Raw genomic sequence first — 55,822 nt, 5'->3', positions numbered from 1 at the left:
CTATTACCATTTCCTTCTTGTCTGTCTTTGCTACCGTAACCTCTCTTCTCTCCTAGGTATTGACTAATAGTCTCACTGTCTCTAATTCAACACAAAACCCCATCATCCAATGTACTCCCAGCAGAACTGAAAAAAACCAAAACAGACTGTGATTTCCAGGACACTGCACCTTTGTTTCTGGCCTCACTATCTCCCCGGGAATTGGCCCTCCCTCAAGGTCCCTCCCAATCTGCTCTTGGTAAACTGCAAACCTTTTATTGCTTCTGGTTTCATAGGGTATTGCTTCTGATACGGCCTATGATTAGATTTGTGTATCACCTGTACTGGAATTACCCCTTTTATTAATCCTATGTCTGCTGGACCCCGGGACCACAAATGCTCTGGAACTTCTTTTAAGTCTGACTCCTGTTGTTCTGTCAACAGGTATTCCTCTCCTCAGCATCTGCTATTCTCATCTAAATGCACATCTGTGGATGGGCTGTGTTGATCGCCACTCACAATATTGACCCAATCAGTGATCCTCTTATCCTTGGATACCCACTGGCCCATGTCTTTCCAGTCCTCTGCTGGCTCCTTTGCTAGGGACACATGTGGGCTCCATATTTCCCTGAACAGTCTCTGACTTTGGGGCCCTAGTTCCACCTCCACTACTGCGTGGGTGTTGTCATAGTGAAACCATTTCAAGGCTATAGTCCTTTCTGTGGTTTTAAATAATGCTTTCTCATAGATTGCATCTGGACCTGTTATACCAGAGAGTACAGTGTAGGTCATCGGGGGACATTTTAGTGGGGCCTGGTACTACATCATCAGCAAGTTCCATCAAGGTTCGGGGAATATCAGTTATTCCCCCCCTAAACAAATCTTGCCTATACCAATAACATGGCTCCCCTTCCCCACAGACCACCATATTGTCTCTGACTATGTGTACTTTCATTCCCCTCTCAGCGGAAATGACAGCCACATTCAATTTAGTCATTACATCACGTCCTAGTAAATTTACCCGACACAGCTTAGATATCAGGATGGGTATGGTTGCCTCTCATCCTGATTGGTCATGTTTTAGGGTTATTGGGGCTGATAACCTTTCAATAAATTGATGACCAGAGGCAGATCGCACTATGATTTTCTCCCCATCAATCCTGACTCCATCTGGCTTGTCTGTTGCACAGGTTGCTGTCCTGCAGGCTCCCGTATCACAAAGGAATTTAATTTTCATACCCATTACTGTCAATGTCAAATAAGGTTTCTGTTCCTGTTGAAGTGCTAAGTCAATAGTAGCCAATTCAAACACCTCACAATTTGGATCAAAGGGTTCCTTAGTCTTCCCCCCACAAGAGTCTACTATTTCTCCCTCAAGGACTAGTCACGCCTTATCTTCCTCTTCCTCACGCTCAAAGCTGGGGGATGGACTTCTCTCTCCCTCTCTTCTCTCTTTTCTCTCTTTTCTCTCCTGTCTGACTTTCTCTGCCCTTGTACTGTACTCCTCTACCTCTGGCTCTTCCTCACCTTCATCTTCCCTTCCTCCTCCAGCCCCTTCTTCCTCATAGGGAGGTGGGGCCGGTGGGGGGCAACATTATTCCCCTGCACTCTCCTTCTCCTCCCTACGTATTCATCATCTGGATTTTCTCTCCATGCCTGGTCTGCCAAGTTTGGATATAACCTTTCTGCCCTCTGCTCTGGGGAGGCACGGAGACCTCAACCTTCACTTCTCTTTCCCTCTCACTCACTTCTCTTTTCTTCCTGCCTTCTTTCTTGGCTCTGTCCTGTCTGTTATTCTGCTCATGATGGATTGCATGTCTCTCTGAGGCTATTACACAATTCAGTTATTTTCCCAACATACTCTCCGTGATCGGCCCATGGCAAATGTGTCCTCTGGGCATCCCCTGAAACCCACTGCCCTCTAACGGCAGCCCAAACCTTACTATTCCTGTTTTGGGGTGGGTCATTCCTTCTACCGCTCTGGCCACGTCATCTGTGTTCATGGCCTGTCTGCTAAATGGCATATTATTATTATTACTGTATACATCTAAGGTTGCTGGGGCCCCTTTCATTCCCCGCCAATAGATTAGGAAAGGCTATCAGTGGGTACTGGCCCCCTCCTACTCTCTCTCTCTCTCACTGCTTATTTCTCCTTTACACCCCTTATGTATCTGTTTAAGCATGGATTCGAGTTTATCTGCATCTAGACGTCTCTCAAAACCATACCTCTCCCTCCACCTGGTTACATAATGGAGATTTCTTCTATCCCTGGATTCCATTTTAATTACATCAAGTATTTCTCGTCCCCAGTAAATTCTGGGACCTCTTGTGAGGATTTGCCCCCCCATGGTTGGTACTGTTAAAAATCCCTTAGCCACCTCTTCTATATAACAAGTCAATTTAACAAGTAATTCAAAATAGCTTCACACAACAACACCTTGAATCACCCCTTCCTGTATATGTAATCTTGACTAGTCCCCCAGAATTATCTCATACTTTTACAGAGGGATTGATCCCCACAATGTAATCTTGATAATTCCTGACAGTCTCATACAACAGGAATGGGTTCTCCCCTCCTCTATACAACCACCTGGAACCACCCCTCCCTGTATATGTAGTCTTGACTAGTCCCCCAGAATTATCTCATACTTTTACAGAGGGATTGATCCCCACAATGTAATCTTGATAATTCCTGACAGTCTCATACAACAGGAATGGGTTCTCCCTCCTCTATACAACCACCTGGAATTATTCATGTGACTTTTGAGCAAACATTAGGTCTCACACGTATACAACCTTACATGATTATTGGTGTTGTATCGGTAACCTGGAGTTTATAAGGCTCCAGAACGGATAGAGTTACAGCAAAATCTACAGTTGTTTGTGACTTTTGACTTTACTAATATTCTATTTCTCACACATGCTACTTTAATTCCTTCTGGTGTACTTTTTTGTATTTGTTTAACCCGGATTATTTGTTGACTGTTCAATAATCTCTTACAGGTTACATCCCATAGGTGTACTTTTAATAGTTCCTTCTATTTCAACACCGGGTAGTTTCTTTTGGTAATGGCCTATTACCGTGAATCATTACGGACCCACCACCAGGTTGACTAGTCCCCCAGAATTATCTCCTACTCTACGGAGGAGTCTATCCTCACAATGTAATCTTGATAATTCCTGACAGTCAACCCCACATTTCACTTAAAATGGCTACGCATTGATCAATTTGCTACTTTTCAATATTTTAGCAAGTCCTCAAATCAATTTCACCAAGTTAATGAATAAAGACTACTGACCTTATCCTTGCAGCCGAGATTCAATGTAGGTTTGGATTCCGTCACCGTCTCTGTCATTAATCAGGTGTCCTCTGGCCTGTTTTAACCCTTAATGTCAAAGGGCAGGACTTTCTATTTACGAATGTATCATTCGCCCGTCGACGGTTTTCAGAGTTACCTGGAATGACAGAAACAGGGTATTGGAATCCGGCTCAGAAGGACCAAGCTGTTATGTGAATTATTTAACAAACTATTTCAGTTTCTCTGTGCGTCTCCCAAAAGGTTGTAAGTCTTTTGGGATTTAAGTAACGGCCAGAGTCCCGGTCTGCATAGTCAGAGATATTTATTCATTGAGAATTCTGCCATCACAATTTCAGAGTCCATCTTTTATACTCATACGTCATACAAAAAGAAATCCCTTCCCTCTGTAGGCGGGCTGTAGTTTTCCACTCTAAAACTGCTCTACTGACCTTCAGTTCACACACACACACATATACACACATGCATACACACATACATACACACTATCCTACTCCCTGCATTACTCAGTTATTGCCGTTCTCACAATATTCTGCACCATGTTTTCATAACAGTTTCTCCCCTCCCTAAATTGGGAGGCCTCTTTATCTTAGTTTCTCAGTTGTCTTTGTTGTCTGGCCTAACTCTTACTCACATTGCTAAATAGTGGCTCAATGCCATAGCCTTTACTGGTCCTACACTCACACATTTCTAACACATTATACACAGTTTCAGGGTGTAATAATTAGTCATTAATAATTAATCTATCATGTGTCCAAACTTTTTACTGGTACACTACCATTCAAAAGTTTGGGGTCACTTAGAAATGTCCTTGTTTTCGAAAGAAAAGCAATTTTTTTGTCCATTAAAATAACATCAAATTGATCAGAAATACAGTGTAGACATAGTTAATGTTGTAAAAGGCTATTGTAGCTGGAAATGGCTGATTTTTTATGGAATATCTACATAGGCGTACAGAGGCCCATTATCAGCAACCATCAGTCCTGTGTTCCAATGGCACGTACCCGCAAAACACCAGTCTCAACGTCAACAGTGAAGAGGCAACTCCGGGATGCTGACCTTCTATGCAGAGTTTGAAAGAAAAAGCCATATCTCAGACTGGCCAATAAAAAGAAAAGACTAAGATGGGCAGTCTGAGATATGGCTTTTTCTTTGCAACTCTGCCTAGAAGGTCAGCATCCCGGAGTCGCCTCTTCACTGTTGACGTTGACACTGGTGTTTTGTGGGTAATATTTAATGAAGCTGCCAGTTGAGAACCTGTGAGGCGCCTGTTTCTCAAACTAGACACTCTAATGTATTTGTCCTCTTGCTCAGTTGTGCAACGGGGCCTCCCACTCCTCTTTCTATTCTGGTTAGAGCCAGTTTGCGCTGTTCTGTGAAGGGAGTAGTACACAGCATTGTACATGATCTTCAGTTTCTTGGCAATTTCTCGCATAGAATAGCCTTCATTTCTCAGAACAAGAATAGACTGACGAGTTTCAGATGAAAGTTATCTATTTCTGGCCATTTTGAGCCTGTAATTGAACCCACAATTGCTGATGCTCCAGATACTCAACTAGTCTCAATAAGGCCGGTTTTATTGCTTCTTTAATCAGCACAACAGTTTTCAGCTGTGCTAACATAATTGCAAAAGGGTTTTCTAATGATCAATTAGCCTTTTAAAATGATAAACTTGGGATTAGCAAACACAACGTGCCATTGGAACACAGGACTGATGGTTGCTGATAATGGGCTTCTGTATGCCTATGTAGATATTCCATAAAAAATCTGCTGTTTCCAGCTACAATAGCCATTTACAACATTAACAATGTCTACACTGTATTTCTGATCAATTTTTGATGTTATTTTCATGGACAAAAAAAATGCTTTTCTTTCGAAAACAAGGACATTTCTAAGTGACCCCAAACTTTTGAACGGTAGTGTATATATTTGGTCGGGGGCCCAATAGCAGCCCTAAGAGACTGCTTATGTCGCTTATGCCTGGAGCCGGCCTGCTTGTTGGGATATCATGCATGTTGTAAATAAAGTTTTATTTTCCCCCTGGGGGAAAAACCTATCCACAAAACTCTGTAAAACGTCAGAGAGGTTAACAGGGATGGATTAGTTGTGTGTGTGTGTGTGTGCATGTGTGTGCCCGTGCATGTGTGTGTGTATGTGTGTTTACCAGGGGGAAGTTGTGCTGTGTTATCTAGCCATTAGTACATTTACATTTACATTTACATTTACGTCATTTAGCAGACGCTCTTATCCAGAGCGACTTACAAATTGGTGCATTCACCTTATAGCCAGTGGGATAACCACTTTACAATATGTATTTTAAAAATAAGGGGGGGTAGAAGGATTACTTTATCCTATCCCAGGTATTCCTTAAAGAGGTGGGGTTTCAAGTGTCTCCGGAAGGTGGTGAGTGACTCCGCTGTCCTGGCGTCGTGAGGGAGCTTGTTCCACCATTGGGGTGCCAGAGCAGCGAACAGTTTTGACTGGGCTGAGCGGGAACTGTGCTTCCGCAGAGGTAGGGGGGCCAGCAGGCCAGAGGTGGATGAACGCAATGCCCTTGTTTGGGTGTAGGGATTGATCAGAGCCTGAAGGTACAGAGGTGCCGTTCCCCTCACAGCTCCGTAGGCAAGCACCTTGGTCTTGTAGCAGATGCGAGATTCAACTGGAAGCCAGTGGAGTGTGCGGAGGAGCGGGGTGACGTGAGAGAACTTGGGAAGGTTGAACACCAGACAGGCTGCGGCATTCTGGATGAGTTGTAGGGGTTTAATGGCACAGGCAGGGAGCCCAGCCAACAGCGAGTTGCAGTAATCCAGACGGGAGATGACAAGTGCCTGGATTAGGACCAGCTACCGCTTCCTGTGTAAGGCAGGGTCGTACTCTCCGAATGTTGTAGAGCATGAACCTACAGGATCGGGTCACCGCCTTGATGTTAGCGAAGAACGACAGGGTGTTGTCCAGGGTCACGCCAAGGCTCTTCGCACTCTGGGAGGAGGACACAACAGAGTTGTCAACCGTGATGGCGAGATCATGGAACGGGCAGTCCTTCCCCGGGAGGAAGAGCAGCTCCGTCTTGCCGAGGTTCAGCTTGAGGTGGTGATCCGTCATCCACACTGATATGTCTGCCAGACATGCAGAGATGCGATTCGCCACCTGGTTATCAGAAGGGGGAAAGGAGAAGATTAGTTGTGTGTCGTCTGCGTAGCAATGATAGGAGAGGCCATGTGAGGATATGACAGAGCCAAGTGACTTGGTGTATAGCGAGAATAGGAGAGGGCCTAGAACTGAGCCCTGGGGACACCAGTGGTGAGAGCACGTGGTGCGGAGACAGATTCTCACCACGCCACTTGGTAGGAGCGACCGGTCAGGTAGGACGCAATCCAAGAGTGAGCCGCGCCGGAGATGCCCAGCTCGGAGAGGGTGGAGAGGAGGATCTGATGGTTTACAGTATCAAAGGCAGCAGACAGGTCTAGAAGGACAAGAGCAGAGGAGAGAGAGTTAGCTTTAGCAGTGCGGAGAGCCTCCGTGACACAGAGAAGAGCAGTCTCAGTTGAATGACCAGTCTTGAAACCTGACTGGTTTGGATCAAGAAGGTCATTCTGAGAGAGATAAAAAGAGAGTTGGCTAAAGACGGCACGCTCAAGAGTTTTGGAGAGAAAAGAAAGAAGGGATACTGGTCTGTAGTTGTTGACATCAGAGGGATCGAGTGTTGGTTTTTTGAGAAGGGGTGCAACTCTCGCTCTCTTGAAGACGGAAGGAACATAGCCAGCGGTCAAGGATGAGTTGATGAGCGAGGTGAGGTAAGGGAGAAGGTCACCGGAGATGGTCTGGAGAAGAGAGGAGGGGATAGGGTCAAGCGGGCAGGTTGTTGGGCGGCCGGCCGTCACAAGTCGCAAGATTTTATCTGGAGAGAGAGGGGAGAAAGAAGTCAAAGCATAGGGTAGGGCAGTGTGAGCAGGACCAGCAGTGACATTTGACTTAACAAACGAGGATCGGATGTCGTCAACCTTCTTTTCAAAATGGTTGACGAAGTCATCCACAGAGAGGGAGGAGGGGGAGGAGGATTCAGCAGGGAGGAAAAGGTGGCAAAGAGCTTCCTAGGGTTAGAGGCAGAGGCTTGGAATTTAGAGTGGTAGAAAGTGGCTTTAGCAGCAGAAACAGATGAAGAAAATGTAGAGAGGAGGGAGTGAAAAGATGCCAGGTCCGCAGGGAGTCTAGTTTTCCTCCATTTCCGCTCGGCTGCCCTGGAGCCCTGTTCTGTGAGCTCGCAATGAGTCATCAAGCCACGGAGCAGGAGGGGAGGACCGAGCCGGCCGGGAGAATAGGGGACATAGAGAGTCAAAGGATGCAGAAAGGGAGGAGAGGAGGGTTGAGGAGGCAGAATCAGGAGATTGGAGGGAGAAGGATTGAGCAGAGGGAAGAGATGATAGGATGGAAGAGGAGAGAGTAGTGGGAGAGAGAGAGCGAAGGTTGCGACGGCGCATTACCATCTGAGTAGGGGCAGAGTGAGTAGTGTTGGAGGAGAGCGAGAGAGAAAAGGATACAAAGTAGTGGTCGGAGACATGGAGGGGAGTTGCAGTGAGATTAGTAGAAGAACAGCATCTAGTAAAGATGAGGTCAAGCGTATTGCCTGCCTTGTGAGTAGGGGGACGGTGAGAGGGGTGAGGTCAAAAGAGGAGAGGAGTGGAAAGAAGGAGGCAGAGAGAAATTAGTCAAAGGTAGACATAGGGAGGTTAAAGTCACCCAGAACTGTGAGGGGTGAGCCATCCTCAGGAAAGGAACTTATCAAGGCGTCAAGCTCATTGATTAACTCTCCAAGGGAACCTGGAGGGCGATAAATGACAAGGATGTTAAGCTTGAATGGGCTAGTGACTGTGACAGCATGGAATTCAAATGAGGAGATAGACAGATGGGTCAGGGGAAAAAGAGAGAATGTCCACTTGGGAGAGATGAGGATTCCTGTGCCACCACCCCGCTGACCAGATGCTCTCGGGGTATGCGAGAACACATGGTCAGACGAGGAGAGAGCAGTAGGAGTAGCAGTGTTTTCAGTGGTAATCCATGTTTCCGTCACCGCCAAGAAGTCGAGGGACTGGAGGGTAGCATAGGCTGAGATGAACTCTGCCTTGTTGGCAGCAGAACGGCAGTTCCAGAGGCTGCCTGTGACCTGGAACTCCACGTGGGTGGTGCGTGCAGGGACCACCAGGTTAGAGAGGCAGCAGTCACGTGGTGTGAGGCGTTTGTATAGCCTGTGCGGAGAGGAGAGAACAGGGATAGACAGAGGCATAGTTGACAGGCTACAGAAAATGGCTACAATAATGCAAAGGAGATCGGAATGAAATGAACTAAACATCTGGGAAAGGAGAGAGTGGGGCCTCCCTCACTTACGTTTCACTGAAACACCCAAATATAACTCTCCCAACTTCCACCTCAGAAACTATAATTGTTGTAAACTACAGCGGTTCAATGTTTTCTAGGAATAGACTAACTTAGTTTATTCAGCTAGCTAACTTGGTACAGTATTCTTCCGTGAAAATCGTCCAGGGCACCTAGTCATATGATGCCACAGCCAACTAGCATGCCGGACTCCAACAACACGGTTTAGCTCCAATACTCAGCCACGACAAACCACCAGTGTGTCAACACGCCAAGCAGATCATTCGTGTCCGTGTCTAACGTTGTGGGTTAGTCCCGACAGCTTGAGCGAGTCCGTCGTCAACTTATTCAGCCAGTTAGTTAGCTAGAATAGTTAGCATACTAGCTAGCCATTGCTTTCAGACAAAGAAGAAACCCCTCCTCCCACGGCATGAACACACAGAGAGAGCCAAGCTAACGTTAACTAGTCACCCATGTCCCGAATTCCCTTGAACGACTCTGGCTACCAGTATGTAAAAAACAAAACACAAATGTAGGTTATAACTTACCCCTAGCAGCTATTGTTAGCTAGCCAAGTGCAAAGCTAGCCACTCAGTTGACTCAGCCAGTTCGCGTCTGTTCGCTAGGTCGTTCCAGCCATTGTTTAGTAGCTATCCAGGTAGCAACAAGCTAGGTTAGAAAAACAGCTGAATGGTAGGCATTATTGTATGTAATTATTGTAGGCAGCTAGCTGGCGTAATTACAGGTACTCTCAGGTGTGAAACAACTATCCACAGTTGCAAATAGTTACCAGTAGCTACCCGCTAGCTAGTCCAGGTAGTGGGTTAGCTAGCTTCGTGCTTCACCGGGCTCAGCCGAATACAATACTAACCTACAATAATTACATACAACAACCCACAATAACTACCTACAATACCTAACTACAATCTAAATACATAGTTTAAGCTTTACTCAACAAAGCCCAAACTATGTATATAAGCCATATAAGCCAAGCTTACCTCCCGCCAGAGAGAGACACAACCTCACCCGACGACGATATTAGTACCTAATATGAAGTGTGGAAAGATGAGGAAGTGGGGCAATATACAATGATGTATCCTAATTATGAAACCACCATCGCATTCATCTTACAAATGAGACCTTCCAAAGGCCCACCGGATACTGAATCCTGGGCTGTGTCCCAAATGGCACACTATTCCCTATATAGGTGCCAGGCAAGGTGAAAAATCTGTTGATGTGCCCTTGAGCAAGGCACTTAACCCAATTTTGCTCCTGGGGCACATACTACTCTGTCTGACCTTGTAAAACAACTATCATGTGTATGTGACAACAAACATCTTCTTCTTTTTTTATGGGGGGGCTCGTCAAATGTAATGTACTACATAGGTAAGGGTGCAAAAAAATATATAAAAATGAAAAAAACATAATGTGACTACAAAAGATACATAACTGTAAAGATGGATGGTATATTCAAATATATGTCTTATTTACATGTATAATGTCAGTCACGTTATACATATACTGGGTATTGTTCATGTTGTCACTACAGATACTGTTCAATATACATGAAGTATTTATTTAATGTTCATACATAATTTGGTTATATATTATGTTATATGTCAGTGTGGGTATAACGATATTGTTGTCTTTGGCCTGGTGAATCTGAGTGACAGATGAAGACAGACATATTAGCAGATGTGTGTCTGTAGAGACAAAGCCATTGATTGACAAGAGCAATAAAGACCCATCAAGACCAATCACAGAGAATAGGATTTATTACTCAATTCAGCTAGCTACAAAATGTTTCACCACTTCACAAACTGACAGGATACAAAGGGAGTTTTAATACTACATGCGTTTTGAGGACATCAATCTCACAATTGAATCTATTGTGTCGTTCAGAGAAGGTCTTTTTTTATTCATTTCATTGTAACTACTTAACATCTCGGCGATTTGGTGTGCATAGCTCTAAAAGTACAGAAGCAAACATTTTTTGTTTCAGAATATTATTATTATCATATTCATATTATTTAGTTAGCATTATTATTTTACCATTAATAAACCACACGGGGAGATTAAACTAACAGCATACAGTCTTCTTATAAAAGTAAGGGCTCTCAGAAATACGAGTCTTTGCTTTACATTGCAAACAATGTTTTTTTCAATTTTTTCCCAGAGCATCCAAAACCTATGATACAGTACCCAACCAGTCCCCCACCTTTCAGCACATATTCAATATCTTCAGTGAACTGCATATTCATTTCGAAAAAACAAGTCCTCATTTTTTCATGATAATCTCTTTACGTTAAGATCGTTTTGCATTATTTTACAATGATGGTCACAGTCTGCAAATATACTGTATTTTGACAGAAATAGTGGCACTTTTGCAAACTTGCAGGAGAGTATGGATCGTTCAACTGTGTCCTAATACTGAGCATGCTTTTGTCAACTTTGCTACTGAGATGTTATTGTTTATACACAGTGTACAAAACATTAGGAACACCTGCTCTTTCCATGACATAGACTGACCAGGTGAATCCCGGTGACAGCCATGATCCCTTATTGATGTCACTTGTTAAATCCACTTCAATCAGTGTAGATGAAGGGGCGGAGACAGGTTAAAGAAGGATTTTTAAGCCTTCAGAAAATTGAGACATGGATTGTGTATGTGTGCCATTTAGAGGGCGAATGGGTAAGACAAAAGATTTGAACGTGGTATGGTAGTAGGTGCCAGGCGCACCGTTTTGAGTGTGTCAAGAACTGCAGTGCTGCTGGGTTTTTCACGCTCAACAGTTTCCCATGTGTATCAAGAATGGTCCGCCACCAAAAGGACATCCAGCCAACTTGACACAACTGTGGAAAGCATTGGAGTCAACATGGGCCAGCATCCTTGTGGAACGCTTTCGACACCTTGTAGAGTCAAAAGGGGTGCAACTCAATATTAGGAAGGTCTTCCTAATGTTTTGTGCACTCAGTGTATATATTTTTAAGACAAAAAAAGGTACCTTTTGTCATACAGAACGCACATTTCACATCACTTGGAACGCAATGTCTATTACAGCAAATCTAGTTGCACATTGTCTGAACAGTAATGAACCAAAGACAGTGATTGTACATGAGTGCTTTTTGAATTTACTATAACTTGTTATCATCTTGTTTTTTCCCTCTTCTTCATTCGTCATGAAAACATCAAAATAAGGAGCATGACAGTAGCTGATGGAATGACACAGTTTTACTAAGACGATACTGAGATACTGAAAAGGAAAACAGCTTGTATAGCGTTCCTATTATATTTGTCATCCAGCAGTGTACCTTTGTATATACAGGTAGCTGCCAAAATAAAGGAAACACCAACATAAAGTATCATAATAGGGCGTTGGGCCACCACAAGCCACCAGAACATTTTGAGTGCGCCTTGGCATTGATTCTACAAGTGTCTGGAACTCTGTTGGAGGGATGCGACACCATTCTTCCACAAGAAATTCCATCATTTGGTGTTTTGTTGATGGTGGTGGAAAACGCTGTCCCAGGCGCCACTCCAGAATCTCCCATAAGTGTTCGATTGGGTTGAGAACTGGTGACTGATACCGCCATGGCATATGGTTTAGATAATTTTCATGCTCATCAAAACGTTCAGTGACCACTCGTGCCCTGTGGATGGGGTCATTGTCATCCTGGAAGAGACCACTCCCATTACGATAGAAATGCTTCACCATAGGTTGACGGTGATCTCTCAGAATGGCTGTGTATTTATTGGCGTTTACCTTGCCCTTGAACGGGTTGAATGGACCTAAATCATGCCAGGAAAATGCACCCACACCATAACAGAGCCGCAAGAACCCTAATTTACTCACGTGTTTCCTTTATTTTGGCAGTTACCTGTTTTTACTATATTTGATAAAGAGAATAAAAACTTCACAAGTGAGCTAGAGCCATCGAGTCAGCACTATATACAACCTTTGGAAAGAATTATACAGAGTATAAGAAATATTTTATTTTACGAGGACAATCATTGAAAAAGACAGACAAACGATACACAGAACAACATTTACAATGTGGGGAGGTGATATATGCACGTGTGCAAACATAGAAAGTAAATACTATGATAAAAGCATGTTTGCGCCCTGTGATAAACTGCACTTGTGGGAAAAGCAACATGCTCCGGGAGTTTAGCCACTGCCCAGCATCTTAGTGGCCCGCTGGTTGGCTTCGTCAATCCTGGTCTTGTTAGAATCAGCCTGCAGAAGGAGAGAGAGAGAGAGAGAGAGAGAGAGAGAGAGAGAGAGAGAGAGAGAGAGAGAGAGAGAGAGAGAGAGAGAGAGAGAGAGAGAGAGAGAGAGAGAGAGATAGAGAGATACATTAGTTATTTGTGGTTCTGTTTGTTTTCTTTTGGAACATTTTGCAGATAATATATGTAGATAATGGCATTTTGAGATGTGAGGCTATTGAGTCTTGGTTGTCATGTGATGTCAACAAATATTTGAACAACAACTCCTAATAATAGCAGATAGAGAATAAAAGACAAATTGAGGACCAATAGAGGACCAATAGAGGACTAACACAGACGTGGACATCGATTAAGGCAGCCCCCCGCACCTCTCTGATTCAGAGGGGTTGGGTTAAATGCGGAAGACACATTTCGGTTGAATTAATTCAGTTGTACAACTGACTAGGTATCTCCTTTCCCTTCCTTTTCCCAATACAGGGCCAATAGAGGACCAATAGAGGACCAACACAGGGCCAATAGAGGACCAATAGAGGACCAATAGAGGACCAACACAGGGCCAATAGAGGACCAATAGAGAACCAATAGAGGACCAATAGAGGACCAATAGAGGACCAATACAGGGCCAATAGAGGACCAGTAGAGAACCAATAGAGGACCAATAGAGGACCAACACAGGGCCAATAGAAGACCAATAGAGAACCAATAGAGGGCCAATATAGGGCCAATGGAGGACCAATAGAGGACCAACAGCAGTACCTTCTCCATGATCCTGTCGATCTGGCGATTCTGGGTGTCGATCTCGTTGCCCATATCCAGAGCCATGTGACGCAGGTTACCGATGATGCCTCCCACCTGCTCCAAGTTCTCATCCATCTCATTTTCCCGGGCATCATCTGTTACCCTGTGGAAGAAACACAAACACACCTGGTTTAGAAACTGAATTTAGGCTTGCACGCATTCAAACAAACACGCAGTCATAAACGCTCGCGCACACACACACACACACACACACTCACATACACACACACACACACACAGTTGTTTTTCTATCCTTGTGGGGACATGAAATTCATTTCCATTCAATATCCTATTTTCCCTAACCCCTAAACCTAACCCTAACGCCTAACCCTAATTATAACGCTAATTGTAACCCTAACCCTAAACCTAACCCTTAAGCTTAAAATAGCTTTTGTCCTTGTGGGGGCTTGGGAAATGTCCTAACAAGGGAGAATTTTTGGGGACTTTTGGGGATTTCAGGTACCCACATTGATAGAAGAACAAGACCACACACTGCATATTGAATAATATAATTCATTAAGGTAGCCATACATATTTCACCTTTGATTTCTCCTCCTTTGGGGACCTTAGCCTCCTGCCAAAACAGCTGGCAAAACAACACCCTGTTTACCCTCTTAAAATCAGCCAACAAACCCTCTCCCCCCCGCCAAATCAGCAGATGGTACAGTGGCTTGCGAAAGTATTCACCCCCCTTGGCATTTTTCCTATTTTATTGCCTTACAACCTGGAATTAAAATAGATTTTTTGGGGGTTTGTATCATTTCATTCACACAACATGCCTACCACTTTGAAGATGCAAAGTCAATACAGCTGCAAGTTTCTTGGGGTATGTCTCTATAAGCTTGGCACATCTAGCCCCTGGGATTTCTGCCCATTCTTCAAGTCAAGGCAAAACTGCTCCAGCTCCTTCAAGTTGTATGGGTTCCGCTGGTGTACAGCAATCTTTAAGTCATACCACAGATTCTCGATTGGATTGAGAATTTAAATGTTTCCCCTTAAAACACTTGAGTGTTGCTTTAGCAGTATGCTTAGGGTCATTGTCCTGCTGGAAGGTGAACCTCTGTCCCAGTCTCAAATCTCTGGAAGACTGAAACAGGTTTCCCTCAAGAATTTCCCTGTATTTAGCGCCATCCATCATTCCTTCAATTCTGACCAGTTTCCCAGTCTCTGCAGATGAAAAACATCCCCACAGCATAATGCTGCCACCACCATGCTTCACTGTGGGGATGGTGTTCTCGGGGTGATGAGAGGTGTTGGGTTTGTGCCAGACGTAGCGTTTTCCTTGATGGCCAAAAAGCTCAATTTTAGTCTCATCTGACCAGAGTACCTTCTTCCATATGTTTGGGGAGTCTCCCACATGCCTTTTGGCAAACACCAAACGTGTTTGCTTATTTTTTCTTTAAGCAATGGCTTTTTTCTGGCCACTCTTCCGTAAAGCCCAGCTCTGTGGAGTGTACGGCTTAAAGTGGTCCTATGGACAGATACTCCAATCTCCGCTGGGGAACTTTACAGCTCCTTCAGGGTTATCTTTGTTCTCTTTGTTGCCTCTCTGATTAATGCCCTTCTTGCCTGGTCCATGGATTTTGGTGGGTGGCACTCTCTTGGCAGGTTTGTTGTGGTGCCATATTCTTTCCATTTTTTAATAATGGATTTAATGGTGCTCCGTGGGATGTTAAAATTTTCGGATATTTTTTTATAACCCAACCCTGATCTGTACTTCTCCACAACTTTGTCCCTGACCTGTTGGAGAGCTCCTTGGTCTTCTTGGTGCCGCTTGTGTCACACCCTGGCTCTGTGACTCTATATGTTGAGCCAGGGTGTGTTCATTCTATGTGTTCTGTTTCTTTGTTTGGGTGTTCTAGGTTGTCTGTTTCTATGTTTGCCTGTGTGACTCCCAATCAGAGGCAACGAGTGTCAGCTGTCGGCTGGTTGTCTCTGATTGGGAGCCATATTTAATCGGTATGTTTTCCCTTGGGTGTTGTGGGTTTTTGTTCCGTGTCGGTATTTGTTTACCGTGGACTTCACGAGTCGTGTTTTGTTTTGGTATACTTTAACTAATTAAAGTCATGTTTGTTTCACACGCTGCGCCTTGGTCTACTCACTCATACGACGATCGTGACAGAAAAACCCACCATACCAGGACCAAGCAGCGTGTCCAGGAACACACGCAGGAGGTGACTCTTGTGGATGTCCTCCTCGGTTGGGGGCAGATTACTGAGGAGGAGGCCGTCCGGTACCGGAAGGCGATAAAGGGGGAGACCCAGGCAGGAGAGGAGCAGCGGCGCCAAACGGGTCAACGTCGGATAGGCGAGAGGCAACCCCAAGAAATTTTTAGGGGGGGGCACACGGCATGGGCGACTGGGCAGCAGGAGGCTGCCACAGGGCGAAATGGGAGACGAGGAGAGAAGGCCACCGGGTTACGGGAGCCATTGGCGAGAGGAGGGAAGGAAGTTGTAGAGGCACGGCGAGAGGTACTGAGGTGTATTGCCAGTCCGGTCCGGCCCGTTCCTGATCCCCGTTTAAGGCCAGTGGTGTGTGTTCCCAGTACGGTCCGGCCTGTTCCTGCTCCACGCACCAAGCCTACGGTGTGCGTCGCCAGCCCTGCCCGGCCTGTCCCTGCTCCACGCACCAAGCCTGCGGTGTGCGTCGCCAGCCCTGTCCGGCCTGTCCCTGCTCCACGCACCAAGTCTACGGTGCGCGTCGCCAGCCCGGTCCGGCCTGTTCCTGCCACTCGCACCAAGTCTACGGTGCGCGTCGCCAGCCCGGCCCGGCCCGTTCCTGCCACTCGCACCAAGCCAGGGGTGCGAGTCGTCAGTCCGGCACAACCCGTGCCTGGGACATCGGTGCCAATTCAGGTACCGCTCTACTGCTCCACTAAGGAGCTGAAGCCTACCGCTCCTGCTACGTCCAGTCCAGCTCCAGCCAGCGGGGCCAGACCGGACCAGGGGCGCTATGGGGGGTTTGTTGGAGGGTGGTGGGCAAGCCCGAGCCGGAGCCGCCGCCGAGGAGGTATGCCCGCCCAGCCCTCCCCTGTTTTGCTTTAGTTGAGGCGCGGTCGCAGTCCGCGCCTTTAGGGGGGGGTACTGTCACACCCTCGCTCTGGGACTCTATATGTTGAGCCAGGGTGTGTTCATTCTATGTGTTCTGTTTCTTTGTTTGGGTGTTCTAGGTTGTCTGTTTCTATGTTTGCCTGTGTGACTCCCAATCAGAGGCAACGAGTGTCAGCTGTCGGCTGGTTGTCTCTGATTGGGAGCCATATTTAATCGGTATGTTTTCCCTTGGGTGTTGTGGGTTTTTGTTCCGTGTCGGTATTTGTTTACCGTGGACTTCACGAGTCGTGTTTTGTTTTGGTATACTTTAACTAATTAAAGTCATGTTTGTTTCACACGCTGCGCCTTGGTCTACTCACTCATACGACGATCGTGACAGCTTGCTTGGTGGTGCCCCTTGCTTAGTGGTATTGCAGACTCTGGGGCCTTTCAGAACAGGTGTATATATACTGAGATCATGTGACAGATCATGTGACACTTAGATTGCACACAGGTGGACTTTATTTAACTAATTATGTGACTTCTGAAGGTAATTGGTTTCACCAGATCTTATTTAGGGGCTTCAGAGCAAAGGGAGTGAATACATATGCAAGCACCACTTTTCCGTTATTTATTTTTTATAATTTTTTGAAACAAGTAATTTTTTTCATTGCACTTCACAAATTTGGACTATTTTCTTTATGTCTATTACATTACATGAAATACAAATCAAAATCCATATAAATTACAGGTTGTAATGCAACAAAATAGGAAAAAACGGCAAGGGTGATGAACACTTTTGCAAGGCACTGTAACTACTGCCCCCCACCCCTGTCCTCCCTACTTGCAAACACACCTTTATATCTGCATTATGGACATTGTTCCTGACCGCCACCATTATCTCTTTACCACCCTCTCCCTATCTCCATACCTGCAGATATTCTGCCTCCCATCAAACTCTTCTTTCCCTACAGCTCCCCCAAACCGAAACAACTGGATATCCCTGCCCCCTACTTTAACCACCAACCCACCCGGTCCCTCCACGGCCCCCTCCCTCACCTGCGAATGAATCCTCCACTGATGGCCATCTGTTCGCGTTCATCCACCACACGGGCAGGCTGACTGGCTACCACCCCATCCTGGTTGTTCCCCCAAGCCTTGCTGCCTCCACTCTTCATCCTGGGGTGGACCAAGGAAGAGGAGGGTGAGGCTTAATCACTACTAGATATATTATCTATCAGGTGTAGTTGTATCATCATGCATTAATCCGCCACATAGAAATATGAGAAACAGGTCGAAGACTAGAGACTAACCAAGCAAAGCAGAGAGAGCAGGCATGGGTTTGATCATTTTGTGCCACCCTCCCCCACACGCCCCCAAGCATTCCTTCATAGTGAAATGCCCCCCCCACAATGGTATCTCCCAGGTTGCATCTGAAATGGCACCCTATTCCCAAAACACATCAACTGCTTTTGGGAATAGGGTGGCATTTAAGATGCAGCCTCAGTGTGACTATATGTGACAGAGAACAGAGAGACAAGGGTTTGGCAGACAGACAACATGGAGTAACAGGACTGTACTGCCACATCGTTTGGGGAAGAACTGCAAAAGACAACAAACCTGAGGGACATAACAGAACGTAACCCCCTACTGAAGAGTACGCTTCTTTTTTAATATCAAGTATCTTTCTCACGTTGTGAATCTATCTAGTAAACATAGGATATCAGGTAGCGTTAAAGGGATACTTCGGGATGTTGGCAATGAAGCTCTTTATCTACTTCCCCAGAGTCAGATGATCTCATGGATACCATTTGTATGTCTCTGCATCCAGTATGAAGGAAGTTAGAGGTAGTTTTGCGAGCCAATGCTAACAAGCATTAGCGCAATGACAGGATGTCTATGGTATCTACTAGGATGCTAGTAGTTATCATATACTTCCCGAGTGGCGCAGTGGTCTAAGGCACTGCATCGCAGTGCTAGCTGTGCCACTAGAGATCCTGGTTTGAATCCAGGCTCTGTCGTAGCCAGCCGCGACCGGAAGACCTATGGGGCGGTGCACAATTGGCCCAGGGTAGGGGAGGGAATGGCCAGGAGGGATGTAGAGCATGGCGTTTGCAACACCTGGGTTGTGGGTTTGATTCCCATGGGGGGCCAGTATGAAAAATAATGTATTCGCTCACTAACTGTAAGTCGCTCTGGATAAGAGTGTCTGCTAAATGATGTACATTTAATGGTACTATCACTAGTTAGCAATTGCGCTAATGCTAGTTAGCAACTTCCTTCAAACTGCACGCAGAGGCATAAAAATGGTATCCACGAGTTGATATGACTCTGGGGAAGTAGATGAAGAGCTTCTTTGCTAAAATCCGGAAGTATCCCTTTAAGGTCGATCAGTGAACAGTGCATTATTAAAGCCATTTTAGTCAGATGACAAAATGTTGTCTTCCTCTATTTCAGGGGGTAAATAATATGTATGCTATACCTGTAGCGCCTTGAGTGCGAGAAATGCCCATTATAAATCAAATGTAATATTATTATTAGTAGCAGTACTTACAAATATTGCAGATTAACCAAGATGATTTTAAAACTAATTATATAGCTGTATCTATATTTGTTATGTACTCTGTCTGACAGAGATCTAAACATGACAGGGATCCTCTATGGTGGCTAAGGAGGCCCTGGGTGAGTCTATGCTTCAGGCTCCTTTTAATTAGTCTATAAGTACACTGCAGTAGTCAAGATATTAACCACCATCACAAACGGTCTGTCTGTGTGAAATGTATGTCATACACACTTTTGTATGCAATTATTAATTTTTGATAACATGGAGCATGAGAGGACCCTGAGTTATCATGTCTGTCTTTACTTCTCTTTCTTTCCTCTCCCTAAAACCATGTCTGGCTTTCCTCTAAGTAACCAAATGGCTTGGTTGGATTAAGCCTTTCAGTAACCTCGGAGCCCGGGGATGGTAGATATTTCTTGTTTTATCAAACGATAGAGAAGATGGCTGATTCTGAGCCCGCCCACTGAGCTCGTATTTATAGAAATGGACTGAGGCGATGATTACAGAGACCACTGTGGTAAACACACACAGTCAGGCACACTGGTTAACTCTGCTCTGCTCCTACATTCACTCGACTCAGTTATGTTATACAATTTGTTTTACAAGCAACAGTTAGGTTATCCAATTCTTTCAACATGACATTTGCAACTTTCTCTATCACTCTCTCGTTTTATAAGGTACAAATGTGTTTTTTTGTGAGAAACTCCCAAGTCCCTGATCAGAATTAACCTGTTTTGGTAACACATACCGTATACCCTCCATCGACTTAGAACTCTATCTATTTGGATATGATGTAAATCAGACAACAAGAGAGACATCTAATCAGTGTTAACTCTTTTGAGCCACAGGCTGATAAAAAATGTAAGCTCAATTTCATATGATTGGATGTGGAATGAGAAAAAAGAGACCTACAGCACAGGCTAAATCCAGTGTCTTGTCTCCAGTATAGATCTATAGATCTAGAATGTAGCCCTTGGTTTCAGTCATCAGGCGATCTTGCCTACAGTATATATGATCTGGCTGACCTAGATCTGAGCTGCTTCCCTGGGGCTGCATGGGAAGAAGGCAGCACACAGTTACCACAGTGCTCTGTGGGAGTGGTGGTAGGCTACTGCATAGGCAACACAGCGTGGTATCCACTCGTTTTTAGAATAATCATTTTGTTTTAGCAGCCTATTTTAACCTGTTTGTCTCTCTCTCTTCCTATACAGTACAAGCACTTTGAGGTTTTTCTGTATGAAGTGCATAAATATGAACGTTATTTTATGTTTATTATAATTACCATCATTACTGATTATCCCTTATTCTCAATTTTCCAGTTGCTTCAATAATAGTGGCAAATTAATCTGAGGACCCAATTATATGACCAATAACAGGAGTTCATCATGAACATCAGCATCATTTTTTCATCATGTGTACCATTACTATGAGTTGCATTTTCAGCATGCATGGCATTCAAGGGACATGCTCTCCAGTCATTCCAGTCAGTAGTCATTCGTGGGTTGGGTGTGCAGCGTTCACAGTGGCAGGGAGAGAGACAGAGGTCTGTCTGCGTGACGTGCAACTACTGATCTATTCTACAGATCTCAGGTTATTTGGGTGTCTGACCATGTTGTATTTACATGCAGATGAGGAAAAGTGACAAGCAGTCCTGGAATCTTATAGTGGCTTAGATAGTAACTATAGTGGCTTTGATAGTCTGGCAAGAGTAGGAAGGAGAATGGTGCTGTTCTATATACTCGGACTGTTATGTAAGCGTGCTGACGATACGTTCGCTTGGATGAGAAGGGCACTTGGAGAAGGGTACTTCAAGAAGGGAACTTAGAATATGGTGCTTGGAGAAGGGTGCTTGGAGAAGCCCCTGCTGATGAGTTTTGGCCTGGTCTAAGTGGAGGAGAGTTTGGTTTGCGGATGGATAGGAGTCAAGACTTTTGGTGGGTTGGTGTGTTCTGGGGCCATAGAAAGCATGTCCTGGCATTAAAAGTTAGGGACGGCAAGTGTTTGGACATTTGTGGGCAGTATTCAGCTTGGCTATTATGCTGTTGAAGGGAACTCAGATATACTCTACATGCTGTATAAGCTAACAGTGCATTGTTAAGGGGTTGAAACCTCCATACACTGTTCTCCCACCCTGGTTGAGTGTTGGCTGTGACAGATGGGCCTGTGGGGAGCTCCCAAGCCAAGTCTGCGGATTCCGCAAAATATTCTGGGATATGTCTGGAGGCCTGTCCGGAGAATTACCAGAGCGAGACCCATGAAGACCTGAGGCTCCTGTCAGTCACCACTGTCTGTGTGCGTGCGTGTGTGTGTATGTGTGTACAGAACGTGTGCGTGACAGCATGTCTTGTGTGTATGTGCGCACATACAGTGGGGAAAAAAAGTATTTAGTCAGCCACCAATTGTGCAAGTTCTCCCACTTAAAATGATGAGAGAGGCCTGTAATTTTCATTATAGGTACACGGATCAGTCGTCCTGGTCCCTTTGCAGAAAAACAGCCCCAAAGCATGAAGTTTCCACCCCCATGCTTCACAGTAGGTATGGTGTTCTTTGGATGCAACTCAGCATTCTTTGTCCTCCAAACACGATGAGTTGAGTTTTTACCAAAAAGTTCTATTTTGGTTTCATCTGACCATATGACATTCTCCCAAACTTCAGACGGGCCTGGACATGTACTGGCTTAAGCAGGGGGACACGTCTGGCAATGCAGGATTTGAGTCCCTGGCGGAGTAGTGTGTTACTGATGGTAGGCTTTGTTACTTTGGTCCCAGCTCTCTGCAGGTCATTCACTAGGTCCCCCCCGTGTGGTTCTGGGATTTTTGCTCACCGTTCTTGTGATCATTTTGACCCCACGGGGTGAGATCTTGCGTGGAGCCTCAGATCGAGGGAGATTATCAGTGGTCTTGTATGTCTTCCATTTCCTAATAATTGCTCACACAGTTGATTTCTTCAAACCAAGCTGCTTACCTATTGCAGATTCAGTCTTCCCAGCCTGGTGCAGGTCTACAATTTTGTTTCTGGTGTCCTTTGACAGCTCTTTGGTCTTGACCATAGTGGAGTTTGGAGTGTGACTGTTTGAGGTTGTGGACAGGTGTCTTTTATACTGATAACAAGTTCAAACAGGTGCCATTAATACAGGTAACGAGTGGAGGACAGAGGAGCCTCTTAAAGAAGTTGTTACAGGTCTGTGAGAGCCAGAAATCTTGCTTGTTTGTAGGTGACCAAATACTTATTTTCCACCATAATTTGCAAAAAAATTCATTAAAAATCCTACAATGTGATTTTCTGGATTTTATTTTCTCAATTTGTCTGTCATAGTTGACGTGTACCTATGATGAAAATGACAGGTCTCTCTCATCTTTTTAAGTGGGAGAACTTGCACAATTGGTGGCTGACTAAATACTTTTTATCCCAACTGTATGTGTGAGTGTGTGTGTGAACATGTCTTATGCCATCATGCCCCTCTTGGTTCTGGCTGAGCCATTGAGCGTGGAGGTCAGAGGATTGATGGGAGGAGTCAGCATGGTTAGAGCTGGAGCAGACTAGCGCACTACTGGCCACTATGACGTCACTTCTACCTTGGTTTTAATGGCAGGCAGGCAGGCAGGCAGGCAAGCAGCACCTACTTGTTACATGGACAGGAGCAAAGACCACAGAATTTTCCTAGATCGTTCAAATTCTTTTCTGCATCCTTCATGTCCTTATTGATTTGGTCCATTCCTTCTTCGATGCGCTCCAGTTGCTCTGATTAAACACAAGTAATTTATCCCCCACAGAACGAAGCACGTGAGAAGAAAAGGAAAGGAAAGAAAGAAAGGAAGGAAGGAAGGAAGGAAGGAAGGAAGGAAGGAGGAGAGAAGACAAAGAAGAGAAGACAACAGATTCAGACACTCACTGTGACGAAAAGGGAAAAAACTGGACGCCACCACATAGTGAAGAACCTTTGGGCTCGTTGGGTCAGTACCTACTTGTTACAGGGACATATGAAAAGGCCACAGCATTTCCCTAAATCTTTTAAAGTTTTTTCGGCCTCCTTCATGTCTTGGTTGATATGGTTCATGCCATCTTCAACACGATCGAGTTGTTCTGGTCAGGACAAAGGGATGACAGCAGTGGAATGAACTTTATTGACTATTTGACAGAAATATATGAGTCATGAGCAGCACTGAGCTGTGTACAGTATGATATCATCTATATGAGTTTCATTGAGTGCATGTATCAGTACACTGGTAGAATATGTGATGGATCTTTACGCCAGAGAGTACTGGGTACTGAATAAAGTTAAGACTGAGACAGTCAGTTTCAATATATTCTTTTGAATTTCATTTGACAGAAGCCTTTTAGTGTTAAAAAGTATGCAACAAATATATTAGTGGTTTATTAATCATTGGCTAAGGGGAAACAATTACAATTCTAAAGATATCATCAAAGGTTTGCCATGGCTGTAGCATCATGGAAACCTGGGGCAAATCTGAAATCCTACCGATCCTATACTACAGTACCATTCCCCTAGGAGATGAGCCGTTCATGGGCAGTGTGGTCATTGGGGCAAGGCATGGACATGGTGAAGGGAGCTGGATGGGCCTTATTGGTGTGGTGTGGGGCAGGGTTGGGGTCAATTCAGTTATCAATACAGTAAATTCAGCAGAAAGTGTATCATGAATTAAAATGGACAATGTTTTGTGTGAGGATTTTTCAACTTATAAATTGCATTTCAATTAATTCCCCGCAATGAATTAATTGAAAACTAAATTCACCTTAACCCTGGTGTGGGAGGGGATTAATGCTACTGGGTGGGTAGGTGGGTGGACGGACGTATGAATTATGTGCAGTATGTGTTATAGTAAATTGAGGTTGGAAAGTAGAGTAGAGTAGGTCCGGAATGCAGTAAAGGCTAAGCCCATTGATAATGTCCACCTTTGTAAAATCCCTGGCGTGCTTTTATACACACATACTGTAGAAACAATTCAGTCATGTGACCTTTACTTGAACAGTGGAGAATAAGAAGAACGTCAGATTAAAATAAGGTAATGTTGAACGGGTGTTTTTTTCACTCTATCAAAATAATCAATTTCTTTGCTAGTGGAACATTCATTCACAAACCCTATATTTTTCTTCCCACTTTTAATTTAATTTAATTCTGTGATTAATTCATGCCTTGTGCATCAGTCCAGGCTTCTCCACTACGGCACCGTCATTAAGCGGAAGTCAGAGAGCAGCTAAACAGGTTTACACCTCAGCGTCCAGCCAGCCGTCTAAATTGGCTTTGTGGAGGCAACGCTGGACATATGGACTGCGGAGGGGGAGGGATGAGTGGATAGAGAGATGATAGCGGGATGAGCAGATGACAGTGAGAGTGTTATTAAGGTCCTCAGACAGGGGTATTTCCCCAAGAGGCACTGATCACTGCAGTCTCACCAGCCAATCAGAAGGCTGGATTGAGGCTAATGCCTTCCGGCAAGACAATTATGTCCTCTAATCAATCCCTCCAAGCAAAACAAACCAGTGTTAATGCCAATTAGCTTCACCTGAACCAGGGTTTAGGCCCTGTTATTATAAATAACATTTGTTATTGGTCAATATCAGGTGTAAATCATGTCTATATTCTTTGTGTGCGTTATAGAGTACATAACAAGACTATAAGGAATGTGGATAACACAGTGGTCCTTTAGTGCAGTACAGTATGTGGTAGCCCTTTCCTGCAGTCAATGACCAAAAGCGCCCTCTTTGGCCTCATGAGTGGAATGGTATTAATATTTTTCATAATTTAATCATTAATAAAGATGTCTTCTTTTTTTTTTTTTGGGGGGGGGGGTCAAAATCTGGTGTTTCTATGTCAAACAGTTTTGTCATATTTCAGTCTTCTGTGATGTATATTAAGTGTAATATTGGGATGCAAACTCAAAATGTAATACATTTCAACTCTATATCTGACATGGTACAGGTGTCGTCTTCTTTTAAGCCCATAACCATGTATGAAAATATATGCACTCACTAACTGTAAGTCGCTCTGGATAAGAGCGTCTGCTAAATGACAAAAATGTGAAAAATGTAAATATACTGTTGTTTCAAAGTAGATTTGTTTAAGACTACCAAGAATCACTCTGTGTGACCCTGATTTAGCCCACTGCAGTAAAAGGTTAAACAAGTTTACTTGTCCTAAATGTGTCCGTGCATCTACTACTGTGTTTGTAAACTGCATTTAACCAGGGATGATACAAAAGTGTGTTAAATTGTTAGTGTGTAAATCCATGGGAGAAGGAGGGGGAATTTTGTCGTTACCAGCTAAATCGATCGTTTGTTTACTTCCCCCACTTTGAGCTATAACCTGTTTCATCACTACATCTTTGATATGCTGACCTGCTTGCTTTTGGGTTGGTAGCCTTTTAGGGACAAGCCTCCACGACTGGGAGAGGTGACCCAAATGATGGATAAGTGGGCTTCTCTAATTCAACTTTTGGCACAGAAATGTAAACAAGATTTAAACATAGGGTGGTTGTTGGGGTGTTTGGCCTGAGAATGGCCCAATGATCCTTGCATTTGAATGTTCAATGTGTCCTTGTTGTCTTTGGGGTACGAAAGTACCGAAAGAAAAACTGTTAGCAAAACCAAAGAAAAGATGTTAGCAAAATCAAAGAATATAAGTTACGGAAAGCAAAGTATTTAAGTTAGCGAAAGCAAAGTATTGAAGTTAGCGAAACCAAGGTAAGGAAGTTAGCGAGCCAAATAAAAGCTGTTTAGCTCACCAAGAAAATGCAGTTGGCAAACAAAACTAAAAGTTAGAAAACAAAGAAAAATAATAATTGTTAGCTTGTTTTTCAGCTTTCAAACGAATTGTTGACCTTGACCAGAGGAAATCATAATAAAGCACGCATTAAGGAAGAAATAAAAATGTATGAAAATCATTGTTTCGAGGGGGAGATGGAGAAAAAAAGTTTTGTTAGGAATTGGCACTTAATGGATACGAGCAATTGCACAGCAAACAATTCAACCATCAAGAATATCTCTGTTCGTTTACATGGGTATCTAAAATATAACTATATGAGTGTTTTTGTACCTTCATCCATATATCTGTCTATTTCAATGTACAAAGCACTTGAAAATAACTCAAGTTGAAATATAAAGTCGAATCTGTCATTCTAGCTAACTACTTCAAAGCATGCACTATTAAGTTATTCATAGCAAAACATCAGATGCAAGGCGGGGCACGAAGTCCCATTGGTTTTCCCTTCTAGAAGACATCCAACACTTACCTCCTTGCTCGTCCAACATAACCAAAGTCCTGATACCAGCATCTTTACTCTACTCCCCAACAACCGTGGAGAAGAGAGGTGAAGAAGGAAGGGATGAATGGAAGGAAATAAAGAGAGAGAGAGGGGTGTGATCAGTAAGAGAGTATATAGAAGCCATATAGATTGGAGATTAGAGGGCAAGGCAACATGATAGAAAAACAGGATGACGTCATCAGAAAGAAACACTTCAAGCTTTAGACAAAGTTAGACCGAGGTCTTGCGATTTGCTTGACTAAAAAAATCTCACAATAGGAGTAACATTGTCCGAATCGCAACAGTCTGAGAATATTAGCATATTTGTATAGTTTCTGATGTGATTTTAGGATGGATTTGCTTGACCCCTCGGTGTTACGGTTTGGTGATTAATGTTATAGGTGTTTATGTTTAATGTTGTAGATGTAGAGGGAACATGTTACCGTGCTGTGATAGAAAGTGGCGTATATTCATTAGAGTCAGAGGTTAAAGGTCAGGGTAAATTATCCCTTTGGTATGACACATTGCAAATAGCTCCCAGTGGGATACATAAAGTTTAGCTGACATACAAATACATTATTTTTTTTTAATCTTAAAGGAAAAGCTTTACATCAGACTGAAATCTGATAATAATGCCTATTTCGGGGGTTTAAGCCTAATAGTTTAAGCCTTTTTTTTCGTACAGTAGCCTATGTACTGCTGCTATTCGATATGGATGCAAGATCATTTCCAGATCTTTGTTGGCTTTCACCAATCCCAGCAGTGAATTAACGTACACTTGGAGACCTTGGGGTTCTGAAACGACATGAATAGCCAGCCAACACTAACCCTGTTACTAATCGATTGGGTTTAGATACAGATACAGTATCAACCTCTGGCCAGTGTGCAAGGTGGCAAAGGCTAACAAAACAAAACCATCCTGATATCCTAGAGACTTTATTTTCTTTCTGCTGTTTTTCAATTCTTGCCTGACTAAGAAACATGGCACCTGGTGTGGAGATAGGCAGCATAAATAAGCCTCCTCTCTCCCTTGCAGTTTACAAGGAAGAGAGCATCAACGTTTGGGGGCGAGCAATTAGCAGCGCATAAATATTTTTTAACATTTTTATCTAGAGCCCCAGGTAGCCTAGGGGATTCGAACAAGCAACCTTTTGGTTACTGGCCCAACAATCTTAACCCCTAGGCTACCTGTCACCCTATAATTTCTTCTGTAAATTAGCATTCCGGTTCCCAGAGAAATCCCAAAGTAGTTCAAATGACTCTCAGGGGTCTCCTTGGAATAATCAAATACGATCCCCATACTGCACTGCACTGAACCCCTCAGCTCTGCTCTACACTACCACCTTATGCAAACCATATAGATGGAGATAGATACACCTTGATTCCATCATTATGTATTTGGAAATGCCGTTGCTTGTTTATTTGTATGAAAAATAAAATGTTCTCACTTATTTCTTATGATGATAGAGTGAGAGAGACAATAACTATAATCAAATAGAATCTGTGCTCTGGCCCAGTGGGGTGATACACTCTTATTGCTGAACAATTATGACACATAATCATCTGATTAATCATAGCAGTCTGACTAATGTTTCCCTCTCTTCCTCTCTCTCACATGCTCTATAGCTCCCTCTCTCCACTATCCTTCTTTTTCTCCTCTTTCGTCTTCCCTTTCGTCAGACAGCCCCTCCCTCTATCTTCACCCACACTCGTCTGTTTGTCACGGCCGAGGTGCTGGTATCTTTCTCTCCATCTCTTCCTCTCTCTACACTTCTCTCCCTCTCTCCCTCTCTTCCTCCAGTGTCAGGGAGGCGCTGTGCTGTTTGGTGAGATATCTGAACTGATGATCAATATGACCTTGAGATATGCAACACTGGACTGTCATCAGAGACATCATGGCCCTTCCCCAACAGCTGTCAACGCTCTCTCTCTCTCTCTCTCTGTCTCTCTCTCTCTCTCTCCTCTGATTTCTCTCATATGATTTCTCTCTTCTGATCGCTCTCTCTCTCTCCAGTCTTCCTACCAAGATAACATTTCAACTCTCAACAGTGTTCATTGAACACCTTATTAGTGGGCCTCATACGTACACTGTGAAAGTTCTACATTTAACACTCTCCGAGTTAAATGTGCACCAGTGAATATGCTGTGCCAGGCAGATGTGTACATGTGAGAACACACAGTGTCTTACCCATGTCAATACCATGCACTGTTCTGAGGCAGATACAGCACACTGAGAGCTGTGACACAGCTTGCATTGTATTCTGGCTTGGCGTTGTGAACACTATAAGTATGAATGGTGTCTTACCTCTTCCACCAGCTGTAGCATACGACGAGTGCTCTCGAGCGACTGTGGACAGAAAGGAGAAGAAACGTTCGATTTGGAAAGCATCAGAAGACATGACAGATATGAGTGGAGATAGAGATGTAGGTTCACAAAGCTCCATTTGGTCTAGACATCACTCCCTATGTTTGGGAAATGGAATTGCCTGGAATTGGGACGTAGACACTGGAATCGATTACCAATACAATCAACATGATACTACAATCAACATGATATTCATTTGCAAAGCGAATAAATTATCTGTAATTTCATACATATTTCATTAATTTGAAAATTATAATATAATGTGTATCAGTAGGTTGAATTAACCATCATGGCAAACATAGAACTCTGATGTAGCTACCCGCAAAAGGGAGTCAGTCAGTTATAAGATATGGTTTCTTTAGAGGCACAGAAACCATCACAACTATACTGTGGAAAAAATACATTTCAAGATTTGGAAGTATTAATGAACTTGTACTGTAAATGTATTTTAATTCAAATAAGATTTAAAAAAATAATGCTTCTAATTTTTTGTATCATTCAAAGCGATAAAACCCTGTCTTTAAATAACTGCATAAACTCTGCTTTGATGGCTTAGGATCAATTTCCCAGCCCCCTTCTCAACCTCTCCAATTGATGACCAGCTGGCCAGCTAGTGAGCAAGCAAACGATAGCGACATGTTCCAATTTTCTCTCTAAATAGAGTGCATTAAGCGTGTGGCTGTGAGGCTCTGGCTGTCCTGAGGCTGTGGGGTGGCTGCAGCCTGGATCGGCTCTGTGAGGCAGCTCACTGCACTGCTGAGCCCCTGGGAGAGGGGAGAGGAGAGGGGAGAGTGGGGAGACACAGCCCGGGCACACAGCCTGAGCCTCAACTCTGTAACGTTTACAGTAGCCTCTCCTCTCCTCCTACCAAAATACAAACTTTTCAAATACTCGAGGTAGTCGAATATACACTACCGTTCAAAAGTCTAAGGTCACTTTGAAATGTCCTTGTTTTCCAAGAAAACATACATGAAATGAGTTTGAATTGGAAATATAGGAAAATGCATAGGAAATGTAGTCATTGACAAGGTTAGAAATAATGATTTTTAATCTAAATAATCATTGTGTCCTTCAAACTTTGCTTTCATCAAAGAATCCTCCATTTGCAGCAATTACAGCCTTGCAGACCTTTGGCATTCTAGTTGTCAATTTGTTGAGGTAATCTGAAGAGATTTCACCCCATGCTTCCTGAAACACCTCCCACAAGTTGGATTGACTTGATGGGCACTTCTTACGTACCATAGGGTCAAGCTGCTCCCACAACAGCTCAATAGGGTTGAGATCCGGTGACTGTGCTGGCCACTCCATTATAGACAGAATACCAGCTGACTGCTTCTTCCCTAAATAGTTATTGCATAGTTTGGAGCTGTACTTTGGGTCATTGTCCTGTTGTAGGAGGAAATTGGCTCCAATCAAGCACCGTCCACAGGGTATGGCATGGCGTTGCAAAATGGAGTGATAGCCTTCCTTCTTCAAGATCCCTTTTACCCTGTATAAATCTCCCACCTTACCACCACCAAAGCACCCACAGACCATCACATGGCCTCCACCATGCTTGACAGATGGCATCAAGCACTCCTCCAGCATCTTTTAATTTGGTCTGCGTCTCACAAATGTTCTTCTTTGTGATCCGAACACCTCAAACTTCTATTTGTCTGTCCATAACACTTTTTTCCAATCTTCCTCTGTCCAGTGTCTGTGTTCTTTTGCCCATCTTAATCTTTTCTTTTTATTGGCCAGTCTGAGATATGGCTTTTTCTTTGCAACTCTACCTAGAAGGTCAGCATCCCGGAGTTGCCTCTTCACTGTTGACGTTGAAACTGGTGTTTTGCGGGTAATATTAAATGAAGCTGCCAGTTGAGGACCTGTGAGGCGTCTGTTTCTCAAATTAGACACTCTAATGTATTTGTCCTCTTGCTCAGTTGTGCACCGGGGCCTCCCACTCCTCTTTCTATTCTGGTTAGAGCCAGTTTGCGCTGTTCTGTGAAGGGAGTAGTACACAACGTTGTACGAGATCTTCAGTTTTTTGGCAATTTCTCGCATGGAATAGCCTTCATTTCTCAGAACAAGAATAGACTGACAAGTTTCAGAAGAAAGTTCTTTGTTTCTGGCCATTTTGATTATGTAATCGAACCCACAATTGCTGATTAAACTAAATAATGGCGCCGGAGAAGATGGCTGCCAATTTACAGCCTTCTAACCAATTCTACTATTATGTGTGTTTTTTGGCGTTATTTGTAATTTATTCTGTACATAATGTTTCTGCCACCGTCTGTTATGACCAAAAAGAGCTTCTGGATATCAGGACAGCGATTACTCACCTCGTATTGGACAAAGATTCTTTCTTCAACTCAAGGAAACTATTTTCTTTAATATTCAAATACAGGTCTCAGAAAACCAAATAATATTTGAAAGTATTTTGAATACCTCTCAGAAAACCAAATATTTGAAGGTATTTGAATATATGCAAGTTATAAAACAATATATACAGTGTCAGTCAAAAGTTTGGACACACCTACTCATTCAAGGGTTTTTCTTTATTTTTACTATTTTCTACATTGTAGAATAATAGTGAAGACATTAAAACTATGAAATAACACATATGGAATCATGAAGTAACCAAAAAAGTGTTAAACAAATCAAAACATATTTTATATTTGAGATTCTTCAAACAGCCACCCTTTGCCTTGATGACAGCTTTGCACACTCTTGGCATTCTCTCAACCAGCTTCATGAGATAGTCACCTGGAATTCATTTCAATTAACAGGTGTGACTTCTTAAAAGGTCATTTGTGGAATTTCTTTCCTTCTTAATGCATTTGAGCCAATCAGTATATCAAATCAAATCAAATCAAATCAAATTTTATTCGTCACATACACGTGTTTAGCAGATGTTATAGCGGGTGTATTACTAACAAGTAATATCTAACAATTTCACAACATATACCTAATACACACAAAACTAGTAAGGAATGGAATTTAAGAAAATACAGTGGGGAAAAAAAGTATTTAGTCAGCCACCAATTGTGCACGTTCTCCCACTTAAAAATATGAGAGAGGCCTGTAATTTTCATCATAGGTACACGTCAACTATGACAGAGAAAATGAGGGGAAAAAATCCAGAAATTCACATTGTAGGATTTTTAATGAATTTATTTGCAAATTATGGTGGAAAATAAGTATTTGGTCAATAACAAAAGTTTCTTAATACTTTGTTATATACCCTTTGTTGGCAATGACACAGGTCAAACGTTTTCTGTAAGTCTTCACAAGGTTTTCACACACTGTTGCTGGTATTTTGGCCCATTCCTCCATGCAGATCTCCTCTAGAGCAGTGATGTTTTGGGGCTGTCGCTGGGCAACACAGACTTTCAACTCCCTCCAAAGATTTTCTATGGGGTTGAGATCTGGAGACTGGCTAGGCCACTCCAGGACCTTGAAATGCTTCTTACGAAGCCACTCCTTCGTTGCCCGGGCGGTGTGTTTGGGATCATTGTCATGTTGAAAGACCCAGCCACGTTTCATCTTCAATGCCCTTGCTGATGGAAGGAGGGTTTCACTCAAAATCTCACGATACATGGCCCCATTCATTCTTTCCTTTACACGGATCAGTCGTCCTGGTCCCTTTGCAGAAAAACAGCCCCAAAGCATGATGTTTCCAACCCCATGCTTCACAGTAGGTATGGTGTTCTTTGGCTGCAACTCAGCATTCTTTGTCCTCCAAACATGACGAGTTGAGTTTTTACCAAAAAGTTATATTTTGGTTTCATCTGACCATATGACATTCTCCCAATCCTCTTCTGGATCATCCAAATGCACTTCAGACGGGCCTGGACATGTACTGGCTTAAGCAGGGGGACACGTCTCGCACTGCAGGATTTGAGTCCCTGGCGGCGTAGTGTGTTACTGATGGTTGGCTTTGTTACTTTGGTCCCAGCTCTCAGCAGGTCATTCACTAGGTCCCCCCCGTGTGGTTCTGGGATTTTGCTCACCGTTCTTGTGATCATTTTGACCCCACGGGGTGAGATCTTGCATGGAGCCCCAGATCGAGGGAGATTATCAGTGGTCTTGTATGTCTTCCATTTCCTAATAATTGCTCCCACAGTTGATTTCTTCAAACCAAGCTGCTTACCTGTTGCAGATTCAGTCTTCCCAGCCTGGTGCAGGTCTACAATTTTGTTTTTGGTGTCCTTTGACAGCTCTTTGGTCTTGGCCATTGTGAAGTTTGGAGTGTGACTGTTTGAGGTTGTGGACAGGTGTCTTTTATACTGATAACAAGTTCAAACAGGTGCCATTAATACAGGTAACGAGTGGAGGACAGAGGAGCCTCTTAAAGAAGAAGTTACAGGTCTGTGAGAGCCAGAAATCTTGCTTGTTTGTAGGTGACCAAATACTTATTTTCCACCATAATTTGCAAATAAATTCATTAAAAATCCTACAATGGGATTTTCTGGATTTTTTTTTCTCAATTTGTCTGTCATAGTTGACGTGTACCTATGATGAAAATTACAGGCCTCTCTCATCTTTTTAAGTGGGAGAACTTGCACAATTGGTGGCTGACTAAATACTTTTTTGCCCCACTGTATACATATATGGACAAGCAATGACAGAGCGGCATGGACTAAAATACAGTATAATATTATAGAATAGAATGCAGTATATACATGAGATGAGTAGTGCAAGATATGCAAACATTATTAAAGTGACTGTTAATATTATTGAAGTGACAGAAGATAGCCCTATTTGGTGAAAGACCAAGTCCATATTATGGCAAGAACAGCTCAAATAAGCAAAGAGAAATGACAGTCCATCATTACTTTAAGACATAAAGGTCAGTCAATACGGAACATTTCAAGAACTTTGAAAGTTTCTTCAAGTGCAGTCGCAAAAACCATCGAGCGCTACGATGAAACTGGCTCTCATGAGGACCGCCACAGGAATGGAAGACCCAGAGTTACCTCTGCTGCAGAGGATAAGTTCATTAGAGTTATCAGCCTCAGAAATTGCAGCCCAAATAAATGCTTTACAGAGTTCAAGTCACAGACACATCTCAACATCAACTGTTCAGAGGGGACTGTGTGAATCAGGCCTTCATGGTCGAATTGCTGCAAAGAAACCACTATTAAAGGACACCAATAAGAAGAAGAGACTTGCTTGGGCCAAGAAACACGAGCAATGGACATTAGACCGGTGGAAATGTGTCCTTTGGTCTGGAGTCCAAATTGGAGACTTTTGGTTCCAACTTTGTGAGACGCGGTGTGGGTGAACGGATGATCATGTGTAGTTCCCACCGTAAAGCATGGAGGAGGAGGTGTTACGGTGTGGGGGTGCTTTGCTGGTGACACTGTCTGTGATTTATTTAGAATTCAAGGCACACTTAACCAGCATGGCTACCACAGCATTCTGCAGCAATACGCCATCCCATCTGGTTTGGGCTTAGTGGGACTATCATTTGTTTTTCAACAGGACAATGACCCAACACACCTCCAGGCTGTGTAAGGGCTATTTTACCAAGAAGGAGAGTGATGGAGTGCTGCATCAGATGACCTGGCCTCCACAATCTCCCGATCTCAACCCTATTGAGATGGTTTGGGATGAGTCGGACCGCAGAGTGAAGGAAAAGCAGCCAACAAGTGCTCATCATATGTGGGAACTCCTTCAAGACTGTTGGAAAAGCATTCCAGGTGAAGCTGGTTGAGAGAATGCCAAGAGTGTGCAAAGCTGTCATCAAGGCAAAGGGTGGCTATTTGAAGAATCTCAAATATAAAACATATTTTGATTTGTTTAATACTTGTTTGGTTACTACTTGATTCCATATGTATTAGTTCATAGTTTTGATGTCTTCACTATTATGTAGAAAATAGTACAAAAGAAAGAAAAACCCTGGAATGAGTAGGTGTGTCCAAACTTTTGACTGGTACTGTATAAAATTTATGCCAAATATGTGATGAAGAACCAAAAACTACAACAGTTAGTTGAATTAGTCTAAATGTATGATCATAAGCAGATGGTTTGGAGGCATCTTAGATATGAATCTTAATATAGCCTATAGCCTATAATGTAATACATGAGGGACATGGAATCATCTCAATGTTAGAGTAGACCACTTTTGCAGCTTCAAAATAACTAACAAATCATATTTAAAACTATAATTATCCCAGGTCTGGCACACACACAAACTAACTAACACTCATCCACACACACACACAAACTAACATTTATCCACACACACACGTGCAAGCACACACACACACACACACACACACACACACACACACACAAACAAACACTTATCCACACACACACAAACTAACACTTATCCACACATACACACACCCGCATGCAAGCACACACACACGCACACTTCACGATTACTTAAGACCGGATGCAGTTGGACCCTCCCTCCACCTGACACACAGACTCTGTTATCGCACAGTCAGTGCCGGGAGCTGTGAGCCCGAGGCTGGGGCCAACAGCATGTTACTGTACCCTCCCTGTGCGTCTGCCCTGCTAGTCCTCTACAGGAGCTGGCTGCTGCTGCCAGGAGGAAGTCATCTAGTGGGCTATCCTATGGCAATGTGTGATACTGTCAAATGTATTCGGAAAAAAACATGCTCAGACATTTTAGGTGGAAGAAGGATTTGACTGGATCTGTTTTTGTTGATTTTATGTCAAGAGGAGAGTGAGGAATTCATATATCATAAATTTGATAGCTAAAACACACAGATGCTTTTATTTTAAGCTCTTTTCAGATGATTTTTAAGTGTAGTTGCATATGCCTCAATTTTGATGATTTTCTGTGTAGGCTTGAGTGTCTCTCAGGTGTCTAAAAATCTGTGGTAAACAGTAGCATGGGTTGGGGCTGTGCTGCTCACCTCATCTCCGAGCTGGTCGGCGCGTTGCTGCATATCCGACAGCTCATTGCGCATGTCCAAGTCTTCAGCCATGGCTACTGGCTGTGCGGGGTGGAGCTGGTTTCCAACGGGGAAGAGTAGGTTCTAATGGGAGGCCGGGGATAGGCTAGAGGAGGAAGGGAGATACAAAACAACAGCCATTAGCATGCTAAGCTAAATAATATCCTTTAGCACAATAAGCTTAGCAACAGTCTTTAGCACTGTAAGCTAAACAATAGTCTTTAGTCTGCTAAGCTAACTGACGTAATTTAGCCTGCTATGCTAAGCAACCGCCTTTAGCATGCTAAGGTAAGCTAAACAAGTATGTTCCCTGAGCGAAGGCTACATTTCAGTGTCCATACTAGAATACCACAAAATACATGAGTGTACAAAACATAAGGAACACCTTTGTAATATTGAGTTGCACCCCCTTTTGCCCTCAGAACAGCCTCAATTTTTTGGGGCATGGACTCTACAAGGTGTCGAAAGAGTTTCACAGGGATGCTGGCCCATGTTGACTCCAATACTTCCCACAGTTGTGTCAAGTTGTCTGGCTGTCCTTTGGGTGGTGGACCATTCTTGATACACATGGGAAGTTGTTGAGCGTAAAAAACCCAGCTGCGTTGCAGTTCTTGACACACTCAAACCAGTGCACCTGGCACCTACTACCATACCCCGTTCAAAGGCACTTACTTTTGTCTTGCCCATTCACCCTCTGAATGGCACACATACACAATCCATTTCTCAATTATTTCAAGGCTTAAAAATCCTTCTTTAACCTGTCTCCTCCCCTTCATCTACACTGATTGAAGTGGATTTAATACTGTAAGGTATCATAGCTTGAAGTGGATTTAATAAGGGATCATAGCTTTCACCTGGATTCACCTGGTCAGTCTATGTCATGGAAAAGTTTGTACATTCAGTGAATATTGCTTCAGTGCACTGCTAGTGCGAATATTTCAGTCTTTTTGGGAAGGGTGCAACATCATGGATCTTTATGAGATGTGTTTTTGCCCAATGTCACAGTAATTTACTGTGAATCTACCCAGTTTTTGCCCCCAAAACAAATATGTTTTGTTTGATCTCATAAGCGTTGTCTCTATTTTCTTGGATCTCAAGTGAACAAATGGCAGTCTCTTTCCAGCTGCACTTAGAACCCAGTATAATAGAGGATTAGTGACTGCAACTGCGTTTGTTCCACTCAATGAAAGGGAAGCGGAGCCATTGATGTTTGCAGAAGCATGGCAGTCTTAGAGAGTCGTGTCGATTGAATAGTGTGGATTAGCTAGCTAGCACACCAGACATAAACAGCCTGCTGTAAGCCTGTCCTATGTTCTCCTGTAGACAAGCATCATGAGAGGTTCAATCACACACTAGACAGGGGTTTGATCCTTCCTCAGCAGCACCCACCCACATTAACTAAGGGAATGATCACATTAATTGATTAACTTGCTGTAGCTCAGTTGGTAGAGCATGGCTCTTGCAATGCCAGGATAGTGGGTTTGATTCCCAGGATCACCCATATGTTAAAAATGTATGCGTGCAAGTCATTTTGGAAAATAGTCAGCTAAATGGCATATAATATATAATACAAAATAAGTGCAATCATAATGGTATGCCAGCAGCATATCTCACTGCTAGCTTGCCTCTGTGGGATGAAGGGTGGTCCCTGAATGGGAAACCAGATGCTGCCGAAAGTGGTGTTGGAGGGCCAGTAGGGGGCACTCTTCCCTCTGGTCTAAGGAGAGCCCAATACCCCAGGGCAGTGAAGGGGACATTGCCCTGCGTAGGGTGCAGTCTTTCGGATGGGATGTTAAACGGGCGTACTGACTCTCTGTTGTCATTGTAAATCCCACGGCACTTATCGTAAGAGTAGGGGTGATAAATCTGGTCCTATTCCATCATGGCCACCTAATCATCCCCCTCATTCCTAATTGGCATATATCACTCCTCACCTCTCCACCTGATACAGATATAGGATCTTAATTTGAGCTAGTTTGAAACAGCAGGAAAATAATCCTACAGCAAATGTACGTTTTTCGTAAGGGAAAATCAAGTCTGAAATTCCAAAGTGAAAATTACAAACCTCAGAAACCTTTTTAAACCTCAAACACACTACAAGTTTAAAATGTCCTGCATTGCAGGAAAGTCCTCCCTCAACAGGCTGATCAAATTAAGATCCTACATCTGTAGCTGATGTGTGGTGAGCGTTTAGGCACAAAATGGTCGGCGTGCATCACCCAGGTGGGTGCCGCACATTGGTGGTCGATGAGGTGAGTTTCCCCCTACTTTGTAAAGTGCTTTGTGTATCTCAGTTGGTAGATAAGCGCTATATACTGTAAATCCAACCAATTATGCCACAACATATTGGTAGTTAATTTGAGACAGTTTGCTACAGCAGGAAAATAATCCTGAAGCAACAGGAAATTTGGATTATAATAGGGGTTGATCCATTTTTGGTAAGGGAAAATCAAGTCTGAAATTTCAAAGTGGAATTTACAAACTTCAGAAGCCTTTTTAAAGGTCTAATGCAGCCATTTTGATCTCAATATCAAGTCATTTCTGGGTAACAATTAAATACATTACTGTGATTGTTTTCAATTAAAATTGTCAAAAATAAACAAAAATAGATTCTTAGCAAAAAGCAATTTCTCAAGCAAAGATTTAGCTAGGACTCTCTGGGAGTGGGGAGGGGAAAACTGAAAACTAGCTGGTATTGGCAAAGAGGCTTGGAACTCTCTTGGTCTATTAGCTAATTTACCCCCTGGTGATGTCACCAGGAAAGCCAAACTCCATCTGACCAAAACAGGCTGAAACTTCCGAACAGTCTTTTTTTAAACAGCTCTTACACTAAAAGGGCATTTTCATAATTTTCACAATTTCACAGTATTATTCCAACCTCATAAGGTGGATATATATATATATAACACAGAACATACATGTTTTTGACAGCACTGGGCTTTTAAACCTCAAATGTACAAGTTTTACATTTCCTGAATTGCAGGAAAGTTCTTCTGCAACAGGGTGATCAAATTAAGATCCTACATCTGTACCCTTCACAGGTTCCGTTGATTACTATAATATATCATCTCTGCAAGGGTAACCTAACAACAATAAAATATTCACCAAAGTGAGAGTCAATGTTAAAGATGTGTATTAGTGTACAATATTGTGTGTCAGAGAGTGTATCATTGTTCGTGACTAAGGAGTGAGGAGGGCATCTATAGATGTAGATCCTTAATTTGAGATAGTTTGCTACAGCAGGAAAATAATTATACAGCAACAGGAAATGTGAATTATTATGTGGATTACAATTAATGGACATTTTTGTAGGAGTTGATACATTTTTTGTTAGGGCAAATCAAGTCTTTCATTTCAAAGTGGAAATGACAAACTTTAGAAGCCTTTTAAAAACTCAAATACACTACAAGTTTGCATTTCCTACTGTGCAGGAAAATCCTCAGCAACAAAAGAGTGATCAATTTAAGCAGAGGCTCAATCAAGCTAGTCATCTTGACTACTTTCTTATGTTATTCTTCCTGGCACCTAAAGTAAAAAAAAAGTGTTGAAAGTGGACAGAATGCGGTCGGACCATCATATAATTGGCATACACATTACTCTTACGGAATTTCCAAGTGGGCGAGGATATTGCCAACTGGATGACAACTTGACTTTTTCCTACATAACTTAGGTAAAGCAGATCCCCTTATTGTATAGGACACTTTCAAATGTGTAGTTAGAGTCCATGCAATCCAATACTGATCTTTCAAACAAAAACAATTTAGGTCAAAATAATTCATATTAACAAAGGAAATAGAGGAACTAACAGTACAGTGAGGAGGCAATGAAAACTGTACCATAGAGGCACATAATAAGTTAGAGGAAAAACAGAAAGAACTGGAGGAACTTATTCAAGAAAGATCAAGTGTAATATATTATAAAAATAAAGCGAACTGGATTGCATATGGTGAAAAATGCACCAAATTATTTATTTACCTTCAACATAGAAATACTACCAAAAATGATTTACTGAAACTTGTTACAAATGATGGTGTCATCCATGATTTACCAAACAATATTTTGAAAGAGGAAGCAAAGTACTTTAAGCATATGTTTTAATTTCAGTCTTCTACTAACTGAAGTTCATTGTCAGGATTTTTTTATATTAATAGTGTAAAATGAACACCTGTACAGAAAGACTCATGCGAAGGACAAATTACAGAGGAGGAACTTATTGATGCAATTAAAGCCTTTAAACCCGGGAAAACTCCAGGGCTGGATGGCATGCCAGTTGAGGTATATCCAACCATTTTCAATGGACTCAAAAGTCCGTTGTTAGCATGTTTTAACCACTCCTATAAAAATGATAGACTTTCAGATACTCAGCAAGAAGGTCTGATTTCAGTATTACTGAAACAGGACCCCGGTGGTAAGTATAAAGATCCAGTCCACCTAAAAAACTGGAGGCCACTTACACCTCAGAATTATAGCAAAATGCATAACGCAAAGAATTAAAATGGTATTGTCGAATATTATTCATCCTAATCAAACAGTTTTTTTCACATGGACAATAGACACATTGGAGATAATATAAGACAAGTACTGGAAACAATAGAACACTATGAAAAATCTGGAAAACCAGGCCTGGTATTCATAGCTGATTTTGAAAAGGCCTTTGATAAAGTATAACTAGAATTTATATATAAATGCCTGGACTATTTTAATTTAGGAGAATCTCTTATATAATGGGTTAAAGTTATGTATAGTAACCCTAGGTGTAAAACAGTAAATAATGGCAACTTCTCAGAAAGTATTAAACTGACAAGAGGAGTAAAACAGGGTTGTCCACTATCATCATATCTATTTATTATGGCCATCGAAATGTTAGCTATTAAAATCAGATCCCACAAAAATATAAAGGGGCTAGAAATCCAGGGCTTAAAAATAAAGGTGTCATTGTATGCTGACAATTCATGTTTTCTTTTAAAACCTCAATTTGGATCCCTGCACAGCCTCATAGAGGATCTACAGTGCATTTGGTAAGTATTCAGACTCCTTCCTTTTTCTACATCTTGTTACATTACAGTCTTACTCTAAAATGTATTAAATCAAAAAATTTCCTCATCAATCTACACACAATACCCTATAATGAAAAAGCAAAAAAAAACATTTGTTATTATTATTATTTACATAAGTATTCAGACCCTTTGCTATGACACTCAAAATTGAGCTCAGGTGCATCCTGTTTCCATTTATCATCTTTGAGATGTTTCTACAACTTGATTGGAGTCCACCTGTGGTTAATGCAATAGATTGGATATGCTTTGGAAAGGCACCCACCTGTCTATATAAGGTCCCACAGTTGACAGTGCATGTCAGCGCAAACACCAAGCCATGAGGTTGAAGGAATTGTCCGTAGAGCTCCGAGACAGGATTGTGTCGAGGCACAGATCTGGAGAAAGGTACCAAACAATTTCTGCAGCATTGAAGGTTCCCAAGAAAACAGTGGCCTCCATCAATCTTAAATGTAAGAAGTTTGGAAACACCAATACTCTTCCTAGAGCTGGCCACCCAGCCAAACTGAGCAATCAGGGGAGAAGGGCCTTTGTCAGGGAGGTGACCAAGAACCCGATGGTCACTCTGACAGAGCTCCAGAGTTCCTCTGTGGAGATGGGAGAACCTTTCAGAAGGACAACCATCTCTGCAGCACTCCACCAATCAGGCCTTTATGGTAGAGTGGCCAGATGGAAGCCACTCCTCAGTAAAAGGCACATGACAGTCCGTTTGGAGTTTGCCAAAAGGCACCTAAAGACTCTTAGAAACAAGATTCTCTCCTCTGATGAAACCAGGATTGAACTCTTTGGCCTGAATGCCAGCGGCAGGGACTGGGAGACAAGTCAGGATCGAGGGAAAGATGAACAGAGAAAAGTACAGAGAGATCCTTGATGAAAACCTGCTCCAGAGTGCTCAGGACCTCAGACTGGGGTGAAGGTACACCATCCAACAGGACAATGACCCTACGCACACAGCCAAGACATCGCAGGAGTGGCTTCGGGACAAGTCTCTGAATGTCCTTGAGTGGCCTAGCCAGAGCCTGGACTTGAACCCGATCGAACATCTCTGGAGAGAGCTGAAAATAGCTGTACAATGACGCTCCACATCCAACCTGACAGAGCTTGACAGGATCTGCAGAGAAGAATGGGAGAAACTACCCAAATACAGGGGTGCCAAGCTTGTAGCGTCATACCCAAGAAGACTCAAGGCTGTAATCGCTGTCAAAAGTGCTTCAACAAAGTATTGAGTAAAGGTTCTAAATACTTATGTAAATGTAATATTTCAGTTTTTTTATGTTTAATACATTTGCAAACATTTCTAAAGACCTGTTTTTGCTTTGTCATCATGGGGTATTGTGTGTGGATTCATGAGGATTTTTTATTTATTTAATCCATTTTGGAATAAGGCTGTAATGTAACAAAATGTGGAAGAAATCAAGGGGTCTGAATACTTTCCGAATGCACTGTATATGTATACAATACCAGTCAAAAGTTTGGACACACCTGCTCATTCAAGGGTTTTTCTTTATTTGTACTATTTTCTACATTGTAGAATAATAGTGAAGACATCAAAACTATGAAATAACACATAGGAAATCACGTAGTAACCAGAAAAGGGTTAAACAAATAAAAATATATGTTATATTTGAGATTCTTCAAAGTAGCCACCCTTTGCCATGATGACAGCTTTGCACACTCTTGGCATTCTCTCAACCAGCTTCATGAGGTAGTCACCTGGAATGCTTTTCCAACAGTCTTGAAGGAGTTCCCACATATGCTGAGCACTTGTTGGCTGCTTTTCCTTAACTCTGCGGTCCAACTCATCCCAAACCATCTCAATTGGGTTGAGGTCGGGTGATTGTGGAGGCCAGGTCATCTGATGCAGCACTCCATCACTCTCCTTCTTGGTCAAATAGCTCTTACACAGCCTGGAGGTGTGTGTTGGGTCATTGTCCTGTTGAAAAACAAATGATAGTCCCACCAAGTGCAAACCAGATGGGATGGCGTATCGCTACAGAATGCTGTGGTAGCCATGCTGGTTAAGTGTGCCTTGAATTCTAAATAAATCGCTGACAGTGTCACCAGCAAAGCACCCCCACACCATCACACCTCCTCCTCCATGCTTCACGGTGGGAACCACACAATCCGTTCACCCAGTCTGCATCTCACAAAGACACGGTGGTTGGAACCAAAAATCTCAAATTTGGACTCATTAGACCAAAGGACAGATTTCCACCGGTCTAATATCCATTGCTCGTGTTTCTTGGCCTAAGCAAGTCTCTTCTTCTTATTGGTGTCCTTTAGTATTGGTTCCTTTGCAGCAATTCGACCATGAAGGCCTGATTCACACAGTCTCCTCTGAACAGTTGATGTTGAGATGTGTCTGTTACTTGAACTCTGTGAAGCATTTACTTGGGCTGCAATCTGAGGCTGGTAACTCTAATGAACTTATCCTCTGCAGCAGAGGTAACTCTGGGTCATCCTTTCCTGTGGCGGTCCTCATGAAATTCCACAAATTATCTTTTAAGAACTCACACCTGTTAATTGAAATGCTTTCCAGGTGACTACCTCATGAAGCTGGTTGAGAGAATGCCAAGAGTGTGCAAAGCTGTCATCATGGTAAAGGGTGGCTACTTTGAAGAATCTCAAATATAAAATGTATTTTGATTTGTTTAACAGTTTTTTGATTACTACATGATTCCATATGTGTTATTTCATAGTTTTGATGTCTTCACTATTGTTCTACAATGTAGAAAATAGTTAAAATAAAGAAAAACCCTTGAATGAGTAGGTGTGTCCACATTTTTGACTGGTACTGTATATATAAAACTTTGATGGGGGTGGGGGCCACAAAAAAGGGGCCGCAGTTTCTGCAGGTCTGCGTACCCACGTGCATACCCCTCCACCACATTGCAAGCAAAACATGTTAGCAGCCCCCCACTTGATAGCAGGCCTATCCGTGGTCTAGCGGATGCAATAATAGTAGTTTCATCTTGCTGTGATGTTCTCAGATAGATTTTTAGCTCTCAACAGGAAAAATACAAAATAATTTCATAGAATTTAAACAAGACCACTTTCTCTTGGTCACAGATTGACGAAATCACTTTGCGCTTAAAGTTGAAGTTGTAATGAGTCTGCACACATTTGAATGGTGTCTCTGTACTGCTCAGTGGACGTTGAGAATAAAAATCTGTCGTCAGTTATATTAAATAATGCCAATATTGTACTGTCAGTAAGTATGATCATATTTATTTTACAGTTATAAGAAAGGTGAAAACTTATAGTAAGTTGTTTATAATTTGATTGTTACTATATTCAGAAAGCATTTCAGTCATTTCAAGCCCTTATGCCTAACTTCTGTTGAATAGTGAAAAAATCATATATGATTTTTCATATTTTCATAATATTTGTACTATGTACTTGAGTTTGTATCCTCAAAAGTGAGAACACCTAAGCAATTTATAACTATTTTTTACCGGAAAGGTGAGTTCCAGACCTTTCTAAAACTATGTAACATTACCAGTTATTGTTTATGGCCATCTCATGGAAAGGAATTACATTTGGGTATGTCTATTTAGGCTGAAATCTAAATTTTGTCCTATCATTCATAGATGGATGTCTAATCTTAGTGGGAATCAACTGGGAAAATGTAGATAATACAAGCTAAACATGTTTCTACAAAATCTAAATCTGTACTACAAATCAACACAATCAAAGTGTGAGGGTGAATGGTCCACATCCATCTCCACTGACAGATAAACAGGTTGGTTTATGTTACTCTCAGATCCAGCAGAGATAGAATGTGTTTCTGTCACGTTAACCAGGTCAGACACATTTACTGAGTGGCTTAGCTAATTTACTGTGATTTACTCTCTTCTTCTCCACTCTGACAGCTGCCAGACATTCGCCTCATCCTCTACCTCCTTCCCCTCTTCAAACCTCATCATCTACCTCCCTCCCCTCTCCAAACCTCATCCTCTACTTCCCTCCCCTCTCCAAACCTCATCCTCTACCTCCCTCCCCTCTCCAAACCTCATCCTCTACCCCCCTCCCCTCTCCAAACCTCATCCTCTACCTCCCACCCCTCTTCAAACCTCATCCTCTACCTCCCTCCCCTCTCCAAACCTCATCCTCTACCTCCCACCCCTCTCCAAACCTTATCCTCTACCTCCCACCCCTCTCCAAACCTCATCCTCTACCTCCCACCCCTCTCCAAACCTCATCCTCTACCTCCCTCCCCTCCCCTCACCAAACCTCATCCTCTACCTCCCACCCCTCTCCAAACCTCATCCTCTACCTCCCTCCCCTCTCCAAACCTCATCCTCTACCTCCCACCCCTCTCCAAACCTCATCCTCTACCTCCCTCCCCTCTCCAAACCTCATCCTCTACCTCCCACCCCTCTCCAAACCTCATCCTCTACCTCCCACCCCTCTCCAAACCTCATCCTCTACCTCCCACCCCTCTCCAAACCTCATCTACCTCCCACCCCTCTCCAAACCTCATCCTCTACCTCCCACCCCTTTCCAAACCTCATCCTCTACCTCCCACCCCTCTCCAAACCTCATCCTCTACCTCCCACCCCTCCCAAACCTCATCCTCTACCTCCCACCCCTCTCCAAACCTCATCCTCTACCTCCCACCCCTCTCCAAACCTCATCCTCTACCTCCCACCCCTCTCCAAACCCCTCTACTACCTCCCACCCCTCTCCAAACCCCTCTACTACCTCCCTCTTTCTCTCCAAATCCAAAATACTGGTGATTGTTTCATTTGGGATTGGTAGGCAAGTCCAAATATTTGCAGAGGAAATGTAACAACATTAAACAAACCTTGAAAATGTCTGTTGCGATGCTTTCGACTTTCATCCTCTCATTCATTACTAACACAAGTCCAATTCTCCACCACTTCTCCATGCAAGCCACTGCTAGGCAGGGACGGCTTGTTCAATAGGGCGATATGGGCGACGCACTGCCAAACGGGAAAAGGAAGGGATTTTTTTTCTAATCAATTATATCACGGCAACAGCAGTTATCAGTGTTCACGTCTGATCTGCCAGCCACTAAATGTCAAATCAGGCTAAAGTCGTGCTTCAAATGGGCCCGCCCGTTTTTGGGGCGATTTCAGTCAAGTTGAAAATCGCCCAGAAGTCTCTCATAGCCTGTCATGTAAAATCTATTTTTTTCACATTTCAAAGCTTTCAATACATTCTCTATGGGTGTCTGTGGGCTTGCACTTACGCGCTTTCGTCATACGTGACGTAACGTTGAACGTAACTAAGACAATGGCGGCTATCAGCGTCTCTGTTGCGACCTGCAGTGCGGCGTTATTTTATGTTTTTAATTTGTAGACTTAGTTTACAAACATTCTGCCAACCATGGATTTCCAGTGGTTGGTTTTGGACTGATCTTGTTGATCGTGTACATACCCGCTACTGAACGGACTAAATAATGAAAACGCTGCTGGCAGCTGAATCCCAATACAGCTGGGAGACTTGGCTGGATGAGTCCCGGACAGAGAAGTGGAGCCGGCCACCTTCACCCTGGTCAGAGCGGACCGCGATCCTGGTAAGAGAGCGACTCTGTACCCCGACATTGAACTGCTTTCTGTGTCATTGCGACCTTACTATCAATTCAATTCAATTTAAGGGCTTTATTGGCATGGGAAACGTGTGTTAACATTGCCAAAGCAAGGGAAGTAGATAGTAAACAAAAGTGAAATAAACAATAAATATTAACAGTAAACATTACACTCAGAAGTTTCAAAAGAATAAAGACATTTCAAATGTCATATTATGTATATATACAGTGTTGTTACAATGTGCAAATAGTTAAAGTACAAATGGGAAAATAAATAAACATAAATATGGGTTGTATTTACAATGGTGTTTGTTCTTCACTGGTTGCCCTTTTCTTGTGGCAACAGGTCACAAATCTTGCAGCTGTGATGGCACACTGTGGTTTTTCACCCAGTAGATAAGGGAGTTTATCAAAATTGGGTTTGTTTTCGAATTCTTTGTGGATCGCTGTAATCTGAGGGAAATATGTGTCTCTAATATGGTCATACATTTGGCAGGAGGTTAGGAAGTGCAGCTCAGTTTCCACCTCATTTTGTGGGCAGTGTGCACATAGCCTGTCTTCTCTTGAGAGCCAGGTCTGCCTACGGCGGCCTTTCTCAATAGCAAGGCTATGGTCACTGAGTCTGTACATAGTCAAAGCTTTCCTTAAGTTTGGGTCAGTCACAGTGGTCAGGTATTCTGCCACTGTGTACTCTCTGTTTAGGGCCAAATAGCATTCTAGTTTGCTCTGTTTTTTTGTTTGTTCTTTCCAATGTGTCAAGTAATTCTCTTTTTGTTTTCTCATGATTTGGTTGGGTCTAATTGTGTTGTTGTTGTTGTTGTCCTGGGGCTGTGTGGGGTCTGTTTGTGTTTGTGAACAGAGGCCCAGGACAAGCTTACTTAGGGGACTCTTCTCCAAGTTCATCTCTCTGTAGGTGATGGCTTTGTTATGGAAGGTTTGGGAATCGCTTCCTTTTAAGTGGTTACTATCTGCCCCGTGAGTTCCCCCAATTGTTTGTTACCGTTGTGTACTGTTGATAATCACAAGTTTACTGGAGAACTGAGACCAAGTAGAGACTTTGGACAGGGTGGATATGGTATAATAAAGGCAGTTTATTCAGAGGTAAAGATATCTGGAATCGCGTGCACGGACTCGTGCACGTGTGTAGGTCACCTAAATCATCAGAAAAATTGCCCCTCCTGAGAATTTTTTCAGGAGCCGCCACTGCTGCTAGGTCTATCTTACTATTTGTCCTGATACCAGCTAACACAAACTCTCTCCCACAAACACGCAGACGCACACACACCCACCCAACCACCCACCCACCCACCCACCCACCCTCCCACACACATACACACACAATCTTGAGTGAGTTTTGCTCACAATCATAATTTAATTATTTTATTTATGGCAGCAGAAAATATGTTGTTAAATGTTTTATATGACAGCTATTACATTTCCCAAGTTAATTAACACTTTGTACACCTCTAGCTGAGTAGAGACTTTTGAGGAATTATTACGATTTTCAAAAGCTGTTTATCAGTTAATGCCTGCATTCCCTTGAACGTTTCCACATTTCTAAACTTAACTGCCAAAGATACTGCATTATATAAAAGGCACCCTTCATAGAATATACGGCTGAGCTACAGTCAGTGGGCAGAATTTCATGGAGGTGCATAACATTCCTCGGGATGCATTCTGTGCCGTGCCCTGATCGATGTCATTCATTCAGTAGGCAACAGCTATGTGGCTGACTCAAGCACTCAGACCAGACAAACGTTCAGTTAGACTGGCAGTTCCTAACCTTGCAGACAAACTGGCACATGGTATGCTCTGACAAGAGACCAAATCATTGTTCTGCTTCAACAGTTAAAGAGAGAATAGCTCTTTGTCTCTGTGTGTGTTTGTGTGTGTGCATGCGTGTGTGTGTGTATGTGTGTATGTGTGTGTGTGTGTGTGTGTGTGTGTGTGTGTGTGTGTGTGTGTGTGTTTGCATGCTCACAATAACCGTTTGTCTGCAACGGCTGCCATTTTGTCTTATTCCTCCAGTTAGTCCCAATCTTTGCTCAATCTGTTACCACACACAGTATCCACCATAACAACACCATTTATACATCAATATTCACAACAATCTGGTTTCATTTGAGATATATAAGTAATGGAGGTCCCACAAATCATATCATATTATTATCATTACTGTATACTATTACCACTGCATACAACTATTACTATCATTGCCTTTGCAGTATGATACTATACAACTATTAAACTATGAATAGCTACAGTACAAGGACCACAATAACAGAACTGACACACCAAAAACAACTGCTTTCAGGTTCTCTCCATAAAGGCGTGGGACTTGGTGCTGAAATAGCACCTTACCCATAATGCCACTCTAGGAAGAATGCTTTGCATTATTGACTGGAAGTCTTAGAGCCCATCACCAATGCATCAACCTGCCTGTGTGTGTATGCATATTCCCAGGCTTCTCAGTGTGCTATGAACAAAGGGGACAGCACACACTTTCACATTTAATGTGGAAACCGCTTAGGTTTTTCAAAAGGCTTCCGTATGTGATATACACTACCGGTCAAAAGACAACTACTCATTCAAGGGATTTCTTTATTTTTACTATTTTCTACATTGTAGAATAATAGTGAAGACATCAAAACTATGAAATAACACATATGGAATCATGTAGTAACCAGAAAAGTGATAAACAAATCAAAATATATTTTATATTTGAGATTCTTCAAATAGCCACCCTTTGCCTTGATGACAGCTTTGCACACCCTTGGCATTCTCTTAACCAGCTTCATGAGGTAGTCACCTGGAATGTATTTCAATTAACAGGTTTGCCTTCTTAAAAGTTAATTTGTGGAATTTCTTTCCATCTTAATGTGTTTGTGCCAATCAGTTGTGTTGTGACAAGGTAGGGGGGTATACAGAAGATAGCCCTATTTGGTAAAACACCAAGTCCATATTATGGCAAGAACAGCTCAAATAAGCAAAGAGAAACAACAGTCCATTATTACTTTAAGACATGAAGGTCAGTCAATACCGAACATTTCAAGAACTTTGAAAGTTTCTTCAAGTGCAGTCGCAAAAATCATCAAGCGCTATGATGAAACTGGCTGTCATGAGGACCGCCAAAGGAATGGAAGAATACATGCTTCACAGAGTTCAAGTAACAGACACATCTCAACATCAACTGTTCAGAAGAGACTGTGTTAATCAGGCCTTCATGGTCGAATTGCTGCAAAGAAACCACTGCTAAATGACACCAATAATAAGAAGAGACTTGTTTGGGCCAAGAAACACGAGTAACGGACATTAGACCGGTGGAAATGTGTCCTTTGGTCTGGAGTCCAAATTGGAGACTTTTGGTTCCAACCGACGTGTCTTTGTGAGACGCAGTGTGGGTGAACGGATGATCTCCGCATGTGTAGTTCCCACCGTAAAGCATGGAGGAGGAGGTGTTATGGTGTGGGGGTGCTTTGCTGGTGACACTGTCAGTAATTTATTTAGAAGGCACATTTAACCAGCATGGCTACCACAGCATTCTGCAGCGATACGCCATCCCATCTGGTTTGGCCTTAGTGGTACTATCATTTGTTTTTCAACAGGATAATGACCCAACACACCTCCAGGCTTTGTAAGGGCTATTTTACCAAGAAGGAGAGTGATAGAGTGCTGCATCAGATGACCTGGCCTCCACAATCCCCCGACCTCAACCAAATTGAGATGGTTTGGGATGAGTCGGACGGCAGAGTGAAGGAAAAGCAGCCAACAAGTGTTCAGCATATGTGGGAACTCCTTCAAGACTGTTGGAAAAGCATTCCAGGTGAAGCTGGTTGAGAGAATGCCAAGAGTGTGCAAAGCTGTCATCAAGGCAAAGGGTGGCTATTTGAAGAATCTCAAATATAAAATATATTTTGATTTGTTTAACACTTTTTTGGTTTCATATGTGTTATTTCATAGTTTTGATGTCTGCACTATTATTCTACAATGTAGAAAATAGTACAAATAAAGAAAAACCCTTGAATGAGTAGGTGTTCTAAAACCTTTGACCGGTAGCATAGTCTAAATGGGATCTTGTCAACCTGCTATTTGCGTACATGACCTTCTAACACCTCTGCTCAGCCCCAGGGTGTGTTATGGAGGAATGTTTCCAATACCAAACACACCAACAAAAAAATGTGTACCTGCAACGTAACTATTTTGTTAGCGTAAGGATTGTTTTGTTTTCTTCACAATATAGACAATCAATGCCCACCATCCACCAATCATTCAAATGACACTGAAATAGTTAGAACCTAAAATCATATTGTAGAGGTAATGTCATAACACACGGTCAAACATGTTATTACCATTCATTACCAAACGTCAAGCTAATAACCTTCCAAATAATTTCTCCACTAATCTTACTAATCCCCCATGACATTGCTCCTACCATTGATATAGGGTTGATCTCCCCCGCAGCATTAAGGTTACTACAAGCTTCACTCTGTTGATCTACAAGTGTAAACGTGGGTGGAGTGGGAGTAGTGGACACCTTTTGGTAACATGATATTCTCACCGGTCCCACTCCCATTCATAAGGTGGCGATAGCAAAGTTTTTTTTTTTTTGTCTTTTCATTTTGTAAAAGCAAGGAAGAGTCACCTTCCCTTGTTAGTAGTAGCAAGCTAGCTAGCCTTTTCAGCTTCCCACATCTCCATGTGAAATAATCAGATTTATAATTTTAAAAATATGCCCTGGCAAATATACTTGCCGGTGTAACCTAAAACATTATCCCAGTTTGATATACTGCTTGTCTATTCATTCCCATGTCAGCTAAAAATAGAACATCATCATGTTTTGGTCACAGAGAAAAAAGTACATGGCTAGCTAGTTGGCTACAGCAGGTTCTACCATTTCACAATAGCATGTAATCACTAGTTATTACTTCTAAACAAAATACATTTTTGGGTGGATTCTTGTTGTTTGGTTTACTGTTTGAACAGTCGCTGAGATTATATTTGGTTGTCAATACAAAATAGGCTACTTTGATGAATAGCCTATAGAGCAGATCAAGGAACCAAGTGACAACACTGCCCCTATGGCTGCAGAAGGAATTATATGGCATGTCTACATTTTCAGGTAGTAAAAAAGTAAGTTGAATGCCAGAGCATATTACAAGGAGCCGCACCTTTTGTGATGAAAAACGACATTGCAACACTCCGAATCTTGCGTCTGAGTAGAGCTTATAAGTAAGCTTTACAGTAGCTTCTAACGGACATCACCCCTCCCTGTCCCTCCCACCTGTTACAAGTGTACTAGGGTGTGGAGCTGCTTAGGAACCGGAGAAAGATCCAGGATCAGCAGTGCATACAGGCCCCTTTACTGGTGATCTCATCTGGGTTCAAATAGTATTTGTTTTCATTCACTTTAGATGTGCTTGATTGAGCCTGCGGTGCCGGAAGCATTACAACCATTGGAATAGTCCAAAAATGACAGGCTCCCATCAGACAGGCTCAATTAAATTTTGTGTTTGAAAGAAAACAATTACCATTTGAACCCATGTCTGGCATTAGCGCATCCATACCCCATCAATACAGAGCATAGGGGAGCTGAGCAGAAGCCCTAGCTCCCCTCTGACAGTGGCAGACAGTCACCTCTGCGGTCACCTTGTGTAGGGAGGCACCCGGCTGGGCTGGCACATACAGGCTCATTCCCTTCCTCCTGGGGGAGCCCCAGGACACATTTATTAACATTGAGGCCATTAAAGCAGACACTCTGGCCCCAGAGGGCCTGAGAAATATGACAAGTGACAAGCCAAACACGACAAGGAGCGGGCAGCCACAGGGGGTGGCAGTGGGCAGGGGCAGAAAGGAGGGGAAGGGGCTGTGGGGAGAGAGGGAGAGAAGAGGGGACAGGGAGTATGGGAGTGGCAGGAGGAAACACACAACAGCTTGTTATGAGATGGGTCGGCAGCCAGTTTTGATTTAAAAGCATGACCTTCCAGTTTTTATGGGACTGAGACAATAAAACCAGGTCGAGATGCAAATGCACTCCGAAACCTGCAGCAGATGTTTTTTTTATGTTGTGATATTTGATGGAATTCAATCACAAGGGGCAAATTGAAGCACCCCATCCCCCATCCCTGAAAAGGAACGTGCAGATACAATTACTGATGGTTTACTGATGCTGTGGTAATAGGCAATTAAAGTGTTATGTCTTAATCAATATTGATGTGTTTCCTTATCCCTGTAGTTACAGCTTTTCTCTGGAACATGTTTGTACACTGTAAGCAGCCTATTCAGCTTCCTTACCCACAATGTTCCATTTACACACGTCGATGTTTCCATTCCATAGATGTTCCAATTCTGTGAAGTCATTCCGTGAACACATTCATGGCTTATTTGACTGATTCATGGCAGTTTTCCACACATAATTGAACTGTGTCCCAAATGGCACCCTATTCCCTACCTACTTTACTACTTTTGACCAGAGTCTGATGGGCCCTCGTGCACTATATAGGGAATAGGGTGCCATTTGGGACAGATCCTTAAAAAATGTCAATTTCTCAGTAGTCCAGGGACTGCGGCCTCAGTAGCGAAGCCACTTAAGTGACAACATTAGAGGCTGTTAAATATTTGAGGAGTCATAAAGGCAAAGACATTAAAAAGCAATTAGTGGCCCCCCGGCCAAGAAACACATTCTGACAAGATCCTCACTCACAATATCTACGAATAATCGCTACGTCAGAAATGACACCCTATTCCATGTAGTGCACTCATATAATTACGTATAGGATCTCTTAAGAGTGCACTACTATTCACTATAGAGCCTCCTCCTCCTTCTTCTTCTTCTTCTTCTTCTTCTTCTTCTTCTTCTTCTTCTTCTGTCTAATCCCTCATGATTACATTTCAATTTGGTAAAATATTAACATTAATAGGTGTTATTACATGTAATAAGCATGTTATAACCTACTATTACCTGTAGTATCCGCCAGCAGCACACAAAACTGAGAGGGATGTGTAAATCCACCAAGAAAAAGACTTCAACCCAGCGGTGCATGTGTACGACTTCAGACTGACAGAAAATGAACTCATTATGCGTGTAAATCCAGTCAAGAAAAATATGCATTGAACTGATTTGCCAGGCAGGAAATGTAAGCTTGTAACCTACAATTGACCCTAATTTATATTCTCTACATTCCCATGAAGCTTTAGCTCAGTGAACCAACATCTGTATCATTATCATATTACTGCCTCGGCTATACGATGAACACACACACACAAATTAGATCAAAACAAAATCTCTCAGGCAAATCAGATGTGCTATATTGTACAGTATGAGTGTATACCTCTATGTGTGTATGTGTGTGTGTTTGCGCGTGCTTGCAAGAGAGAGAGCGCGATATCCAATCCCAGGTAGTGATATGATAATAAAGGCCAATGTATTATAATACAAAGGGCCATTACTTATTCGCCGTGAATTCTGATGTCACATATTAGGCAGTTACAGGTACAGTATAAAGTAAGTAGCCTTGCACAAGCCTTGGCTTGCAACAGCTCATAGGAGCCTATATCCTGTTTCTGTGGCATGATGTACAAGCCATCCCCTGGACAGGACGCTAGTCTATCGCATGGCCTTACCCCTAATCCATCTCCTTAACGCATCTGGTCCCATTTTTTACAGTCTTTGGTATGACTCGGCCAGGGATCAAACTCCCAACCTTCCAATCTCAGGGTAGACACTCTAATCACAGGGCCACTGAGATGGTTGCAATCTGGAATAACCCTCGCATAATATACCCAGAAACCCTCAGTGTCTGCACTACCCCATCATAAATTACCCTGTCACAGATCGACAAAGGTAGAGCAAAAATATCACCACAGAACCTTGCCACGCTCCATTGGCTCCTGAATAAAATACTGCAATCGTGTTGAATGCAGCCCAGAGTCAACAGAATACTCATGTGTATCCAGCCTATTGTCAGGCACCTAAGCTCACTATAGGACATGTAATGGTGAACGGATCAAGCACATTCATGTTGACTAGAGCAGATGATTTGGTTAACGTGGTTCATTTGAGAAGGGATTAGATGGTGATTAGATGGTCGGTGCTTCAATCCAGACCAGGGAGGTTTCAGCCAGTCAAATGCCTCGTAACTCAACACAGAGAAGAATAGCCTAGAATAGCCTCCGATCCACTGGTCTCTGCTGGTCAGAACAGCACCAATACAGATCTCATTATGGAGATACCATCACACACAGTCCCTCTGACATTGTTCTAACATGACGGAGACAGAAAAAGCTCTGCTGCAGGACTGGAGGCCATGATTACTATTTTGTTTGTCAGAGAGATTAAACTGGAGCATGATAATGTGATTCTTATATCAAATTAAAAAGCAGAGCAAAATGCACGATTCTTCAGGCATTTCTCTGTCTCTTCCTTCGAGTTCCTCCAGGCTCTCAAATGCATGTCATATTATGCATGTTATTGTGCCATGGCTCTTTCAATTGACAAGCATCATTAGCAATCAGTATCAGTGGGTCTGTTTGGCAAAAAGGTTAAAGGGGCAATCTGCAGTTGCTACATCCATTTTTGGACTGGATATTAATGATCTGTACTCATTCATTCTTGAAGAATATAACTTAGAAATACCTCATGAGCTTAGTTCAACTGTTGTGCCCCACCAGAACCCAAAATACACGCTTGTTTTACTCCCCAGTATGTAAACAAACATGGTTGAAACTACAATTCTGATTTGATGGATGGTCAGTCCTTGCATCCATAGCTCTGTCTATGAATTTGAGAGTGGTTACATTTCTCCAGCCCATCCCTCAGCTTTTTACCGAAACAAGGGTGGGGCCAGGTTTCATTTTGTTTCAACTGCTGATTGTAGCTTTAGTTAATTAATCCAAGGCTGTAATATTATAGATTGTGATATAAGTAAAAGGTTCTGAAATCGATTTACTCCGAAGGTACTTCTTGGCCAAATGTCAATTTCAGTAGGCCTATAGTTGTTTAGGGGGAAATTAAATCATGTCTGCATGATTCTATGCTCAGAAAAAAACAGGGAGAGCTACATGCACAAACACGCACACAACCTACAGTCCAACGAATCTTTAAAAAACATTTATCTCCGAGGCATTGGTTTGATTCTAGAAATGTTAACTCAGTAGACCAGACACAGACAGAGTGCAGCTATATACATTAACAATAGGCTGTGCCAGTAAACAATCAACCACTGGTGTTGGTATATGAGTCCGTTTTTACTCCGGGAACAACCCTATAGTGCTGCCAACGCAACCCGATCGAAGCTGCATGATGCGATACGGTATAGCGTAGCAGCCGTGCCAACCAAGAGCATGTCTTTTTCTTTATCAGCTTAACACAGGACACTCTCAACAACCCTTTC

General features: G+C 42.8%; 1 protein-coding gene across 2 annotated transcripts; it reads right to left on the bottom strand.

Moving 5' to 3' along the window:
- Window positions 1-12,255: 12,255 nt before the first annotated feature.
- On the bottom strand, window positions 12,256-35,927 carry snap25a (synaptosome associated protein 25a). 2 transcript variants are annotated; one of them, XM_045211354.1, is made up of 7 exons: window positions 35,787-35,927; window positions 28,852-28,893; window positions 26,535-26,583; window positions 23,250-23,367; window positions 17,781-17,900; window positions 13,651-13,795; window positions 12,256-12,904 (listed from the first exon to the last, which is right to left on the bottom strand). In XM_045211354.1, the coding sequence occupies exons 1-7, from the start codon at window positions 35,856-35,858 to the stop codon at window positions 12,836-12,838; spliced, it is 615 nt and encodes a 204-aa protein (XP_045067289.1). In that variant the 5' UTR covers window positions 35,859-35,927; the 3' UTR covers window positions 12,256-12,835. The 2 variants fall into 2 exon arrangements, with proteins under 2 accessions (XP_045067289.1, XP_045067288.1); XM_045211353.1 differs by lacking the exon at window positions 23,250-23,367 and adding an exon at window positions 22,908-23,025.
- Window positions 35,928-55,822: the final 19,895 nt, after the last annotated feature.

The sequence above is a fragment of the Coregonus clupeaformis genome, chromosome 36, assembly GCF_020615455.1.
Source record: "Coregonus clupeaformis isolate EN_2021a chromosome 36, ASM2061545v1, whole genome shotgun sequence".
NCBI classification, from domain to species: domain Eukaryota; kingdom Metazoa; phylum Chordata; class Actinopteri; order Salmoniformes; family Salmonidae; genus Coregonus; species Coregonus clupeaformis.
The sequence above is the reverse complement of the archived record's forward strand: the minus strand, read 5'-3'. Positions and strand labels throughout refer to the sequence as shown.

What these genes read in the sequence shown, in the direction of transcription:
- snap25a (XM_045211354.1), bottom strand. Translation starts at nt 35,858, where the DNA reads ATGGCTGAAGACTTGGACATGCGCAATGAGCTGTCGGATATGCAGCAA. An exon ending in CCGACCAGCTCGGAGATGAG is followed by an intron (nt 28,894 to 35,786) that starts GTGAGCAGCACA and finishes TTCTGTCCACAG; the next exon opens with TCGCTCGAGAGCACTCGTCG. An exon ending in TTCATATGTCCCTGTAACAA is followed by an intron (nt 17,901 to 23,249) that starts GTAGGTACTGAC and finishes GGTCCACCCCAG; the next exon opens with GATGAAGAGTGGAGGCAGCA.